At 41.0% G+C, this 72,089-nt stretch overlaps 3 protein-coding genes across 3 annotated transcripts; all 3 read left to right on the forward strand.

The window, feature by feature from the left end:
• Positions 1 to 23,052: 23,052 nt before the first annotated feature.
• LOC147861476 (putative protein phosphatase 2C 79) lies at positions 23,053 to 26,133 on the forward strand. The gene is made up of 4 exons (XM_087322266.1): positions 23,053 to 23,858; positions 24,010 to 24,377; positions 24,813 to 25,049; positions 25,141 to 26,133. The coding sequence occupies exons 1-4, from the start codon at positions 23,588 to 23,590 to the stop codon at positions 25,396 to 25,398; spliced, it is 1,134 nt and encodes a 377-aa protein (XP_087178392.1). The 5' UTR covers positions 23,053 to 23,587; the 3' UTR covers positions 25,399 to 26,133.
• Positions 26,134 to 27,535: 1,402 nt separating this feature from the next.
• Positions 27,536 to 29,408, forward strand: LOC147861477 (uncharacterized). The gene has a single exon (XM_087322265.1). The coding sequence runs from the start codon at positions 27,661 to 27,663 to the stop codon at positions 29,257 to 29,259; it is 1,599 nt and encodes a 532-aa protein (XP_087178391.1). The 5' UTR covers positions 27,536 to 27,660; the 3' UTR covers positions 29,260 to 29,408.
• Positions 29,409 to 65,924: 36,516 nt separating this feature from the next.
• Positions 65,925 to 71,354, forward strand: LOC147861478 (putative xyloglucan glycosyltransferase 9). Its single transcript, XM_087322127.1, has 5 exons — positions 65,925 to 66,780; positions 68,593 to 68,901; positions 69,121 to 69,411; positions 69,602 to 69,715; positions 70,276 to 71,354. Exons 1-5 carry the CDS (start codon positions 66,022 to 66,024, stop codon positions 70,921 to 70,923), a joined length of 2,121 nt encoding a protein of 706 aa, XP_087178253.1. The 5' UTR covers positions 65,925 to 66,021; the 3' UTR covers positions 70,924 to 71,354.
• Positions 71,355 to 72,089: the final 735 nt, after the last annotated feature.

A 72,089-nucleotide genomic window follows, 5' to 3' on the forward strand; every position in this document is an offset into this window, starting at 1 on the left:
TGAAAAGGTTATGTCATATTCAACAACAGAATGCATGAGAAGTGACAGGGAAATAGAAACATCGATATACATGTTACCTTACTCTAGACCCTATCTCTTGTAACACATGGCATTCTTTCTAATGTGCTCGCCAATATTCAGAAATCTAGGAATGTGGCTTGAGAATAAAGCGAACTATTGTAGACAAGCGTAAGCTGTGTACATACACTACGAAATTTGACACAAGAAAAATGAAACAAAACAATGAAGAGGTTAAAGAAAGCATGTGCCGACAATTGATTTTAGGTGCTATTGCCATTAAAAACAATAATGAAAGTATGTTGCATTACTATAGTTAATATAGGATTTACAATAACATCAACATGTCTAATATATATGTTTTGCATTGAATTTTTAAATTTTCTAACAATAAATAGGCTACTCATTGAGGTATGTTGGCAAAGCTGATGGCATATGGGAGATCAAGACATTTATATATCCAAAGGATCCTTATACTTGGGTGGATATTGTTTAGTCAAGGACATAGAGAGAGAGCCATTTGTGATGCCAAATAATCCTAGTCACTTGCAATAGTGGATAATGGCATCCTTAGAAGTTTGAGACTTGAGCAATTCACTAATGATGATGAACCTTTCAAGTATATGTTGTCAAGATCTAGTGCTTGGTGTTGGTATGTGGGAATGTCACAAATACTTGAGAGAGAGAGAGAGAGAGAGAGAGAGAGAGAGAGAGAGAGAGAGAGAGAGAGAGAGAGAGAGAGAGATGGTGCCCAGATGGATGTAGCTCAGTTGGTAAGGTTGCCCAATGGAGACCAGATGGTCATGGGTTTAACCCCTACATTCCACAATGGCATCTAGTGAAATAATGGATATCTATGGAGTAATAGAGAGGTGAGAAAATTGGGTTTCAAACCCATGATGTAGTGCTAGTAATGTAAATAGCTTATGATAAGAAAGAAAGAGAGAGAGAGTGTGTGTGTAGCTCAGTTGGTAAGGTTGCCCAATGGAAACCAGATGGTCATGGGTTCAACCCCTACATTCCACAGTGGCATCTAGTGAATTAAGAGATATATAATAGAGAGGTGAGGAAGTTGGGTTTCAAACCCACAACGTAATGCTTGTAGTTCTAACAACTTACCACTAGGGTAAGGTAATTACAATAAGAGAGAGAGAGAGAGAGAGAGAGAGAGAGTTGATAAGGTTGCCCAACGGAGACCAAGAGGTCATGGGTTAGGTTCAACCCCTACATTCCATAATGGTATCTAGTAAAATTGAGAGATATATATAGAGTAATAGAGAGGTGAGAAATTAGGTTTCGAACCTAACACAAAGTGTTAATAGTGTAACAACTTACCACTAGTGTAAGCTAATTAAAAAAAAAACAAGAGAGAGAAATTGCTTGTTTTTTTTGCCTCCATAAAGAGGTCAATATTGAACCATGGGACTTGAGTACATAAGTTTTCGTAATGTGTGTCTCTTTCCTAAGAAGTGATATTCATGCTTCAAAACATTAAGTCTCCATGAGTAAATAGGACATGCACATATTAGCTCAACCTTCTAGGTAGTATCTTTAAGTATGGCACCCAAATTTGTGGTGCTAGGACTCCAACTAGGGGATGACAACTAGAAAACACTACTGAGACTACGCTTCGCTTACTTTAAGCCACGGACAGGGGCCAATTGGGCCCCTTAGATAGGATGTATTCTAAACATGGATCTCAAACCAAGGTTATCACGCCAATTGGAGGATAGATTCAATGCATCCATGTGGAAGGTGTTTTATGACATAAGACGAGGGCTCAAGTGCAATCAACCTCACTCCAAACATGCCTAGCTTAGTTAACACATCATGTGGAACCCATGTATTAGAGATGAATCCAACCAATTAATTGGATCGACCATTGTAGAAGGTCCAAGAAAGAGTATAGAATGTTGGAGGCGGTTTATGTCACTGCCACTACAAAATCAAGCCAACATACTCTCCATGGAATCATGGGCGGATGGACTATGAGATTTGAAATTATGAACATTCTATTGCTCAGGGAAGTTGCTAACCAAAGGACGACAATGGAGAAGGGGATAGGCAATGAGGAGGTGGGCCCTTTGATTCAAAGGGGTAGGGAAGTTCCTGATAGGATACATGGCCATAAGCTGTGAGACAATGAGGCACCAACATCGAACATGGTAATTCAAGTACTCACGTATACATGTGTTTAGTGGATTGTAGATCCCGATCCGATCAAAGTACAACCAAAATGGAACATATGTAGTCATGAAAACATAGCCTATATTGGGGAAGAAGCTTTTATGACCTTTGATGTACAAGACAATGGAAGGAACCAACTACAAATATTTTCTAAAGACGGAATGGTCTTTCTTCACAACGTTTCAACCAATTTTGGAAATGGTTGTGGGGCATACAAATTTTGTTTCCGTTGATTGTTGGTTCATAGAGCTATACTAGTTAATGGTTGGGAAAAAGGGAATGCAAACAATATGTGCCCATTTTTTTACGAATCTAGTAGAAGAACTAAGCATTGTTTGTGGAGTTGTGACTCTATGATGGAAATATAGAAAAGAATCACAACACCATTAATACTGGTCAATATATCCTCAACTAGTATAAATATGAACAATAGTATTATGGGTGATGGTACAAGATAAACCAATGGTACTTATGTGATATGTTCAACTCTTCATTACAAAATGGCATGACTTCTATTGTAGTACAAACTAGATCAAACCTTTATGTAAAAGGGGAGACATAAATAATGTAAATAACTTTTGGACAATAATGGTTGGTTCTCTTATGGCAAAGCGATTTGGATGTATATTGGAAGCTAAGTGAAGTGTATGGGCAAAAAATAGCAAAAAGTTAGTTTACAAACAAGCATAGTTATGAAAACCCAATAACAACATTGACCATATTGTCACTCTTTCAGTGTAAATGGAAGAAATTGTTTTGAAAGTGCCCTATGAGAATCTTTAGATACCAATTGAACATATCCTTTCAATTTCTTGAATATATGAGAAAGTGATATGTCATGTGCATATGGGAGCATCATTCACCAACTCTCTTTGGTTTATGCATTGACAAATTGAAACAAATGGTCAATAATTTTGAAAAGTAAGAAGGCATTGAAGAATTTTTCATTGATAATGTAATTATCATGTTTTTGCAAGATGCAAATGATGTGGTTCTTTTTCCAAAAACTTTAGAACATGCCCAAAAATTTATGAATATATTTGATAACGTTTGTTCGTGCAGTAACCTAAGTGACAACACCTCTAAAATGAAAGTTATGTTTTTGAATCTTGACTTAAAATAAGGACAAATCATGCATTATTTACAAAGAACCATGTGAAACCTTATAAAGGTTCAAATAACATGGACTTGAGGTTCCGTCCAACCATAGATGGAATGAATGCGGTACACTTGCTTAGAAACGGGAAAGGGGGTTGACCATGCATTTAAGACCATATGCAATGCTGGGTTCTCAAGAAATACCTCTTTGACACATTACTAGAATTGGTGGGTCTTTGTGTCAATGTAAATGTCAAGATTCAAACTCTTGACCTATTGTATTCATAGTTCTAGCCATACGTCCCATTCATGTCATACTCAAACGCCAATATTCGTATCATACTCATACGTGAAAAGGCTCCAAGTATGATTGAAATCCATACGTGGTACATAGATATATATACATATGGTGTATATGGCGTACATTGTGTGTGTGTGTGTGTGGGGGGGGGGGGGGAGAGAGAGAGAGAGAGAGAGAGAGAGAGAGAGAGAGAGAGAGAGAGAGAGAGAGAGCGTGTGGTCTAGAGAGAGAAGCCCTGTTTTGCATGTGTGAGGAGACAGTGATTGAGTGTATATCTAGACTCTAGAGAGAGAGAGAGAGAGAGGAGCTATGGGTTTTGTCTGTTTGACAGAGTGTGTAATATGTATATTAGATATCTAGATTTTGTAGAGAGAGAAAATCTGTTAGTTCTCGTGTGAGAGAGAGAGTGTGTGTGTATGTGTGTCAGACGCCACTTCTATTCACAAAGAATTATGAATATTAAAAATTAAAAAAACCCAAAAAAAGTCAAAAAAAAAAAAGCCAAACGAATATTGCGTATCATACGCGTACGTTTGCAAACGTTCGCGTACGTCCAGTAAATTGGACGTACGCGAATATTAGGAACTATGATTGTATTTAAATCAATTGTTATGTTTTAACCAACACATCCAATACATGGTCATGTTATGTATATCTCAGTATATACATTATTAGTAGATTATCTATTTCCACATGCTAGGAGTTTTTAGAAGCTTTGAGAAAGCTCTAGAAGCTTGAACATTCTAGAAGCTTGTGTGTGAAAATGGGTATCTGTATGGAACTACATTTAGAGCCCACAAATATGTATAAATACAAGGGTTCACTTTGCTAGTTACAAAATCCAATATTTTGCTTTATTTATCTCTTGCTTCTTGCTTCTCTCTCTATCTCTTAGTATCTTACCTTTCACCTAGCTCTGGTTTGTTCTACTGTATTTGTAAAGAATCGGGTATGATTCTTGTGTAGCGGAAGTGATGTGTGTTATGTGTATGTGTGAGAAGAAAGAGAGAAGAGAAGAGAAACACAAGATAGATAAACTAGAGAAATGAAATACTCAAGAAGAAGAAGATGTATATTCACAAGTAGAATATGAAATACAAAATGTAGCATTACAAGGAGTCATAACCGACTTAATATGAAGTATGAGGAGGGTGCTTTATATATAGTCACCCTCTCTCTTCATTAACTAACTACAACAACCACTCTCTCTTGGGGAATGTGAAAACTCATAGTCATGGGGAATATGTAACTCATTAGTTATGTGTCATAGAATATGATTCTATGACACATAGTTAATGTGTAGAGAATAGTGGTGTGACTCTTGACCTTTGAGTAATCATAGATTCTCAAAAGGTGTGTTCACACGTTGCACTATGTTGAGCTTGATTCTCAACAGTATTTGTTCGTGACAATTTGTTCACCTTCCATCTCCAAGCTTTATGACATGTCAAAATCTACCAGGAGAATAAATAAACTATTGGAAGCCATGCATTAACTTGAACTTGAAAATGAGAATCTTCAAGAATCCTTGGAGAAACTCCAAGCTAGTACTCCAACGGAACTGGAGAACGAAGAAAGCAAGTCCCCTCCTACATCAAGGAATATCCTATATGTAGACCATGGTCCCTTGTCAATCCTCACTCCAATTCCTCTTCACCCCACTCCAACTATAGAACCCAATGTCAATTTACCTGACAAGTTCAATGGCATAAGGGCACGATTCTAAGGGTTCATAAATCAGGTCAAGCTTATTATCTGACAACAACCCCAAAGATTTATGGATGATTTTTGCCGAGTTGGGCTCGTTGGGACCTGTCACGAACACACTAACCACGAACTTGGACGGAACACGAATGATGGGGCTAAGTGCGTGGAACTTAAGAAGCTGGGAACGACACAAAAGCATGAAGATATAGATAAAGATCAAGGAGACAAGATGGGATGAAACAAGAACACTAGATTGATGTGTCAATGGCTAGTGTTGTATCCCCTAAAAGGGACCAAGGAGGTTACAAGTATTTATATTGTGAGTTGAAGTACATGCATTATTCTCCACACCTTCTAGTTCTAGAACTTTCTAGAGATATGTGACTAAAGAGTATTTCTAGATCAAGTACATTATATACAAATAAATGTTCATGTCAAAATGATTGAGCATGATATCTTGTTGAGTGAGGTTGCAAGCTCAATCCTTACCAACTATGTATTTTATGTCACTATGTCGTGACATTATCCTCCCCTTTACGACCGCCTTTTCGAAAGAGTGGCATAGGGGTGAGTGGGAATTGGACACATCAATTTAGTATTGTCGTTTTGTCCCATCTTGATTTTTATCTCTGTCTTCATGCTCTTGTGTCATTCCTAGCTTCTTAACTTCCACGCTCTTAGCCCCATCATCCGTGCTAAATCCGAGTTCAGGGTTAGTGTGTCTATGACAGTTTGAATCCCCTAAAAGGGACCAAGGAGGTTACAAGTATTTATATTGTGAGTTGAAGTACATGCATTAGAATATTCTAGAGAAAAGTGGTACTTGGACGATGAGAGAGGTGCCGAACATTGGAAACTACCCAAATAGAAGTAACGTTTTAGAACCCTCTAGAAACTTCTAGTTCTAGAACTTTCTAGAGATATATGACATTAAAAGTGTATTTCTAAATCAAATATCAAAATGGTTGAGCATGATATCTTGTTGAGTGAGGTTGTAGGTTCAATCCTCACCAACTATGTATTTTATGTCGTTGTGTCGTGACAAGACCCTTCTCTCAGGAGATCCATAAAGTTGGTTCACACCTTTGGTTGAAACATCATCACCACTTGTAGAAAAATTTCCTGCTTTCCTAAAAGACTTTTAGGCGGCATTTAGAGATACAGATCGTTGTTGAACAAACCTTACCAAACTCTATTTGTTACATCAAGATAAACATCCAATGTCCGTTTATGCCTATCAATTTAGACAATTAGCATGTGATGTTTAGTGGGATGACCACACCCTTTACGACCCTTTTTGTCAGGACCTTTGAAGTAATGTTAAGAATCTACTGCTGAACTTCTTGGAGCCGACTTCATTATTGCAAACCATCATGCAAGCAATTAGCTTTGACAACCACCTTTTTGAACTTCATTAAGAGGAACAGACGACTTCCAAGTTGTTGCCCTTTCTCCACCTTAAAACTATGGTACAACCCCAAGTGTTACGGGCATGACCATTTAATATCCCGTGGTGAGAATTTACCGTAGTATTCTATACACGTGGATAAGTGTGAGGGTTAAACGAGAGTGTAAAGAATAGGAGGATTACTTTTAATCCTCGGGATTGAGACGACCCATTAGGTCAAGTGTGAACTTGCCTGGGGGCCTTGGGTATCGCTATAAATAAGAGGCCTAGCTACCCTCATTTGAGGATCTTTGGACTACATCGAGACTCTGCTCTTGTGGTGGGTCAATTCTTGTAGCGAGCGCGCCAGCACCAGGTACGACTCGACGCCACGGCGGTGGTATGGGACGCCGATCGAGGCTCGAGTCCATCTCGATCCGACGAACGGACCCGGACGGGAACCGGGCGGAGCGGACTCCCGGATGACCATTCCGGGAGGGAGGAAGAGAGCTGGCCTACGAAGAGGCCGAGGACACGGTACGTCGGTACCACGGGAGAGGGTGCGGAGTAAACCGCCCTCTCGGCATGTGGAAAAGGACGACCCGGGATAGGGTCGGAAAATACAAATCGGCGGTCTACGGAGGATCCTTCACACTGATTCTAGAGACTTCGGAAGTCGGCAACGCGGTCGACGTAAGACCAAGATACTGACGGTGGCGGCGAGGTGACGAAGGCAAGGGCTACGGATGGGCGGCCTACGGAGGATCCTTCACACCGATTCTAGAGACTTCGGCAGTCGGCAACGCGGTCGACGTAAGACCAAGATACTGACGGTGGCGGCGAGGTGACGAAGGCAAAAGGGCGTAAGGAAGTCCGGTCCTACGGGATCCCCACTCTTAACCAGAGACTACGACAGTTCGGCCAACGTGGCAACATGAGACCGAGAGAGAAGGTTGGTGGCGGCGGGAAACGGGACCCGGCTACGCGGAAGACACGAGGAGAGTCCGGGAGGAACTCAAACAAAAGACACCCGAATTTCGGCTAGCATAGAAACGGAGTCCGTTCCTATGGGACCCTCACACCGATCCGGAGACCCCGGCAGTTCGGCCAACGTGGCAACGTGAGACCTAGGGAGAAGGACGGTGGCGGTAGGGAACGGGACCCGACAACACGAGGTAGCGGATAGGGAGCCGGTAAGACGGGCGGACGAAGTGCGAAACCCTCACCGGCCGGTCTCGGTTTCAGAAGGAGCCGGTAGGGGCGAACACAGGGAGGTGTGTCAGGCCGGAAAGGCACACCTTGGACAGAACAAGAGTCTCGCAAGTGGCCATCGCGGGGCGGATCGAAGCGTGACTACGGGAGGGTGTTCGGCGCGGGCAGTGCCAAACAACGGACGGGGGTATGTGGCACACGGAGGTGCCGGAGCGGAAAGGCGAGCGCGGAGATAGGTTGCGCGGTTCGGAGATAGGAGAAGGCCGGAAAGGGATCCTCCACACCGTTCTGGAGACCATGGCGATTCGAGCCGACGCGGCGATGTAAGACCATGGAGAAGGAAGGTGGCGGCGAGAGGACGAGGGCAGCGCGAAACGACATGGGACGGCAATCAGGACAACGCGAATGATCAACGGAGGCCAAACGGGCCACTACGGGCATGCCTCAAGCGGAGGACATCGGGCATACGGTGGGAAGCGGGGCGATCATACGGTCGAACAAGGGCCAGCGAAAGTACACGTACTACGGAGATCCCGGCAGAGGACCCATCGACGGGTCGAACGAGCCTATGGGGAGGTAAGCGCGAAGGAAGAATCGAAGCCGACGGATCAAACCGGCAACGAGCCGGGATACGGATCACAGAAGACCGGTTTCTCGCCGGCCGAAATCTCTCACCCTTCAACCAGATTTGGCACGTACCGGTGGACGTGCAGTTAGGTGGGGGCGGATGTCGTGAAGAATTTCGGCCAGAGGCGGAAACCGGGAAACATTGGCTATATCGGCGGGGTGCAGCGTGTGTACGCACCCATGTACATTTAGTGTGAATATCGAGGGCGCCTTTATGGCGTCGAAGAGTAGTCAAGTCGGGACAGACGATCCCATGTAAGTCGGGATTTATCCCACATTGTAACACATCCCTCTCCTTGTTCTATAAAAGGAAGGGAACGCTCTTTGTGAAAGGGTTGCCCATTTTGCATTAGAGGGTATACCGTTAGGTTTAGAGTTAGGTTCTTCTTCTTCTTCTCCCCCTTCGTGTTCGCTTAGTGTTTGCTGCAGCTCATCTCCTGCGCAAGACCCCGCTCGGCGCGACGAGCCCATGAGCTCCCTGACGGCGGCTTGGCAACAGACAACTACTGTAACCTACCTCAGTTCGGCTCGAAGCCGGGAATGTATTCTTCTTCTAAATATATATATATATATATATATATACGTTTGCGTCTGTCTGTGTATATTGGCGTCTTTGTTGGTGTCGGGTGCCTCCCCTTTCCGTGTTTCCTGTACATGAGGGCGTGAGTTGTGTGTGTGTGTGCGTGTGTGTGCTTGAGTCGGTGTTAAGCGCGCGCTCCCTCTCTTTCTCTCTCTCCCTTCGGTCGCTTCCAGTGTTCTTCTGGGATCCCCGGAAACGGTGAAGCACAACTTCCTACGCTCCGTCGCTCCCTGGTCCAAGACCCCCGTGGTCCCGCCTTTCTCCACGTACGCGCGTAACAACGCGACAACGTTATAGTAAATCTCCATGGGGTGCACCAGTTCTCTTGGTAAAAAAGAAAGAGGGCACATGGCGTATGTGTATTAATTACCGACGCTTGAATAAAGTGACGATCAAGAATTCGTACCCATTGCCTCGGGCTGACGATCTAATTGACCGTCTCCAGGGAGCTCGGTATTTTACGAAACTTGATCTCCATACTGGCTACCATCAATTACGAATAAGTGAGGACGATGTTCCTAAAACGGCATTTTGTATGCGCTATGGCCATTACGAGTTTTTGGTTATGCCTTTTGGTTTGACCAATGCTCCGGCTACTTTTCAACAAGAAATGAATGACATTTTCCGAGAACAACTTGGAAAATTTGTCGTTATTTTCTTGGATGATATTTTAGTTTATAGCCGTACATTAAAAGAACATGCTAGACATGTCCACTTTGTTTTACAAACATTGCGTGACAAACAGTTTTATGCGAAGATCTCAAAATGTGCGTTCTTCAAGAAATCAATTACTTAGCTAGGACATCTCATAACCGAACGAGGAGTTAAAATTGATCCTTCTCGCATTGAGAAAATCAAGCTTTGGCCCATTCTTTGGAATATTTGAGAAGTTCGATCATTCCTTGGTTTTGTCGGGTTTTTGCGAAAGTTTCTTCGTAATTACTCCCAATTGACGACGTTGTTTACTGATCTCTTAAAAGGTCAAATGCGTAAGTCTACAAAACCTATTGTGTAGAATGCTACACTAGACCTCGCCTTTAAGGAACTCAAGGACCTGGTTTGCAAGGCTCCTTCACTTCTTTTACCTGATCCTTCAAAACCTTTTGAGGTTGAAACCGATGCAAGCGATTATGCTATAGGTGATGTCTTGTATCAAGATGGTAAACCAATAGCATTCGAGAGTAAGAAACTTGATTCTGCTCAATGTCGGTATACCGTTCAAGAAAAGGAATTATTTGCAGTTATACATGCGCTCAAAACATGGCGCCATTATCTTTATGGAAATCGCTTTGTGGTAACTACGGACCACGAGTCCTTGAAATATTTTTGTGACCAACAAGACCTGAAAGGTCGTAAGGCACGATGGGCTGATCTCATCCAGGACTTTGATTTTTCCATACGATATCGTAAAGGTTCCATGAACACTGTCATTGATGCACTAAGTCGCATCCGTGAAGTTAACATGCTTAGCTTCACTGAAATAACATCAGATCTTTATGATCACCTTCGAGGAAAGTATCCTGATGACAGTTATTTTGCAAAATACTGGGCAAGAGTTGAGTCTGGAATAGACACCACATCCTCGAAGGAATACTTCCACATTGCTAACGGTTTGCTCTAACGTAATGGGAAGGTTTGTGTTCCAGATTTACCCGAGGTCAAAAAGAGGATTCTTTTTTAATGCCATGATGCACCCTCAGCAGGGCACCCTGAAATAAATCGTACGCTCGTTCTCATCTCCACTCAATTTTATTGGCCTAAGATGCGTCCTGACATACATAGTTATGTGACTAAATGTCACCAGTGTCAGGTTAACAAAGCCGAGCGACTTAAAGCCGCAGGACTTTTACATCCCTTGGACATTCCCAATAATAACTGGGAAAGTATATCCATGGATTTTATTGTTAGTCTTCCTCGCACCCAAAAAGGTCATGATGCCATATGGGTTGTCGTTGATCGACTAACTAAAATGGCCAGATTTATTGCTACTAAAACCACGGTAACAGCTCCTGAATTGGCTTACCAATTCGTTGACGAATTATTTTGTTTTTATGGGTTACCGATGGATATCGTGAGTGATCGAGATCCAAAGTTTACTAGTGACTTCTGGACGCAAGTCTTTAAGAAGTTAGAAACTACGTTGAGCATGAGCTCCACAGATCATCCTCAATCCGATGGATAGACAGAACGAGTAAATCAAATTATTGAGGACATGCTTCGAGCATACGTTGGTGCAAAACCAACAAAATGGGAACGTTATCTCCCAATTTTGGAGTTTGCTTATAACAGCTCCAAGCATACGTCGACGGGATATAGTCCTTTTATGTTGATGTATGGTTTTCAACCACGAGCCCCAATTGATGTTAATATACATCATGATGAGTTGCAAAGTACGCAAAACTTTCTTCGGGATATGCAAGATATGTTGCATATTGCACGAGATAATATAAAAACAGCTCAAGATAGAGTGCGTTTTTATGCCTACCATCATAGGCAACCTCGTGTATTCAACCCTGGACAGAAGGTATTTTTACGTGTACCTCACACTTCTAAGACATTTTCTACGGGTAAGTGCGCTAAGTTAGCCCCACGGTTTTGTGGACCTTTTACAGCCCTCAAACGCATTGGGTCATCAGCCTATCGTCTTGCTCTTCCCGATGGTGTTGGAATTCATCCAGTCTTCCATGTGAGTCGTCTAAAAGAACTTCTAGGTTCTGGCGACAACACAATTACAACTGAAACTCTGGTTACTTCTGAAGATTTATCTTCGAAACCACATGTACTTGAAAGAATTCTCGATGTTAAAACAAAAAAGTTACATACTAAAGAAATCTGAAAATTTAAAATTAAATGGATGGACAAATCTATCAAAGATGCCACATGGGAACACGAGAATACTCTAAGAACAAACTTCCCTAACTTTCCATTGCAAGACTGCAATGTTTTAAAGAAGGGGAGTATGTTACGGGCATGACCATTTAATATCCCGTGGTGAGAATTTACCGTAGTATTCTATACACGTGGATAAGTGTGAGGGTTAAACGAGAGTGTAAAGAAGGGGAGGATTACTTTTAATCCTCGGGATTGAGACAACCCATTAGGTCAAGTGTGAACTTTCCTGGGGGCCTTGGGTATCATTATAAATAAGAGGCCTAGCTACCCTCGTTTGAGGATCTTTGGACTACATCGAGACTCTGCTCTTGTGGTGGGTCAACTCTTGTAGCGAGTGCGCCAGCACCAGGTACGACTCGACGCCACGGCGGTGGTATGGGACGTCGATCGAGGCTCGAGTCCGTCTCGATCCCTTCTCTCGGGGGTGGTCGGGTGGATCGACACCCTTCTTTCTCTTTCTCCTTTCTATCTATCATTAGTTTATCCTTATCTTAAGCTTACTTTAGTACCTAGATCTCTAATACCAAGTGCCTGTGAGATCTCGTCCAACGTCGTCAGTCAATGATCTTATACTAATGGAAATTGATCAAGCTCAAGCCCTACTCATCGCGGTTGAAAGACACTATTGATGAGCCAATGAGTTATGTTTATATTGTGGCGTCTCTACCCATCTAATTCATTTTAGCCCACTCAAAAACAATTTGCGACGAGTCTATCCGAACAATCCAATTTGTGAATCCCAACAATCGGAAAACAATGGTGTCCAACTACAATAAGAGCCATGCAGTTGGACAACAAATATTCATGTTACTCTCACAGCAAACAATTTCTCCTTTGAGGCAACTCTCCATTTCCAGTCTATTTCAATTCAATTCTTAGTGTTACTCGATTCCAGGGCAACGACTTGTTTTATGAGTGAAACGTTCGTTTGAAAACACAACTTTGCGGTTGTCTTGTTTTCAAAGCCTATCCCAATAGAACCTATCGACGAATGAATGCTCTCCTTTGGCGCAGTCACGGAAACCACGGTCCCACTCATTTTGCACCTCGGGACCCATCGGGAAGCCTTATCATTTTACCTCATCACGTCACCGCGACATCCAATCATACTTGGGTTGTCTTGGCTGAAAGCCAATAACCCTATTATAGATTGACGCAACCAGTCCCGTACTTTTAAACCGCGAACTCATATGGAGGTTGGAGTGGCTTCCCATGTTGGTGCCACGTCAGAATGGCCCAAATCGTTTTCTGTCGATCACTCCTCTATTCATGTAGGAAATGGTTCCAACTCAGATGCTCACGTCCTAGTTGTAACACACTCCATCTCAATGGAAATGACTAAGAGTTAAGTATCTAGGCTTTGGTTCCCATGAAAACCACTCTCGACGAGTATCTGGGCTTTGGTTCCCATGAAAACCACTCTCGACGAGTATTTAGGCTTTGGTTCCCATGAAAACCACTCTCGACTTACTCCCGTGAATAAAAGCAACATTTCATACACGATATGAACACTTTCAGTATAGGGTAATCATGCATTTTGAACTCACCAATGCTCTAACTATTTTTCAACATATGATCAACGATATATTTTGAAAATATCTTGATCACTTTGTCTTTATATACCTTGATAACATTCTTGTCTTCTCGTCGAGCATTGAAGAGCATACTCACCAAATTCGATTCATTCTCTCCAAACTTAGGGAGCATGGCCTCTATGCCAAGAGCGAAAAATGTGAGTTTGATCACAATTATGTAGAATTTCTTGGTTATGTTATCTCACCCTAGGGCATCACCATGGATCCATGGAAAATCAAGACTATCCAAGAATGGGCCAATTTGAAATGAGTAAAGGATGTCCAATCATTCCTTGGTTTTGCGAATTTCTATTGACAATTTATCAAGGGGTTCTCCATCATAGTAAAACCCTTGATTGAGGTTACTCATAAAGGGATACCAATTCAATGGACTCCGACTGCTCAAAACTCTTTTGACCTACTCAAGGAAGTTTTTATTAGTGCTCTAGCCTTCCTTCACGTTGACCCCACTCCTTCTCAAGTTGAAACAAATGCCTCTGACTTTGCCATTGGTTGCATCTTATCCTTGTTGGAGTTTGAGACTGTCGGTGAGGAAACAAAACAACATCTATGTTAAGATGATCACCAAGTTAGCAAGTTAAAACAAGATCAAGGAGACATAGTGTGAGAAAGAGAGGCAAAGAGGCACACAATGAAACTGTGTTATTAAAACTCGAAGTTACAACAAAATGGAGGCAACAACAACAACATGAACTAGGTTACAACACAAGTTATATACCAATTGGGCTAGGGCAATTGCCCTTTGACATATTTACAGAATTATCCTAAACCTAGTCTGTCCTAAGGAACAATGTGAATGCAACCATTATACAACTGTTTTCGATAATCCCAACCCAATGATGATGGCATCCTACATCTGGTGGCATACTACTCCCGAAAATTCACAACTCCATAAATCAACTATCCCATCTATGACAAGGAGCTCGTTGCTATCATTGTAGCTTTCATAAAGTGGAGGTCTTACTAGGCTAGGGCACAACATTGGGTTCAACTAATAACAAATCATAAAAAATTATTGTATTTCTCAACAACCGTTCTTTGAATCAACAACAAGCTCGTAGGTCAACTTTCTTAGCCGACAGTGACTTTAAAATTTTCACGATGCTCGGATTTCAAGTTGATCCCAAAGGATGATGCCTATGCTCAACAATCTCAATGTTTGTTAAAACCAAACCAATTCCAGCTCTTCGCAACATGCATGCTACATAACGATTCTTTGCTTGAGGAGATAGCCAAAGCACTTCCCACCGGAAAATTCGCCAATGAAATTAACTTAAAGGAAGATCCTATTGATCTGTCTAAAACAAAGATCAAGGAAGACCTTAATCGTTTCATATTTGATGGGGGACTCATTTACCGTGACCATCTCTTACATGTTCCACATGGCCGGTGTCGAACTCAAGTTCTCCAAAAGTGTCATGACGACCCATTGGTTGGCCATTTTGGAGCCACAATGACCCTGGAATTAATCTTGGGAGGATATTGGTGGCCTCAATCATGGAACTTCGTTAAGGAATTCATCACTTGACATGTGATACTTGTGCTCGATCCAAAGTTTCCCACCACATGCCATACGGTTTGCTCCAACCACTTCCCATTCAAAATCGGCCTTGGGCATCTATTTCCATGGATTTCATCATTGACTTGCCTCTAGTCCATGGATATGATGCAATGCTCGTCATGGTAGATCAATTTATGAAGATGGCTCATTTTGCCCCCTATGCAAAGACTATTTTAGTAGAAGTAACAATTGATCTATTTTTAAAGAATGTGGTATAGCTTCATGGGGTACTAAATGATGTCACCTTAGATTAGTGGCCCCAATTTGTCTCTCATTTTTAGCGACAACTCCTTCAAACACTTGGCACAACAATGAATTTGACCTTGCTCTATTATCCTCAAACCGGTGGCCAAACTGAGCGGTTGAACCAAATTCTAGAGCAATACCTTTGGTGCTCACTTAGCTACCCACAAGCTGATTGGATTGACTTCCTACCACTAGTAGAGTTCACATATAATAATACGCTACATGGTTCAATCGGGGTCACCCTATTTTTTTACAACTATGGTTTCCATCCTCATTTCAATATCTCCATCCCTGGTAACTTTGTCAACCCTTCATCGGAAGCATGTGCCCATACTTTAGCGGAAATTCATCAAGACCTCGCCCTCAAGCTCATCCTGGTAGGGGACCGGTACAAAGCGCAAGCTGATTGAAATCATTCAGCCACACCCGCCTTTGCAGTTAGTTATCAAGTCTAGCTCTTACGTCACCATGTCAACACTACTTGACCTTGCGAAAAGTTGGACTACAAGAAGTTGGGGCCTTTCTGCATCATTGAGCGTTACATCAACCCTGTCACTTTTTGGCTAGAACTTCCCCGACATTTCTGGATTCATAATGTCTTCCATGCCTTTCTCATTTAACCTCATCATCCATCCACCATTCCCAGAAGACACTCTCCACCTCCACCTCCAATCGAGCTTTCCATAGGTGAGGAGTATGAGGTTGACAAGATTTTGGACTCTTGTTGGCATCAACGACAACTTCAATACCTGGTCCTATGGAAGAGGTACCCCATTTCAGAGGCAACTTGGGAACCAACCCAACACTTGGAGAATGCACTGGATGTTGTTCATGCATTTCATCACCAATATTCACAAAAACCAGGGCATCTTAGGGCAGCCTTAGTAGGAGGAAAATGTCATGGACATGACAACAATCACATGTCAAGATTCAAATTATTAACCTCATGTATTATAATCAATTGCTATGTTTTAACCAGCACATCCAATACATGGCAATGTTATATATCTTAGTAGATTATCTATTTCCACGTGCAAGGAGTTTTTAGAAACTTTGAGAAAGCTCCAGAAGCTTGTGCATGAGAATAGGTCTCTGTATGGAACTACATTTAGAGCCCACAAACATGTATAAATACCAGTTACAGAACAATGTGAACAATGACAGTTACAGAATCCAATATTCTACTTTGTCTATCTCTTACTTCTTGCTTCTCTTTCTATCTCTCAGTATCTTACCTTTCGCCTAGCTTTGTTTTGCTCTACTCTATCTGTCTGTGACATTTTGTGGGTTTCAAGTATGGGGTGGTACCATCCCTAAGGCAACTTGGAAAGAGTTTGAAAATGCTCAAAAGCACTTCCTTGGGAAGTTAGTTTGCCACAAAAGCCATGCATGCTTCTACTTCTTGAGACCATATTACTTCCCATTAAGAACATGGCTATAGAAAAGGTGATTGTTTACATGCTTAAGGTCTCTAAAAAAACATCACATCAACTTCCGAGGCTTGCATGGGGGAGCAAGTAAAAAAAATCAAGACACACAAAAGCAAACTTTTGAATTTTTTTATGAATGGAAGATATGAAGAAATGGTTTGGAAATTAGCATTCGTCACGTCTACTTTAATAATGATGAATCAATAGATTCCTTTGTGAATGAAGCTTTTTTGCAATGTTGATGTATCACAACTTAGGAATATGTGGAGGATCACGTTTCATGCACTATATTATATATGTTGCACCAAATAATAGACGAACTTTTTTTGTCAGAACTGGAAAGTTATGCTTCAATGCAAGTTAATTTGCATTCTCTCGATACGAGACAGGTCGTTGGGGTACAAGTGAGGAGACTCATCAACTAGACATATTTTGCCTTGGCACATAGAGAAACCCAAGTATCACACCATTGCTTCAATGGAGGTTAGCTTGTATTCTCTCTATATGAGACAGGTTGTTCGGACACAACTGAGGAGATTCATCATCTATGCATATTTTGCCCAAGCACATGCGGGAATCTGAGTATCACACTTAGATACAATGTATAGGATTAGATTATCATCGACTTTACTTTCCACACATTATCAATCCAACATACTCACCACACACATTTCTCTCATTATCATAATGTGTACTATCAATTGCAACACTATCAATAAAATTCTTGAACTCTCGAATGCAATGTTCATCGCTACTCATTCCCACACCTATCTAAAAATGATTGAACTTTTATCCCATAGGTCATAATATTTCACCGGCACTAATGATAACAACTCCCTCTCCCTCTCTCTCTAGGATGAGAGTGAGATCAATGTTATTCAATGTTATGGAGGTATAAGTATTGCTTTATGGAGTGGAAGTATGGGTAATGCTATCTCATTGAATGCATGGAATGAAATTGAGAAAATTAAATAATCATTCTTGCCTCGACAATTAAGAGTTAAATGCTTGCCATCCTACCCTATTATGTTATTATTAGAAATACTTGTTCAGCCCATAAAGGTGCTCAATAGGGATGTGAAGAGTATAAAATTATATTGATAGTCAAGAATATGCCTTAGAGAAAATTGCCAAAATAGGCTTGGAACATGGGATGCAATGTCAAAAAACTCATAAGAGCAAAATCCTTTCAAGGAGTAGAAGATCTAATGGAGCTCTTTGGTGATCCTATGAAGTATTGGGAATATATTACTACTACTAGAGTCACTAAGGATAAAGTGGCAAGATACTAAAAACTCAAATTTTGTATATTACATTGCAAATACCACCCCCCTCCCCTCCCCAACACAAAGAGAAATGCCAAAATGTATCCAATCGCATCCCACTACCCGCATGCACCTTGGTTCTTGGAGAGGCATAACACTTCTTCAAACTCCCTCACACAAGTGTTGAGGTCGTGCCATGGCATCATTACCCAAATATGAAGATATGCAAAGCATGCAATGAAAACCTAGTGGAAGACGAATATCACGTACTTACGCAGGCTCATCGTATAAGGTAATTTGTGAGAAATATGATGACTTGTAAGATAGCATGATAATGTGTGTGTCAAACTCAAAATTCCACCAAGTAGGGTGAGCACATATGTGTGCGCATTATTTTCACATCCAGAGTTTCCACTGTAGAGCAATAACCCCCTTTCTTAAGGAGTCATAGACAAGATGATATGTTGACTTGGTCCCACAGGTAAAATTTGGCCTCATCATGGACAATAAAATAGCTTTTCCATTCTATTCTGTAAATGTGTGTGTGTGTGTGTGTGTGTGTGTGTGTGTGTGTGTGTGTGTGAATACATGTTCGAGCCCATCTTGTTGTCTGTGTCATCCGAACCATTGTTTCCATGCGACATAGTTCATACTCACTACAATGGGAGATAGGGCTTAAAGTGCAAGATGAAATTAGCCAACTATGCACACTTACCCAAAATTAATATCTTTGACCAAACCTGATCCTTGCCCGAATTTCTCTCATGATCACAGTGTGCACTCTTGATTGTGACATTCATCAGTAAAGTTCTTGAGCATGGAGAGTTGCTACTCACTTTCACATTTATTATATGAAAATGTTATATTTTTTGTCTCATAGGTAATATTTGATCTCTAAAGACGTTAATAAAATATATCCATCTATCTACATATTTTGATTTTTTTTGAAATTCTTCATGAGGTTCCATGATGAAATACTTTATTGTTTTGTCATAATTTTATGTTCAGACCACATGTGGTTTTTTTTTTTTTTTCCAAAAAACATCTACTTCCATTAGTTAAGAATGTACAAAGGAATCATTTACAACTCATATCTTACAAGACATCTTGCATGTCAAAGGAAAACAATGTGTAGATGAAACAACATAAAAAAACAACTCCAAAACACCACATCATTCTATGTGTATAGCATTACTCGAACACATATTCTCCACGTGAGCCTCATACAAAACAGAATTCAGCATAGATGTCCTCCATTTGCTCCTCATGGCAGCACCCATCTAGATGTTAGGAACACTTGGAGGGAACAGCCACCGCGGTGGTTGATAATTCCACTTCACTTTACCATCCATTATCTGCAGCATCGGCGAACCGCTCCATTTCCGAAGGAATCGAGCTCTAGCTTCTTCACTTGCATCAGATGGCCCTTGAAGACTTTCAAACTCACCTCGCAACGTAGAAATAAGATTAAACCAAATCATCATTAAATTCTCAGCCGGTGGGGTTCGTTTACCTGCGAGGGTCTCCTTGCACCGAGATACCCACACTTGCCAGACCGTAAGGCCGACCACTAATACCCATATGTCCACGTAGCGTTCCTGTAAGAAGAATAAACCTCCTTGCGTTGCTGGTTGCACAGATCCTTGCTTCACCATTAAAGAAGGATTGTTTCCATTCCACCCTTGAAACCACGAGGCCGATTCAGTGGCCAGCCAAGTGATTGTTGTGCTCGATACATGAACCTCAACCCCAAAACGAGCCAAGATTCTTAAGCTCCTCAGCTAGATTTCTTGCGCTCGTGGGCAGCACCACAAACAATGAGCGATGTCCTCCAAGCTCGCACTACACGCCTTGCAACCACTCATGCCGCCTCTATTCCCAAGCCACTCTCCCGTTGGAACAGCCCGACGGGTGATTAACCAGAAAAACACTTTGATCCGCTCGGGAAGGGATGAGTTCCATATCCTGCTCCTGCAGACCACGTGTGGTTTTTACCAAGGATATTATTTGATAATCTTTTCTAGGTTTAGGTTAATACTGTGTATGGACTAGATTATGAAGAGCACATGGCAAATATTTATTCAAATAACTAAAATTTAAACAATATTTGGAACTAATAATCAACCCTATTGTTAAACATTTTTCCGATGAGTTTGTTCTAAGACAATGTGTTTTATGGGAGGGCACTATAAATTGACTTTGAACATATTGATACATCTACAAAGAACAAAATTGGCACTAAAATCCAAACGATCATGTGGGTGGTCCGAACTACTCGCATTCTCGTTCTATCAATGACAAGATCCTAAAAAATGGATCAAGTTAATGTGTATATGGATGCCAAATATGAGAAATTAATATATTTATCCACAACCCACCACTTACTTGCATAAATGTAAGCACAATATTTAAGTTCTATAATCATATATTAATCTATGCCATGTTTATAAAGCTTAGAATGTGACTATTTAGAAACAAAATTCAACACGCAATGTTCAATGTTGCATACATATGAACATTGTACCCATATATGAATATACTTCAAGTTTACCTAATAATATGTAGCCAAAATGAATAGTGTACATAGTCTAACTTTGATATTTGTTAATGCCTAATGAACAATGGATGTATGAGACATCTTGTCATTTTCTTAAATAGAGGGTGTTGTTGCTTAATGATTTTACATGAACACCTAGAGATCCATAAGAGGTTAGCATGAGTCCTAGCATAACACATATTCTAAAAAGGTTTATTCGAAAACGTAATGTTGAGGAGACGAGACAGAGATAGAGAGAGGTAACCTATAAAATCAAATGCGGTGACTTTGATTTATGATTCAAAGGTATGATTACCTACATTATGACTTGACAATTGGATTTTTGTAGCGAGAGGGGTTTGTGGCGTGCCATCAAGGTTGTCTATGATCCATGTGGAAATACAGTATCATATTGACATGTTGAAATTGAAATACGAGTGATGGGCATTTGTTGTGGGATAATATCCATTATACTATTGAATTTTGCTCGAGGCATATTAGACAATATTAGAGAGATGCCCACATTTAATGAATGTTGAAATCAAGTTAATGATTGTCATTGTTTTACAATCTAATGATGAACTTATGTAACGTACACTGTGGACAATGAAAATATACCTGATTGAGAATCCATGACATATCTAGGTACAAAAGATTGACAATGGACAAAAATACATGTCTTATAGTTTTCAATGGCACAAGAGAGTTTGGCTAACTTAGAGGGATATATTTGTTTGATTCCATCCCAAGGTAAAAATATATGAATGTGTGAATTTCTTATGCAAAATATTGAAGAACCGGTAGGCAAATGTCTTGTGTGTCAAATGGATAATGGTATACTATAAACATAAGGGTTGGACAGTTGTATGTTGTGTTTGAGTGAAATATAGAAAAACAAAAACAAAAAATCACATTTGTGGTAGTACCAACAAATGGTATCCTACACAAGTTCAAACCGAAAGCCCAAAGGATTGCAACATGGCAACTTGAATGGATGTAGTTCAAATGGTAACGTTGTCTAACAGAGGCCAAAAGACTATGCATTTAGCCCCTTGTATTTCATAGTGAAATCTAGTAATGTATTGTTATTAGTGAGAATGTGACAAAACCCCAATATAACAAAAACTAGGCTTGCCCCAAGCGTATCATTTTGATATGAGAAAGAAATAGTGAGAGAGAACCCAAACTTATTTAGTTCAATTGGTATGGTTGTCTTATGGAGACACATAATTCAAACATAGGTTCAACTAGCAGCCCTGATATATCTATATATCTATATATATATATATATATATATAGAGAGAGAGAGAGAGAGAGAGAGAGAGAGAGAGAGGATAATGTGCTCAACATCAACATTTCATAGTGGCCTCTAGTGCAATAGTGTACTAATGCAATCTAAAGTCAAGTGCATGGGTTAATAAAAATATGACATACAACTGGAGTATACCGTATAACCATGATAGAAAAGATAAAGAAAGAGAGAGACCCCTTATCAAGAGAAATTGAATGCCTACTGTTTCGAGGTTTTTGGATCATGTTACGCTTTTGCCCTTTCGGAGGAGAAAGAGATATTATTTAGCATGCAAAAATGTGATGTATGAGAAAGTGACGAGCCCATGGAGAGGATCGAACTTGGGGTATTGTCTATTTATCTAAGAAACCAATGTAAAAGACATTAAGGACATTTCTTGAATGCCGACATGGACTCAAGGGATGAATCATGAAGTGAGTACAAACAAGATACAGAACACATCTTGTGAATGTGTCGTCGGGAAAGCAAAACATGACACAGACGGTCAATGCGAACTGAGAGAACATTTCAGACGATGAAATGGACATAGACCGAAACAAGAGAGAGAGCGATGCACACTTTTTTTTTTCGCAGTGTGTTGAGTTGAGTGCACGTAATCTACACTTTAACATATACGAGATGCATCCGAGTTTGAAAACATCTAGTCCGATGATTGATTGAACGAACAAACGAACGAATGAATGAATAGGAAATGGAATCAAACGGAAGCAAATCAACAAAAGCAATGTGAAATAAGAAAAAGTTGCATGGCATGATTCTTCTTTCCTTGTTGAATATGGTGTTTGTTTGATGGTGATTGGTGTGTGTAATATGATGATGCCTCACTCACTTCTATTCTTCCAATTTTCTTCCAATTTTCTTTCAATTATCTATATCCATGGGAAAAAGAAAGTAGAGACACCCAAGAATTTATCTGATGATTTCTCATTCCCCCCAATCAATTTGGTCTTATGAACGTCATCCCTGACCTTTCTTTTTCCTTTCTTTATATATATATATATATATATATAGTCTTTAAAGCCCATAAGATTCAATGGCACACATTTGAATCAGATCTTCTTCTCCTCCTCCTCCTGTTGGTCAAGGCTTTTTTTTGAGGGGGGGGTTCTCTGAGGCTTAAGAGCTCTTCTGAGTTCTGCCATTAAGCTCTTTTTTTGTGTTTTGTGAGTTCTGGGCTTCTTCACTTAAGGTTCTTCTCTGATTTTCAAGATTAGGGTTCCACAGAAGGTTAAGGATTCTGTGAGAATTAGGGTTATTGGGGTATTTGGAGTTTTCGCAATTAATAGGGTTTGTTCAGATTAAGCTTCTAGGGAGATTTATTAGCGTTTCTGTGAGAATTTAAAGGCTTTCTTTGAGAGTTTAGGGTTTTTTGGGAGCGTTTTAAGGAACCTAAAACAAAGTTTTTCGTAACCTAAAACAACTTATTTCTGTGTGGGTTTTGGGATTCAGGAATTGGGTTCTTCTCCGAATTTGAAGTTAGGGTTTCAACAGCTGTATATTCTGGAAATAGGGTTTCTTTACAAGGGTTAGAGCTTGCTTGGCAAAGAATTAGGGTTTCTTCTTAAACTTTTTTATGTTTCCTTCTAATTTGTGCACAAGGAGAATGATGAGATTGGTATGCATGAGATGAGGGATGCTATCAAGTTTAGGCAATTGGGTTTCTTCTTGCTGGGGGTATGGAAGGAGTAATGGAGAGGGAGAGCTTTTGACTGCACAAGATATAGGGAAGCATAGCTATGGTGAATTCTCCATGGCTTCCATACAAGCAAACCAACAAAATGAAGATAGTTTCCACATTGAATCTTATCCACCCTTTGGAGGCCTTTTTGTGGGCATCTTTGATGGCCATGGTGGATATGAAGCCTCCCAATTCATTAAAACCCACCTATTCTCCCATCTCACAAGTAAAAACAACTAATCCTTCCACATACTCTTCTAATTTTAGACCTAACTTACAATCAATCTTTTGCAAGACCATGAATGAATCTTTTGATACCTTAAATGATTGTAAATGATGTTTTCCTCGGCTTTTTTCTTTTAAATTCATGGTACCAGAGTTTGTGTCTCTGATGGGCGGCGTGTCTGAAACCTCCATTGGGATGGCATTTGACAATACGGAGCGGGAGTTTGAGGCACGCGTCACTGCCGCTTGGTCAACAAATCCACATCTTGCAACTGTCGGCTCATGTGCTCTGGTTGGAGTCATTAGCGATGGACGACTTTACATCTCGAGCCTCGGTGATTCGAGAGCTGTTTTGGGGAGATTATGTAAAACCAATGGAGCTTGTACCTCTCTTCAACTAAGTACTGAACACAATGTCGGGATCGAGGCCATACGAGAAGAAATGAAATTTCTTCATCCCGATGATTCGAATATTGTTTCATTGCGACATGGAGTGTGGCGAGTGAGGGGCATTATTCAGGTTTTACCTCATTGTCCATTGTCTCAATGTCCCTATGCTTGTCCACATGTGTTCGCAAAGAATAAGCCACTATAGTAATTTGGACTCGATATAAAGAGAAAATTAGCGAAGATAGAAAGCTTTGGTATAAGTCTAAATCCTTAATCATTTATATCTCTATATCTAAACATAGAATTAACCTCTTGAATAACAAAAATCAAGGAGCACCCAATGCTTTAATGGATGGACAGATTTTAAAATTTTAACATGAAGCCTTTAAAATGTAGTGGAACAACATTCTTAAAGTCATGCATAGTATAACATTAGGAAAATGTAGGTTTGCTTGTGTCATATCATGTGTTATAGATCCTTTAAAACGGTCAACTAGGCGTTTGCATAGATTATGGTCCATATGTCCCCAAAACCTAATCAAATGTTTAACAATGAATACATTAGGTTTCAAGGTCTATTGGTGACATGTACTTGAAAAAACAAGAATTCAATCAAGAGCCTCTTTATGCAAAGTTTCGATTATCCGAGCCGCTTTCCCGCCCACTCCTCACGTCAAAGCCCACTATTTTAGTGCATGAGCTTCAACCTGATGACAACTTCGTAATTTTTGCATCTGACGGTTTGTGGGACCATTTAACTAATGATGAAGCAGTCGATATAGTGAGCCGACATCCACATAAGGTATGCCTCTAAATTACAAGAATTCTCCAAAATGAAAAAAGTAAAAAAAGTGTGAACATTTTAGTGAGATTCATCTTGATTGTAATCGTAGGGAGTGGCAAGAAAGTTGATCAATTTGGCTTTGCAAAAGGCAGCTAAGAAGCGAGAGGTGAGATATGAGGACCTCCAAAAGATCAAGAAAGGCATTAGGCGTCACTTTCACGATGATATCACTGTAGTCGTCGTCTTTTTGAATCAAGAATTCATCAGGAGAAGTTCAAAGATTGGTAGAGTATTACATATGAATATGATGGATAGCCACTCTACCGCCAGTGTCCATGCTCACCAAGATTACAACGTAAAATGGTAAATTTTTCTAACACTTCAAAATCAAGAACATTGATGACATGTCCCTATACATCCGAATGAGATGCCACATTATGTAGCCAATTGTGAAAGGTTCAGTCTAAGAGACTACATGTTGGTCATATAAATGCACCTTTAACCAGATGTATATTACCTCTACAAGTTTGCATTAAGAGATTGGCGCGACGATGACCCTAATTGGTCGTCCATTCTCTCACTACATATTAAGATATTGGACCTCCAAAGTGTTAATGTGTGTTCCAATCTATTACTATTTTTGGTCACTCGAACTAGGCCATCAACTACAACCACCCATCCAAATGTCCAAAGGATGTATAAATTGATCCTTGGTTTACGAGATATTTCAAATGCATCAAAGCTTTACATTGAAATAAGCCAAAATTATCACACCCAAGAAAGCTTGGGCATGGGCACCAAATATCTAAATGAAAGGTGAAACCTATCCTTGATATTGACTTGGACTTGATTATGCTTCCGATGGAGACTAAGACAATCCCATTCCTAACTCCAAATCAGCCAATGTTTATTTTTTAACCTTTTTAATTATTTTACAATTTTTATATGCTCCATGTCATCAACATGGGGATGCATTTATTTACAAATAAAGATGGCGATCACATTATCATATACATATGTATAAGAAAATAATCCAACATTTGGAGTTCACATTATTATAAATTTAAATGCATTTAATTCACCTTGTCATATATAATTTCATGTGTTGGGCAAGTATTTTATTTGATTGAGTTGTGTTAAGCATTTATGTTTGTTGATTCTAGCTTATATAGCACAATTGTATGAATTGTTATTCTAAGATGATGAAAATGATCAACCAAAGCATAGAATGAGAACATTGGAAATGAAACATTTAATATTGTAACCACCTTCATCCTACAACTAAAGTCATCAACTAATTCATAGTAAAGAGGCATCTCATGACTAACATAACAACTAACCGTTTTCAGTACACTTGAAAACTAAACCTACTCTACCGAAGCCTCCAACTTGGATTATAGGCAACATAACTCTCTTGAGAGAACATGATAAAACTTTCAAGAATACATGCATAATTCTGCCTTTAAAACTCACTTAGAACATGTATTAAGTGCAATCCTCTTACCATGTAACATAACCTTTTCTTGGGAACTTGTCTAAATAAGTGCAAGCCTACTATGCCATTGACTATAGATGCATAAGTTCTTTTGAGAACTCAATTACAACACCATAAACTAAAATATTTCTATGTCTCTCTTGAGAATGGACTAAGTGTATTGTCAAAATACCTTGCTATATATAATGCATAAACTCATTTAGAAGTTACATCATTGTTAAAAAATGCCTCTTATCAAGTGTGTATAATTCACAAGAAACCTAAGCCTTGGACCTCGTAATATTTATATATTGCTAATGCTCCCTTGGATCCATTTGAACCAAAAGCCCATATACTCATATTGCAATCATTGTCTATATAGAAGCTTTATGGTTTAGCAACTTCTCAAACAATTTGGGTATTTTGGTAAATATCCTATAATCAAAACTCAAGTAGAACAAAGTAAAATACAAGCTTAAGTCCTTGGACTATGCACATGGACACGGACATGCACACACATACTACATAGTGTAACTCCCTTAGAGTATAGTAAATTGTTAGCCTCAACCTAAACCCTACACATGAATCCTCATTCTACATTTATATCCAACATTGTCAGTTATGTTGTAAGTTATGGCGCCAAGTTGCATTCAGACGCTCATTTGTTGCGTTTTTTTTTGTCCCGAGTCTTTCACTCCTATAGTCTATAGATTGATATGTATTGTATACATATGCATAACTCATAAAAGAGCTCAATAAAGCCTACGCGTGAACTTTCTTTCTACAAATATATTCATGTTTTCAACATTGTTAATTGTAGGACTACTCGCTCATTGTTAGTCTTGCATACCAAAGCCTTTTGCTTGTGTGTGTCTCTGTTTGTGTGTGTGTCTGTATGTAGGCCCTAAACCCTCTTACAATTGTCTGCTTATGTGTATGTATGTATGTATGTATGTAGGCCCTAAACCCTCTTACAAGTGTCTTCTTATGTGTACATATGTATGTATGAATATATGTATGTGGTACTTACAAGAGAGTACCACATATATACACATACATATATGTAAGTACTTGCAACTTTGAACAGAGTAGCCTCTCCATATGTAACACAGTATCCATTGATTCTTCTGTTTCAAGGTCTCCTTTCTCGAAGAAATGGCGAGCGAGTTCATGAGAACATTTACAGGAAGACTGACAACAACCCAATTCTTGAAAACCCTCAAACTTGAAGGAGATAAGCAAAAAGCTCTGCATTTCTTCATATGGGCATCGAGGCAGAAGTTCTATCGACATGGGTTCGAATCCCACCAAAGGATATTAGAGCTGTGGGGTCATAAACCACAATTCAAAGACTTCCTTCGTCTTCTCGATCATTCTAGAAACCCTGATTTCCAACTAACAGATGCGAACTTCACCCTTCTCATGAAAGGGTATGGCTGGGCAGGTATGCTCGAGTATGCTCTTCAAACTTTCCATAATCTTAGGGTTTGTGGGTCTACCCCTAATGTTATACATTACACTTGTCTTATTGATACACTTGTTAGATGTAATCAATTGGATATGGCCATGAACTATTTCAATGAAATGGTTGAGAATGGTTGTTTACCTAATGTTTTCACTTACAATGCCATCATACATGGACTTTGTGAGGCTAATGATTTGAAGAATGCTTGTAAATTGCTCGATGAAATGAAGTCCAACGATGATGGGTCAATGCCTAATGTTCATACTTATAATACATTGATTCATGGGTTGTGTAAACATGGTAGAGAAAAGCAAGCGTTGGCCATGTTTCGAGCAATGCTTGAGAAAGGATGTGACCCGAATGTGGTCACATATAACACATTGATCCAAGATCTATGCAAACGAGGCCGTGTTCACGAGTCTTATTATCTTCTTGAAGAAATGGCATACAATGGTTGTTTCCCAAATACTGTGACTTACACTATAATTATTGATGGTTTGTGTAGAGAGGATAAGGCTGGAAAAGCTTATGAGCTTTTAAGGAAAGTTGAGAAAGTTTGTAGTCCTGATGAAATAACATATGGGTCTTTGCTTAATGGTCTTTGTAAGGCTGGGAAACATGTGGAAACTGCTCGCGTGTTGCAAGAAATGTCCGAGAAAGGATTTCATCCAAATTTTGTTACCTATAATGGTCTCATTAGCTCGTTCTGTAAAGCGGGAGAATTCGAAGAAGCTTTTAAAATTTGGGATATTGTGAAGGAAAAAGGGAATATACCATACATATCTACATATAATTCGATCATCAATGGTCTCTGCAAAGCGGGAAAAACCAAGGAAAGTCTCACACTCTTCGAAGAGATGAAGAAGTATGGCCGGGCACCTGATGTTGTTACATATACGTCATTAATTGATGGGTTTGCGAGGAAATGTATGTTTCAGGATGCTTTTGATATGTTGAAAGAAATGGAAAGGGCAGGAATCAAACCTGATGCATTTGCTTATAATGCATTGATCAATGGTTTGTGCAAAGCTGAGAAATTATTAGAAGCACATGCATTGATGGATCAAATGGTAGAGAAAGGTTGTAAACCTGGGCTTATTACATATAATACATTCATGGATTGTATTTGTCGGGCAGGTAAAGTTGAAAAGATAAATTCTTTGTTGGAAGAAATGAAAGCGAATGGTTGTCGGCCTGATATCATCACATATCGTTCTATTTATTTTGGGCTTCGGAAGGCAGGAAAAATGCAAGAGGCTTCAAAGTTCAAGAAATTAGCTGAAAAATGAGTTTGAAACAAGGATGTCCACAAAGCCGGATAAATTTTTGTTAGATGAGTGCCTTATTTCGTGGCAAATTGTGAGAGTTTTCTTCTGTCCTAGTCTACTTTCCTTTTTGCATGTAAATGCTTCATTGCAAAAAGTTGTATTTTGAGGCTTGGTGTCTTCTCCATTCTATGAATATTGGCATCCGTTCATAACTAAACTCAAGTACATCTCCATGCCCACGCTTACCTTGTGTATGCTACTTGTCCACATTCATTGAGCTAGAAGATTTTTTTCAGCATAACACCACATATCTCTCTCATTCAAGAGTCTGACTAGACATATTCTAATGTATAAAGAGAGAGTGAGCTTTGGCAAAGATATTCCTTATATTCTCTTTTGTTGAGATATATAAGGCATCGATGATGTCTTTTTGAATTTGCTCATGAAGTTGATCAGGATAACTTGAAAGCGTTCAATTTATTGACCGAATTGATGAGTCCTATTTGCTAAATGCAAGCATCTCACCATAACATTGATGGTTCTAATGTGTTTATTCAATAGAGCTTTATGTTTTGCTTCTTGTTTATCTAAGATAATGTTGAAGTTTGAAGGAGAAATCAGAACCCAGTCATGGGTGACTTATGATTATCATTGTCACTTGCCCATATCAGATCACAAAAACCTGGTTATATGTATTTGTTGAAGGAAGATCCTCCATGCTAATTTTGGGTACCTTTTGGAATGATCTGATAACACAAAACTCAAGGTTAAGAGATGTATCATTGGATGCATGTAATCAAGGACATTGTCCACAAAATCTTTATTGACAAAAGTAACATCATTGTTTTTTTATTGATACACAGACTTCGCTTTCAATTGTACAACACTTCAAACATAAAGTTCAATAGCTTATGTTCTTGTATTGCTCTTGAAACATAAGCATTGATTTATTAGACATATAGACCACAACATATGCCACTATTTTCCGTTTGCCACTTCAATAACTCGTGTGATCTTAAATGCCCGTAGAAATTGTGTGATCAATAGGGCTCAAACCAGCAATCCCTAAAATTTTCCCATTTTCCAATGTTGTTAAGAAATCTAACTGAAGTAGCTCCAACCAAACATAGTAGTTGATACAAACAAAAGTTTCAAAACCTATTTCAACCTTTGGGTACTAAATAGCTCTCACTTTAACTTTTGTGCATGTCAATCACCTTAATTAACTACATGCAATCAGCAAAACTTATTTGTCAATAGATGCACCTATTTGTGTCAATCACATAAATACTAGGTGGTTTATCATTAAGTTTCCAAGCATGGTTACAAATGGGGTCAACTGTTTAAAGTAAAAGCTCTTTTGTCATTTGTGATGCTTGAAAGTATCATCGTACGTGATGGGCTTATCGATATCATCACAATTTAACTCATTATTGGAATCAATTGGCTCATGTTGCAGATTTCTTGTTTCCAACCCCCTTCACAACATCAAATTTGAATGGTTTTTAAGTCTAGAGTTTTGATAACCCACGAAGAACTTGAGGTTAATTTCCCCTTATGTGCTTTATAAGTAGTAAATATCCAATTGACCAAGTGTATCCTATAATATCTAAGTAGTAAGTGATTTAGATGACCAAGTATCATCTAAATCACGAAACAATAATCTCTACCATTGAGCACTTTATTGGTATTATATGACATGAAACCATCATGCTATAGTTTTGTCATTATGTTTGATTCAATGGACACTAAAATAGTCCAAGACATTTACACGTCATAGAATGCCTAAAGATTTTACTTGATGGTTTTCATGTGTTTAATATTCCGTTATTCCGTTATTTTGTCCTCCTAGGACTTGTATTTGACATATTATTTATGACATTTGACATTTTATTGGACTTCAATTTTAAGATAATGAGTTATGGTGTCGTGATTTGGGAACCTCACATGAGGAAATGTATTAGATGTAAGTTATATGAAAGGTTCAAGGGTAGAAGAATTATGATGAGGACTTTCGTTGCCAAGGTAGTGAAAGGACATAGCTCGATTGGTAAGAGCTTACCTTTAAAACAATAAGGTCAAGGGTTTAAAACAATAAGGTCGAGGGAGAAAAGAGCTCAATTTCAAGGGGTGGAAATTTGTACATGGTGAAAGCACTGTCGAATTTTTACGGGAGCTTAAGAGAGCAATCAAAACCACCGATGACAAAAGGCAATGAAGCCATCTCTCACATGTCTCTTCAGGATCTCCTCAAAATTGTGCCTATTCGTATAATGTTTGTACATTGCTTTCTTATCTATGCGTCGTCAAGCTACTCCACGTAACAAAGCTTAGTCTTAACTTGTATATGAATCAATTTCTTGAGCCTTCGATGTAATTTTTTACTTTTTGATATTTATATAGAATTAATTCTAGTAAATCTACTCAAGGTATTGCTTCTTAGTATAGACACAGAACATGACGAGTGCATTCGATGCTGCAACAACACACAAAAGGGACTCCAGTGCACCGCCCTTTGCTTCCTCTCTAGTCGCAGATCTCACGGTGAACTTCTATCTCTCTACTGTTGCAGAACTTCTACTTAACAAAGTTTCCCATAATATATATTTCTTACGAAAGAACAAACCGACTCTCTCTTCATTACACTTATTCAACCTCGGTTGCAAGGTGAGTTAGCACAAATAATCGCCATCAAATTTCTCGGTAAGGGTTGCTATCACATTGAATTTAATAGTGGTAATATGGTGGATAAATTGCTTCTATTGGGTAGTGTTAAGATCAAAGGAATATGGATGCAATTTTTAAAATGGTATGTGGGATTCAATTTAGATGACTTAAGAGACACAATTTCTAGGCGATTTGTTTCTCTGTAATGTTCCCGGCCTTACCCAAAGAGTGGCGACCGGTAATAAATGATATTGCGGCCACAATTGGGCATTTGATAGATGACGATGTAGAAATTGATAGGTTTAATTCAAAAAACCATAATACACCAATAGTGTGATTGTTAGGTCCTAGTAATATGGTTCTTCCCGCATCGATTCGATTGCCGCCATTGAGTGGTGGCAAAGCGCGATTACAAAAGATTATATATGTTGGATTGCCGAATCAATGCTTCAAATGTTGGCAAATTGGGCATATGCCAGAATGCACCTCATGTGAATAGCATGGAAAAATATAAAGAAAAGGGGGCTACAGATGTGGTGGACGAGTGGACTACAGTGAGAAAAGGAAAAGGTCTTCTTGCAAAGAATGTGAACCTTTCTAACAAATGGGTTCCAAAAAGGAATAGATTTGGACCCATTGGTAATCTCACACAAACCTTGCCACTGGATGATGTTTTGGTTGAGGAGGTAGATGAATCTTCCATTACAAAACATAAAATTGATATGGATCGAATTATAGATCGTGACCTTTCTAATTCTTCAATGAATATAGGTGTTAATGATTTACTAGACTCCTTGGTAGGTGAGGCACATACCAAGGATAATCATAACTTGGTCCACAATTATAATGAGTATTTAGGGATGAAGGGAGATGAAAACTTGCCATTAGTTGTATATGCAGAAAACGAAGATTACACGGCGTCAAGAAGACTCTAATGTGGAAAAAAGTGGGGAAGAGGTTAACTTGTTGCAAATTATGACTACTGAAATTTGTCACTCATCAAGGGAGGATCCCCATAATTACAATGGCCATATAACTAGATCAAGGGAAAAGGAGTTAGAGAGTGGGTTTAATTCTAATCACCACCTTAATTGGGAAACCAACGTTGCAGTTGTGCATAGTATTCTTAATAAGGTCATGGATAGAAATAGTATGATTAATCGATTTATGCAGCATGCAAAGAATCATGGTATTATTTCTTATTCAAATAAGATGTCCTTTAAGGGATTGAAAATTAGCAATAAAGCTTATAAGTTTAAAAAGTCTACATTTGATGGGAGAACTAAGGTTAATAAGCGATTGTTGTTGAGTTTTTTATCTTGGAACGTTCAAGGGTTTGGAGGGGCTCTTAGTAAGAAGTTTAAAGGTAGATTCCGTCAAGAGTTACATAAGTTTAATGTGGGTGTCTGTGATATGATATATGTCATGAGATGACAAGACTCGAACCCATGACCTTATGGTATATGGGTCGAGCTCTTAACCATCTCACCATCTATTGTAATTCATAGAATATTATTTTCATTTATGTTTTATTATAAGAAAGTAATGTATATTCCAGATTTCTCTGGAACATTCTAGAAGCTTCAGGATTATTCCTGAGAACACTATAAAAGAAGGCACTAAGCATTATGTTGAACCAAATTGGTTCAACACCAGTCTTAAGCCTCTTAGTCGATTTGTACTTATCTTTCATATAATATAAGAGCTGTTGTCATCATCCTATTTCTCTCTCTCTCTCCTCTTCTCACTTCCTCTCTCTCGGGAATCTTACGCAGTCCCGTCCTCTTAGTACTAATAGTACTAATAGTACTACTCTTCTTAGTACTAATTCCATCTCTGTTTTAGTACTATTCCCGACAGTTTGAACCAATTTGTTCCTCTAGCCTACTTGTCACTCTCCCTCATCTTCCTACCCTTTCCCCTATACTATGGCTACTGTTAGCGCCCAAGAATACCAATCCGTTTTCTCCGAGCTACAGTGCCTAAAAGAAAAGTTTGTTGCCTTGGAACAAGAAAACCAACGGCTGATAGGGGATCTGCAACAAATCGCTCTAGAAAAACAACAAACGCAACAACAACATGGGGAGTTAGCGTTACGGGTACAACAACTCGAAGCAGCGTTGCAACAACAAGGATCCAGTCCCCAAGGATTTCATAAAGAGCCCAAGATTGGACTTCCTGTGAAATTTGATGGAACGCGTTCGCAATTTCGGGGATTCCTTAATCAGGTACGCTTAGTCATCCAGATGCATCCTTTCCGATATCCCACTGATGCATCTCGAGTCGGCCTAATAGGCACGCTACTTAGCGGCTCAGCCTTGGCATGGTTCGCTCCGCTTCTAGAAAAACAATCGCCCTTGCTTAATAACTTTGAAGATTTTATTGGTGAGTTTAAAGCCTGCTTTGGAGACACCGACAGCATCAGGACGGCGATCAACAAGATCCGGCGATTGCGTCAAGGCGATCGTCCAGCCTCTGCCTACGCGGCGGATTTCCGCCTACTTGCTTCAGATATACCCTGGGATGATCAAGCACTAATGGAGCAGTTTCGCTATGGCTTGCGAAACGATGTCAAAGATCTACTTCTAACTTTCCCCGAAGAACCAAAGTCTCTTACGGAGGCAATCAGTCGAGCAGTTCGATGTGACAACCGCCTTTTTGAACGGCGTTCAGAACGTCAATTACAGATACCACGCTCTAGGCCAGAGCCCACTTACGCCGCAGTCGCGGCTAAACCGTTTGCACGAGACATACCTCAAGCAAATACTTCGACACCGATGGAGATCGATACCATGCGTCGACGCGGCCCGTTATCGGAAGAAGAAAAGCAACGACGACGTGCCAATCGATTATGCCTTTATTGCGGTGGACCAGGACATATCGCCATCAATTGTCCCCATAGGCCAAGAAGACAGGTAAATCAAATTGTCGCCTGTACTAAACCTGAGTCAATTCTTCCCTTCGGAGTGTCTGATAGTAGTAATAGTACTAATAGAGTGTCAGATAGTATTCATAGTACTAATAGCCCAAGTATCTCAAATAAATTTGAAATCCTTAGTCAATTAGATGAAGAGTTAAACGATTGAGTCCAGCCAAAATAGGAGCCATTTGGTTGGACAGCAGCCCTAGATCTGTACAGCCCATTAGTGGTTCCATTCCTTCCAAGCAAGTTAGCAATGTGTTCCTAGCCCAAGTCATTGTTAGTACTAAAAGTACTCCCCCAGTACCCGTCCTAGCACTTTTAGATTCCGGAGCTAATTCCTGTTTCATGGATCGAAATTTTGCCCAAGCTTCTCAGATATCCTTAAGAAAACTTCCTTGTCCCGCATCTGTAGTGGTCATTGATGGTCGTCCCATTGCTTCCGGGAATATTGTAGAAGAATCAGAACCCATTCAAGTTGTCCTAGGTAGTTTTGTGTGTATAATATCATTTAATATAATTAGTAGTCCAGAGCATCCCATTGTCCTAGGATTACCTTGGCTTGAGTTACATAATCCAGCCATAGATTGGAGAACAAGAGAAGTCCGATATCGACCACCCCAAGAATCAACTCGCCGAGTTTCGACCATTTCACTCCATCAACTACGCGAAGAAGGACCCAAGGAGGCAATGTTCCTATTTTCCATATCAGTACATCCTTCCAACACTATTAAGAAGGACTCCTCAGTACAACTTCCGGCAAAATATCATCCTTATGCCGATGTATTTGACAAGGTAAAAGCCGGTACCCTTCCTCATCACCGTCCCTATGACTGTCCCATCGATTTACAACCAGGAACCGAGCCACCATGGGGACCAATTTACAACCTGTCACCCACCGAGTTAGAAGTCCTTCGAGCCTACATAGAGGAGAACTTGGCAAGCGGGTTCATCCGTCATTCGAAATCTCCGGCCGGTGCACCCATCTTCTTTGTCAAGAAGAAAGATGGCTCACTTCGTCTTGTCGTTGATTACCGCGGATTAAATAAAGTCACCATCCGGAATAGGTATGCACTTCCTCTTATATCAAGTCTTTTAGAGCGAGTTAATGGTGCCAAGTTTTTTACTAAAATCGACCTACGCGGAGCGTATAATCTCGTGCGGATCCGACCGGGAGATGAGTGGAAGACCGCTTTTCGCACGCGGTATGGGCATTTTGAGTATACTGTTATGCCGTTTGGCCTAACCAATGCACCCGCAGTCTTCCAACACATGGCAAATGATATATTCAGAGACCTCTTGGATATCTGTTTGATCATTTATCTGGATGATCTGTTGATTTATTCGAAGACCCAGGAAGAGCACGACTCTCATGTACTATTAGTACTAAAGCGACTCCGCGAGAATGGTCTTTATGCCAAGCTAGAAAAATGTAGCTTTGACTGCAAGCAAGTGGAATTTCTAGGCTACGTCATCTCCTCAAAGGGCATCGCCATGGATCCAGCTAAGATCCAAACTGTACTAGAGTGGCAAATTCCACGGTCGGTACGAGATGTACAATGTTTTCTAGGTTTTGCTAACTTCTACCGTAAGTTTATACAGGATTACTCGAAGATTATTTTACCTCTCACACAACTTACGAAGAAGGGCCAAGCATTTCTTTGGTCCATTGAAGCAGATATGGCTTTTCGGCATCTTAAGAAAGCCTTTACATCAGCACCGATTCTAGCTCATGTGGATACAAGCAAACCATTCATCATGGAGGCCGACGCATCAGATTTCGCCCTCGGTAGCATCCTTTCTCAACAAGGTGATAAAGAAGAGTTGCATCCGGTGGCTTTTCATTCGCGCAAATTCGATGTCGCAGAAATCAACTACGAAATACATGACAAGGAGTTATTAGCCATCGTGGATTCATTTGTACAATGGCGGCATTTCTTAGAGGGCTCTCCACATCAGGTCATTGTCTTCAGCGATCATAAAAATCTTGCTTATTTTCAGAACGCTCGCGTACTAAATCGACGGCAAGCTCGGTGGGCGCAATTCCTCACGCGTTTCGACTTCAAAATCACATATCGACCGGGGAAGCAGCAAGGAAAAGCAGATGCACTATCACGACGTTCATATCTTGCACCTCGTCCTGGTGAAGCAACATTTGATAATCAAAAGCAAGTAATCTTGGGACCAACACGATTGCACACGACGCGGATTTTTCACACCCCGATGGATTCACGGATTACCGATGACATACGTGCAACCTTGAAGACAGATAGTTTTGCTCAAGACATCCTGGCGCACATTGATACTTCTCGGGCATCCTGTTCTCAGTCTCAACAACCAGGTATTGACTACCGACAATTCGAATATCATGATGGTTTGTTATTCTTTAAAAAGCGCGTATATGTCCCCGATTGCTCCTGTCGCCTTCAAATTGTCCAACATTGTCACGACACCCATACGGCGGGACATTTCGGTAGTACTAAGACGTTGGAGCTAGTGCAGCGATCTTTTTGGTGGCCCCACATGCGCCGTTTTGTCGACGACTACGTTCGGACCTGTGATGCTTGCTGCCGAGCAAAGATGCCACGACACCATCCATATGGCTTGTTGGAACCTTTACCAATTCCAAGTAAGCCATGGCAGTCTATTTGTCTTGATTTTATCACAGATCTGCCGGTCTCGAAAGGGTTCGATGCTATCCTAACCGTCGTCGATCGATATACGAAGATGGCACATTTTGTGCCATGTACTAAAGCCATCACTAGCGAGGAAACCGCCGCTCTTGTTATGCGTGAGGTTTTTCGGCATCATGGCCTCCCAGACAGTATTATCAGTGACCGAGGCCCGCAATTTGTCTCCAAATTTTGGCAGCATCTCTTCAAGATGCTCAAGGTCTCCTGCAACCTCTCCTCCGGCTACCATCCTCAAACCGACGGACAGGCGGAACGAACAAACCAAACGCTGGAGCAATATCTCCGGTGTTTCCTGAGTTATCAACAGGACGATTGGGTCGAGATTCTCCACTTTGCGGAGTTTGCGTATAATAATGCTATTCACTCCTCGACTCGGGTCTCCCCATTTTTCGCTTATACCGGTTTCCATCCTCGCTGGTCGGTGATCGACACTCCGGAGCTACCTACCAACCCTCGTGCCGAGGATCATTTGGAGAGGCTACGCAAGATCCAGATGGATCTCTCTACTCACCTTCGTCATGCTCAACACACACAGAAGACTTATGCGGATCGTCATCGGATTCCCTCCTCTTTTGCCATCGGAGATCGAGTATGGCTCTTACGTCGTCACATCAAGACTACTCGACCGTGCGACAAGTTGGATTATCGACGACTCGGTCCTTTCCGTATTACGGGGAAGATTAATGATGTCACCTTCCGCCTTGATCTCCCTCCGCAGCTTCAGATACATCCGGTTTTCCATTGTTCTCTTCTTGAACCTTATAAAGCAAACACCATTCCCGATCGTGTGACACCACCGCCGCCCCCACTGGAGTTGGACGCCGGCCCGGAGTATGAAGTTGCTGCCATCCTCGATTCCAAACTTGTTCGCAACAAACTCTATTACTTGGTCGATTGGCTCGGTTATAGTCCGAGTGAACGTACTTGGGAACCCGTCGAGAATGTTGCCAATGCACAAGATCTTCTTGCTGATTTCCACCGAAAGTATCCGGACAAACCCGGTCCGCAAGTAGCGCTGACTCGTTCCACTCGTCGTCTTTAAGGGGGAGATAGTGTCATGAGATGACAAGACTCGAACCCATGACCTTATGGTATATGGGTCGAGCTCTTAACCATCTCACCATCTATTGTAATTCATAGAATATTATTTTCATTTATGTTTTATTATAAGAAAGTAATGTATATTCCAGATTTCTCTGGAACATTCTAGAAGCTTCAGGATTATTCCTGAGAACACTATAAAAGAAGGCACTAAGCATTATGTTGAACCAAATTGGTTCAACACCAGTCTTAAGCCTCTTAGTCGATTTGTACTTATCTTTCATATAATATAAGAGCTGTTGTCATCATCCTATTTCTCTCTCTCTCTCCTCTTCTCACTTCCTCTCTCTCGGGAATCTTACGCAGTCCCGTCCTCTTAGTACTAATAGTACTAATAGTACTACTCTTCTTAGTACTAATTCCATCTCTGTTTTAGTACTATTCCCGACAATATGTTTACAAGAAACTCATCTATCGGATAAGCGAATAGCTACATATGGGAACATATTGAAAGGAAATTGGAAATACTATTGGAATCCTGCGATTGGCAATCAAAACAAGCATGGCGGTTTATGTATAGCCTTAGCAGAGAAATGGAGTCAGCAAGTGCTAGATTGTCATGTATTGGTCGATGGAAGAGCTCAATACATCATCCTATTGATCTCAGACCTAAAGTTGGGCTTTCTTAATATTTATGCTCCGAATTCGAGAGGGCTAGAAAGGAATTTTGGTTTAAGATAGGAACTGATTTACTGTCAGTGGATCATTGGTGTATGGTGGGTGATTTTAATATGATTGAGGACTTTGGTGATACGATTGGAGGATCTCATGTTTTGATAAGTGCATCTGAGTTGATAACTTGGGAAAGATTATGTCTATCATTCAGATTGCAATATGCATGGCATGTTACATCTTTTGCTCGATTAAAAGATTCATTAAGTTTCTCTCAATCAAATAGAAGAGAACAAGGGGGTAAATCTATCACGTTTGGATAGAATATACATTGATGATTTTTTTGTTGGGAAGGGTGGGGAGATTGGTATTGTATCAGGCTCTTTATTCTCAGATCATGCACATGTGATTATGGTTGTTGGAAAACAACCATATCATAACAATAGTTGTGGTCGTATTCCAAAATGTATTTATTTGGATACATCTCTTAGACATGATCTTTTACAGATGTGGAAAGTGCAAAATATATCTTCTGAAAATGTCTTGCAAATGGTTAACTCTGCTATTCAGAGTACATCGAAATTTCTTAGATTGCAAGTATTGAAGACTATGGAGAAATATAAGTTACAAATGGCTGCTAATAGAAGGGCTTTGAAGTCTCTTCAACATTTTCAGGAAAAATGTCCACATGCATCTTGGGTTGAAATGGAGTTGGGTCACTTAAGAAATGAACTAGCAAATTTAGAAGATAAGATATCTCAAACAAAGTTTCATGCTGCTGCTACAAAATGGGCTAGATTAGGTGATAATGTGAATTCCGAATTTTTCGCATATTATAAAGGTGGTCATTCAAGTAGTTATATGAGGCAACTTCAAAGGGAAGATGGGTCTATTACAAAAGATATTAATGAAATGAGAGACATTGCTACGTCTTTTTATAAAAATTTACTGAATACCCAACAATTTTCAGTTCAACAACTCCAAAAAAGGAAAATAGTTTTGGATTGTCTAGAACATAAGGTCTCAAGTGAGATGGCCGAATCATTGGTAAAGGCAATCTCTTCTGTAGAGGTAAGAACTGCATTGGTGGTTGTTGGGAAGAATGTATGCCCAGGAAATGATGGATTGTCACCAGAATTCTTTTTAGAATATTGGGAGGATATAGCCGATGTTTTCACATCCTCTTTACAAGAAGTTTTTAAATTGGGAAGGATGCCTATTGAATGGAATGAAGGAATGGTTTATTTGATTCCAAAGTTAGAAGGTGTGGTGGATGATATTAAGAAATGGAGGCCTATAACTCTTTTAAATATTGTATATAAAGTTTATGCTAAATTATTAGCAACATGTTTGCAACCTTTTCTTCCACATATTGTGCATAAAACTCAAACAGGCTTTATACAAGAAAGGAGTATATTTGATAATATTTTCATGTTTTGGGACGTGATAGCAATAGCTCAAGAAACAAAACAAGAATTGATAATATTGCTTTTGAATTTTGAGAAAGCATATGACATAGTCGATTGGAATTTCTTATATGAAGTTATGGGTCGTCTAGGTCTTCCAAGTGACTATGTTAAAGCTATTTTTGCATTATATAATTCAGCATCTAGTCGAGTTCTTGTTGGAGGAGCACTAGGTAATATTTTTCCGATTACTAGATCGGTGAGACAAGGATGTCCTTTGGCTCCATATTTATTTCTATTAGTGGGAGAAACCTTTAGTGCGTTCTTGCATAAAAATAGGTTATCTATTAAAGGAATACAGTGGCCAGGTGTGGAGGAGGTTGTGTTAGATTGTGAATTTGCAGATGACACAACACTATACATTGTAGGAGATGACAGAAATATCTGTAATGTGCAAAATGTGATCCATGATTTTTGTGATGCTTCAGGTGCAATTATCAATTGGCATAAATCAGTGGGATTTTGGGTTGGGGAAGGTCGTACTCCTACTTGGTGTCCAAACAGTGGATTCTGTTGGATACGAAAGGGCTCTCCTGTGAGATATTTAGGGTGCCAAGTGGGAATTAATCTTCCTCCAGAAGCTCATACACAACCATTACTACTTTCTTTGAGGAAGAAATTGATCTTTTGGAAATCTACGAATTTGTCACTTGCGGGGAGGCTAGTTATTTCTATTCGAGTATTACTCTCCTCAATGTGGTATATTCTATCCTCTTTGTTATTCTCCAGATCTTTGTTGTTAAAGTTACAGAGATTGAATAGAAATTTTTTGGGGATCTACCGATTTGAAGAATGTTAGACCAAAGGTAGCTTGGAAAACTATGATAACACCGACTTCTCAAGGGGGTTATGGTTTGGTAGATCCCCTGATGCAATGTAAGGCATTATTGGCAAAATTTATAGTACGAGGATTACTGCCATGAAATGAGCTGTGGAAGATGCTTCTTCAGTTGAGAATGAAAGAGGTCTTCCCGAAAACTAGAGGTGAATGGACAAGGTCTCTCTGATGTTGGTTTATTCCTAACTTTCATTCACATAAGATAGTGTTTCAAAATGATATTCTTTGCTACGATAAAGCGAGCTTGGTGGTCCATAAAGGATAATTTGCAACAAGTTCGACCCACTTCGATGGATGAATGGTTACATCAGTCATTGGTTTGGAATCCTTTATTTCTAGATGTTGAGGGTCTATGTTGGGGAGGAGAGTCAGATTAAATTGGGTTCAAGTGGATTCATCTTTTGCCTCATAATTTAGTAATTGGCAACAATTTTTTCACAACCCTACTCATATTATTCAACAAGAATATAAAGGAATAAGAGGAGGAAAGGTGATAGGTAATGAGTTAAGGAAGTTGTAAAAAGTAGTGTGCGGAAGGAAGTATGAAGGCCGAACAGGAGGAAGAAAATTCAGGTTCAATGGAGAGCTTGAGCTTACGCAGTATACTCGGGAGAGAGAGAGAGAGAGAGAGAGAGAGAGAGAGAGAGAGAGAGAGAGAGAGAGAAAACACACGAACTATATTCAACGACCCAATCTCTATTCACCACACTCTATACATATGTGTGTTCAATGAACACTTTTATACAAGTCCTAGAAGGATTGACCGAAGTACTGACAGTACTTCAATACTCATTAAGAGCTCCTATACTAACTCCCAAATATATTCCTCACGGAATATCTTTCCTAATGGCCTCCCGGTTTACGCACTCAGCCTAACCGATCGGTCCCAACCGATCCGGTCCTCAGCTTCTTCAGCCGATCCGGCCGATGTTGAGCTTGTCTCTCAACACTCCCCCTGAAGCTCAACTTGAGGCTCTTCGGGATCTTCGGGCTCACAGCTCCGGTTTCTCCTGGCTTCACGCCTCGCTCGCGCTCCACGGCCTGTTTGACTCCACGCGCTTCGACCCTTCCAGTTGGCTTGTCTGCTCATGTGGCCCTTATCAGCTCTTCTGTTGTTGCGGTGTTGACGTTTCTCCTGCTGCCTTTTCTTCCGCTTGGGCCTCGGTTGATTCAGCGTATCTGAATCAAACATCCGAACTGACTCGACTACCTCCGATCAGTTTTCGCTCTCGTCCAAGTTGGTTGTCTCCAACTCGTCTTCGGTCTTCTTGCCCTCGGTGGCGTCATCTTCCCCATGCGTGGTTAGCTTCGGCTCTCTCCTTCGGTTGCTCCCCTTCTGTCCGCTTCCGGACTTTTCCGCGGGTCCGCCCTCGACTTCTTCAGCCGATCCGAAGTCCAACTTGACAACCGAGTCAACCGACTCGGTGTCGCGGTCTCTGCTCCTTTCCTGCTGCCTTGCTTGGTCGTTCGGGACTATTCTCCCCCTCAAGTTTGGCACGTCGAGGTGATGCAATCCGAGCGCACCTGAGAATTGCCGCAACTTGTCCAGACCAAGAGGCTTGGTGAAGATGTCGGCAGTCTGCCGATCCGTCGGAACGTACTGAAGTTCGACTTCACCGGAAAGGACATGCTCACGGAAGAAATGGTAGTGCACCTCAATGTGCTTGGTCCGTGCGTGGAAAACGGGGTTTTTCGCAAGCTGGATGTTGTTGAGGTTGTCGCAGTCGATCGTCGTTGGATCTGACACCTCCTCTTGCAGGTCCCTAAGCAGCCGCTTCAACCATATGGCTTCGCATGTCGCGACAACCGCTCCTCGGTACTCAGATTCGGTGCTCGACAATGCAACTGTCGGCTACTTCTTACTGCTCCACGTGATCACGACACTCCCGAGGGAGAACGCGTATCCGGACGTGGATCGGCGATCGGCGGTGTTGCCAGCCCAATCAGCATCGGTGTAGCCGACTAATTGCGCGGTTGCACCGGTTCGATATAGCAGTCCCCGGTCCTTAGTGTCGTTGACATACCGAAGTATGCGTTGCACACACTGGAGGTGCTCCTCGGTAGGTCACGCTATGAACTGATTGATCACTCCGACCGGATAACTGAGGTCGGGTCGGGTGATGGTCAAGTATATGAGGGTTCCAACAATTTGTCGGAACCTCGTCAGGTCGCATACCTTTCCCGTATCGGGACGAAGCTTGACGGTTCTGTCCAGAGGAGTCGAAACGGACTTACAGTTGGCCATCCCAAATTTGAAGAGCATACTCAGCACGTAATGACGTTGGCTGATCAATATGCCTTCGGGGGTACGGATCACTTCGATCCCGAGGAAGTAATGAAGGTCCCCCAGATCCTTCATGTCGAACGATGCCACAAGCTGGAGCTTCACGCGGTCGATTTCACCTAGGTCGGCGCCGGTGATGACCAAGTCATCAACATATAGTAAAATACTAACCAGTCCGAGTCGACCTTTCCGGATGAACAGGGAAGAGTCTGATTTTGACGTGACGACGCCCATCCGACGTAGTTGTTGCGTGATCTTCGCGTTCCAGGCACGCGGAGCTTGCTTCAGTCCGTAAAGGGACTTCTTCAGTCTGCATATTGCCAAGGAGTTCGTTCCAGAGTGAAATCCGGGGGGTTGTACCATGTACACCTGTTCCTCAAGGTCACCTTGCAGGAACGCATTCTTTACATCCATCTGATGTAAGTGCCACCCCTTCACTGCAGCTACTGCGAGCAAAACACGGACGGTCGTCATTTTCGCGACCGGCGCAAACGTCTCATTGTAGTCGATGCCGTGTTTCTGCGCGTAGCCCTTTGCCACTAGCCGAGCCTTGTACCGGTTGACCGAGCCATCGGTGTTGTACTTGACCTTGTACACCCACCTACACCCGATCGGTTTTACCCCTGTTGGTGCATCAACCAGGTCCCAGGTCTCGTTCTCCGCCAATGCGTGCATCTCTTCCTCCATCGCGGCACGCCAATTCGCGTCTTTAGCCGCTTCTTCGTAGCTCTCCGGCTCACGCACTTCTGCTACACGGGTCATGTACGCATAATGATGCGCCATGTACTCGTTGTATCCGAACCGCAAAACAGGATTCTTCTGGCGGGTAGATCGGCGTAGTCTCACATTAGCCGATGTCGAGGCCTTCTCGGTCGACGCGGTCTTCATCTTTAAAGACCCGTCACCGGTTCCCTTGGAGTCGAACTCGCGTCGGTCTGACTTGTTCTTATCCGTGCCGGAATCCGACACCTTCTTCTTCCCTTTCTCTTTGCGCGTAAGCCATCTCCTCGGCTTCCTGCGCGGGGAATGCACGGCCGAGTCTCCACTACTCGCCGGCTCTTCATTGGACTGGTCGTATCGACTCAGTCGTCCAATCGGTCTACTTAAGCGGAGTGAAATCAGACTCTCTTCGCGGGTCTCGATTTCGGGCTCATCCGGAGGCATCTCGGCTTCGCTGACCTCATCGTCAGAACACGGATTGGAATCGGGGTTCGGAGTCGGGGGCTGGTACCAGGACACGGACTCGTCAACCACAACGTCGCGGCTAACACGCGCTTGTTTGGTGCGAGGGTTATAGCACTTATAACCCTTCTGCTCGTTCGAGTAACCGACCAAGATGCATTTCTCGGCCTTTGCGTCCAGCTTCCTCCTTTTCTCCTTCGGTACATGCACATACGCAATGCTACCGAACACCCTCAAGTGTCGCAAGTTCGGCTTCGTTCCGAAATATAGCTCGTGCGCCGACACTTTGTCTCCGATCTGGTTCTGGATGTATACCGCAGTCCTTACCGCCTCGGCCCAGTAGAACTTGGGCAAGCTCTTCTCCTCCAGCATTGTCCATGCCACTTTCACAACTGATCGATTCTTCCTCTCGGCCACGCCGTTATGCTCCGGCGTGTATCTACAACTGAATTCGCGACGAATTCCCATTTGTTGTAGGTAACCATTGAATTGACCGGAAAAGTACTCTTTCCCGCCATCCGACCGCAAGCACTTGATCTTTCATCCCGTTTCCGTTTCCACGAACCCTTTGAGGTCCCGGAAACAGTCGAAGACTTCGCTCTTCCTCTCAATGAGGTAGATCCACGTGTGCCGCGTGTGGTCGTCAATGAAGGAGACGAAATATCGGCTCCCTCCAAGACTAACGTTTTGTGTCGGCCCCCATACATCGGAGTGTATAAGGTCGAGCTTGTTCCGGCTCTGGTTTCGCTCGTTGGGGAAGGGAAGTCGGTGTTGCTTCCCAAGCTGGCAGGCTTCACAAATTTGTGCCTTTCGGCCACTAAATTTGGGCAATCCGAACACTACATGTTTCGTTTGCAGATCTTGAAGCCGCTAGTAGTTGACGTGGCCTATCCGCTTGTGCCACAAGTCGATGTCCGACTCGGATTTTTTATCCCTTCGCGAACATTGCGGTGCCGCCGTCAGTGGAGGAACATCCTCCCGTCTCTACGCCCTTGCGCAATCACACGGCCTTCTTCCTCAATGAAGCACCGGAGGTGTGTAAACCGAACCTCCATCCCTTGGTCGACGATCTGTCCGACCGAGACCAAGTTCTTCGTGATTGTCGGAACGTGCAGCACGTTCATGAGTTTCCCTTTCTGCCCGACATGGCTAAGGGGAAATCTCCGACATTCGTGATCAGATGCGGAGTGTCGTCTCCTGTTGCGACTACTCCAGGTTGTATCGGTTTTTCAAGGTACGAGAACCACTCCTTATGGCTCGTCATGTGGTTTGACGCGTCGGAGTCTACATACCACACCTCGTCTGATCTCGGGGTGGTCTGTTTCATTGAGTTTGCTTCGTGTCTCGTCACGAAGGCAGACCCTTCTCCGGCTCTCCCGGAGTCTTCGGCGTAGTGCGATCGCTGCCGATTTCCCTTTTCGGTATGTCCGGAGTCGTTTCCGGAACTGGTTCTCTCCGAATCGGTGCGCTTCTTCTAGCACTCACTTTCCCTGTGGCCTTTCTTGCCACAGTACCAGCACTCCGCAATGGCCTTCCCTTGCCGGTTCTCATCGCTTCGACTCCCCCTGTTTCCGGAGGGTCCGGAGTTGCTGTCGGCATCACTTCGGTGCCTTCTTCCTTGATCTCGTCGGTCGCCTCCATTGCGCGCCGACTTGCCTCGTCCTCCATGTCCACGGGGCCTAACTCCCTCCGTGTACAGCATTCTGTTGTTGGTATGCGTGCTTGTAGACGCACCCGCGTGGTTCTCCTCTACCAGGAGCATTGATTGTAAGTCGAAAAAGGACGGTGTATTCTCCCGGGTACACACAGCCGTTCGGAACGCTCCGAACTTCGACGCCAAACCTCCGAGACAGATCTAGACCATCTCGCTCTCCTCGATGTTCACCTCTATGGAGGCGAGGGAGTCACAGATATCCTTGATCTTCGAGGTATAGTCCGCCACTGACAAGTCGCGTTGTCGTAGGTTGCTCAACTCCTGTTGGAGCCGAAGCTTCCTGGCTTTGGTGCTCGCGGCGAAAATCTTCTTCAGATTTTCCCACGCACCCTTCGGCGTCTTTGCATCCCGAACATAGCTCAATAGTTGTTCGCCCACACACGACGCGAAGCAGTATAATACCCTGCTCGCCGATTGCTCCCACGACGGGAAGCCTCTGTGTGTCGATTCGGGTGCCGCGTCATTAGCTCCTTCGACATAACTCCAGTGGCCGTGCCCGAGCAGGTACTGGTGCATCTTGTAGGACCAAGACGCGTAGTTGGTTCTGTCGAGCTTCTCTGTTGGAAGCGAGCTCGCCATGCCTCTATCCATCATTCTTCTTGTTCTTCTTCGTCAAGCTATGTCGGCTGCAGAGAGGTTCTCAACCCTCGCGCTTTGATACCATGTAAAAGGTAGCGTGCGGAAGGAAGTATGAAGGCCGATTAGGAGGAAGAAAACTCAGGTTCAATGGAGAGCTTGAGCTTACGCAGTATACTCGGGAGAGACAGAGAGAGTGAGAGAGAGAGAGAGAGAAAACACACGAACTATATTCAACAACGACCCAATCTCTATTCACCACACTCTATACATATGTGTGTTCAATGAACACTTTTATACAAGTCCTAGAAGGACTGACCGAAGTACTGACACTACTTCAATACTCATTAAGAGCTCCTACACTAACTCCCAAATATATTCCTCACGGAATATCTTTCCTAATGGCCTCCCGGTTTATGCACTCGGCCTAACCGATCGGTCCCAACCGATCCGGTCCTCAGCTTCTTCAGCCGATCCGGCCGATGTTGAGCTTGTCTCTCAACACTCCCCCTCAAGCTCAACTTGAGGCTCTTCGAGATCTTCGGGCTCATAGAAGTTGTAGTTACCCTTGCAGGATAATATACTTTCTAATTGTCATAAGTGGATGGGATTATTTTCAAATTTTCAGGTTTTACTTGGAGTTCGTGGCCTTAGAGATGATGGTACTTAAGGTCACAAATCAAAGCATAGGTCTAGATTGTGTGATATTCCTTAAGGTTGTAGCGGATATGCCTTTTTTTTAAACTAATGGAAGGAAATGTTTTCAAAAATAATAATAATCTAGTCAATCTATTATCTAATATTATTCGTAACGGAACGAGGATTTTTGGCTCAAAATTCTAAGTATGGTGTGTGCAGTTCCACGGATTTGGGGCCAAATTGATAGAAAATGAATCTTTGGGTTAACGCACCAAAAGATTCATTACACCACCACAAATTCGCCTCGGGGGCAAAAGTGGAATTTTCAGATCATGATTTTGTTCATTGAGCAGAAAGTTACAAACACACAAGAAATCTTCGGACAATGGGAGTCAAAATTGCTATGTCGATTGAAGCCTTTGTCCCTCCATTGGATTGACATCCAACAACAAGGGGACAAATTCATAATTTTGACAAATAATTTCCTCTCAGTTTGAGGAAAAGTTCCTCAACTACCAAGTCAACCCTCAAGGTTCCAGGAAATTTTCCTTGAACCAAGTTTCCTTGTTTCAAGGAAATGTTCCTTTAATTGAGCCTTCGATCGAAGGCAACCTCAAGTCTAGCCATTGTTGTTGTTGTTGTCGCCACCTTTGTCATTTTCGTCCATTGTTGCTTGTTATCAGTGCCTCCGTTTGTCGTTGTCTTTAGTTGCCATATTGTTGTTACTAGCTCTGCTATTGTTGATACATCCTTACTTGCAGTCGTTGCTGCCTACTACATGTCCACTCCATCTACATACATACAAAAATAAACATAAATAAACTCACATCAAACATAATCAAACATCTTAGAACACATACAGATACACATAAACTCACATTTATCTTGTTAGTTGTATTCGCATACATACAAGTATATCTATTTACACACATTGAATTAGACTTATATATATACATACACACACACACACACACATTATCAAACATCAAACAAATACAAAAAAAATACATACATACTTTCTCACGTACACATACCAAAGTTTGTGCTCATATGTAACAATCGGCAACAGTTCGGTTTAGTTTGAGTGTCCAAACCGAACCGTTTAAAAATTTTGAAACTTCAACCAAACCAAACCACGAATCTGTTTAAACAGAACCATTAGTTTAAAATCCAAACCGTTAAACCATTAAACTGCTAAAACTGCAATTTTGTGGTTCCGTTTTGGTTTTCAATTTAGTTCAAAATTCAAATTTTAATTTTAAAAATTTTCATTATTTCAATTTTAAATTTTTCAAAATTTTAAAGAGTTTTCCTAAAATGTGAGAATTAAGCTTTAAAATGAAAGGTTTTTTAGAAAAAAAGTTTTACAATTTTTTTCAAAAAAATTTAAAATTAAAAAAACCATCAAACCGTTTAACTGTGGTTTCAAACTGTTAAAACTCAACCGAACCATTTAAACCATTAAGCTACAATTCGGTTCAGTTCAAACCGAACCATTGCCGATTGTTACTCATATTATGCACTTCAACATTTGTTATCCATTTCAAACTTACACAAGAAATCTCACAAAGAATTACACAAATGCACACACTTACACTAAAAACATCTCCGATTTTTAAGATCCCTCAAAATTATTGAAACCGACGTTAATTACCAACAATCTGGCAAACCTAACAAGGTCCTAAAGTCGTTGACTTGAGACATCCCATCTTCCCTAGTTCAACCCTAGTGGTCCTCTTCACGTTTCACACACACGTTATTTTTGTGACAACGGTTCATAGGTTTTGTGTCCGATCATATGACGACCCATTCCAATCAATAATAGTTGTAAGTAAATTTCTTATCATTAGCATATGTGAACAATGGCCTTGCAACTTCCTTGAAACCATAAGTAAATTTCTTATTACCAACATAACATTTTCATAGAGCGTCTTGGACTCAAACTCGTCACCACATAAAACTTAGTTTACATATAGAGTATGATTACATATAGGGATCGGCAACGGCTCGGCTCAAGCCTAAACCGTTTGTCTTAGTTGCCTTGAAAATGGCTTAGCGGCTTAGCGGCTCGGCTTGTTTTAGGCTTGAACTTTCCTTAACGGTTGGAGCTCGGCTCAAGCCGGCTAAACCGTTTAAGCCGTTTATAAACTTTAGAGAGAGGAGGAGAGAGACAACAGACAAGGGGAAAGAGAGAGAGCGCGAGAGTGACGGAGACTAAACAGACCATGGGAGAGAGAGAGAGAGAGTGAGGGAGGGAGAACTACACAGAGGGGAGAGAGAGGGAGAGGGAGAGAGTCGAGACCACAGACGTGAGAGGGAGTGGGAGGGAGAGCTTGTACAATGTATACTATATAGTATATAGTATATAGTGGATCATATAAGAGAGAGAGAGGGAGGTAGGGAGAGAGAGAGGGAGGTTTCTAAACCGGTTTACAAGTCGTTTACCAAACCGGTTTAGGCTAAACCGGCTCGGCTCAGGTTTGAGATCTCGTAAACGGTTTAGGCTTAGCCGGTTTGGCTTGGATCAGGCCAAACCGGCTAAGCCTAAACCGAACCATTGTCGATCCCTAATTACATATTGGTTAGTGATAGGAATGTTTTTGGTGATATTCATCAAGTGTGTTTTCTTGTGTTTGTTTATTTTAGTGAACCTTTTTTTTAACGACAAAAAGATGAGTTTAAAACAAGGAATAGATTCTTTCAAGGATAATAAAAGAAATGTTAGGGATTGACGCTTTCAAAAACCTTCACCTCTCGGCCACAACCGAGGAAACACGAATCAATGCAGCAGAAAATCAAAAACACAGAGAGAGACTCGAATGCACAGGGTTTAGCGTGGAAAACCCTAGACGGGAAAAACCACGGGAGTGCAAGACTCCAACTATCACTATACGCAGGGAATGTACAATGGCGAGCTGCAAGGCGACGACCTTGAGCTCGCTGTCCTCGCCACAGGCGGCGGTATTACACAGAGGCGTCGACCTCTTCCTTTCTCTCTCTCTCACTCTCTCTCTCGGCTGCTCTCACTTCACTCCCTCTAAGTGGAAAACAGAAAAATGAGCAACAACTACAAAATTGTTTGCCCTAAGTCATATTTATACACAAATGACTTTCGGGCTATTTACAAATATAGCCTCGAGGGCCCTTGGCAAACATATTCACAAATATGTCCCCGCAACAACTACAAAACTGTTTGCCCTAAGTCATATTTATACACAAATGACTTTCGGTCTATTTACAAATATAGCCTCGAGGGCCCTTGGCAAACATATTCACAAATATGTCCCCGCATCCGGATCTCTCTCCGGGTACATTCGTCATCCGGCTCCGTAGCCGGGGTCTTCATCATCCGGATCCGAAACCGGGTCTTCATCATCCGGTTCCGATACCGGGTACTTCATCATCCGGATCCGAAACCGGGTCTTCATCATCCGGCTCCGTAGCCGGGGTCTTCATCATCCGGATCCGAAACCGGGTCTTCATCATCCGGTTCCGATACCGGGTACTCCTCATTCGGGTCTTCATTCCCGATTCCCGGACATCTGACCATCCCATCCGGAGGGACCGTAATCCCAACAAACTCCCCCTTCACTTCGGCATGGGATGTCTTTCCAGTCCGACCCTCTTCCGGCACGCTTCCAGCTTGTCGGGTGTGAGCACTTTGGTCAGCATATCTGACCCGTTCTCGTCCGTGTGGATCTTCGTCAGCACGAACTCCTGGTCTTCTATCCTTTCCCGGATCCAGTGATATCTTCGCTGGATGTGCTTCGTCCGGGAGTGATAGGCCGCGTTCTTCGCAAGGTGGATGGCACTCTGACTGTCGCAGTAGAGTCGGTACTCCTCCTGCCGGATACCGAGCTCTCTAATGAAGTCCTTCATCCATATTATTTCCTTGCCGGCTTCAACAGCCGCCATGTACTCCGCCTCCGTGGTTGACAACGCAACCGTCTTCTGCAGCCTCGACTGCCACGAAACAACTCCCCCTGCATACGTCATCACATACCCTGATGTGGACCGGCTGGTATCTGCATCAGCCGACATATCCGAATCGGTAAAGCCGTCGAGTTCGGGCTTACCGGAGCCGAATCGGAGGCACACGTTTGCCGTGCCCTTCAGGTATCGGAGTATCCACTTGGCCGCGTTCCAGTGCTCTTTGCCGGGATTGCTCATGTACCGGCTCACCACTCCGACTGCATATCCTATGTCCGGTCTTGTACACACCATTGCGTACATCAAGCTTCCGACGGCAGAGGCATATGGTACTTTCATCATGTCCTCCTTCTCAGCCTTTGTCTTGGGGCTTTGCTTGCTGGACAACTTGCAGTTTGTCGGGAGGGTTGACCCGACCGGTCTTGCTTCCGACATGTTGAACCGGTGAAGCACCTTTGTCACGTACTTCTCCTGTGACAGCCACAACTGCTTCTTCTTCCGGTCCCGGATGATGTGCATCCCTAGTATTTGCCTCGCCGGACCCAGGTCCTTCATTGAGAAGGTTCGGTGAAGCGCTTTCTTCAGCATCCGTATCTTGACCTGGTCCCGTCCGACGATCAACATGTCGTCCACGTACAGGAGGAGTATTAGAAAGTCTCCTCCTTCGAACTTCTTCACAAACACGCAGTGATCGGACTGCGTTTTGTGGTACCCTTCGTCGGTCATGAAAGAGTCGAACTTCCGGTACCATTGCCGGGGAGCCTGCTTCAGTCCGTAAAGGCTCTTCTTCAACCGGCATACCAGGTGCTCCTTCCCTTTCTTCTCGAATCCTTCCGGTTGCTGCATGTAGATCTCTTCTTCGAGGTCACTGTGAAGGAATGCCGTCTTCACGTCCATCTGTTCTACCTCGAGGTCCATGCTTGCCGCTATGCTCAGCACCGTCCGGATGGAGGTCATCTTCACTACCGGGGCAAATATCTCGTCGAAGTTGACGCCCTTCTTCTGCTGGAACCCCTTCACCACGATCCTGGCTTTGTATCTCGGGGGTTTTCCGGCATCTCCCGGTTTCAGCTTGAACACCCACTTGTTTCGAAGTGCCCGCTTTCCTTTCGGCAACTCCACAAGTTCATATGTGTGGTTCTCATGCAGGGAATCCATCTCCTCCTGCATGGCACTTAACCACCTGCGGCTATGGGTGTCAAGCTTTGCTTCTTCAAAACTCTCCGGCTCCCCCTCGTCGGTTAGCAACACGTGCTCTGGTTCCGGAAATCTCCGGGGGGCCCTTCTCTCTCTTAGAGGATATCTCCGTTCCGGAGCTTCGGTAACCGGCTCCTCCGTTTCCTCTTCATCCGAATCCATTTCGGGATCGGGGCCGGTTCCGGTATCAGTTTCATCTTCCTCAGCCGGTTCTGTTTCTTCACCGTCTTCGGCCGGATCCTCGAGTGCTAACCGGTCCCTTGCCGGTCGGGACTGCTCCTCGTAGAGTTGATCCTCACCGGTCGACTTGGAGCTCTTCATCTTCTTCTCCGACTCCCAGTCGGCGAGTGTCTTGTCCTCCATGAAGATGATATCACGACTCCGGAATATCTTTTTGTCGACCGGGTCCCATACTCGGTAGCCGAACTCGTCATCGCCGTAACCGAGGAATATGCATGGCCGGGTCTTTGGATCTAGCTTTCCTCTCCGGTCCTTTGCCACATGCACATATGCGAGACACCCGAACACCTTCAGATGCCGGTAGGATACTTCCCTACCGGTCCACACTCTCTGCGGCGTGTCTCCGTCCAAAGGTACTGAGGGTGATTTGTTTATCACGTATGTCGCCGTCGACATTGCCTCAGCCCAAAACCCCTTGGGTAATTTCGCATGCGCCAGCATACTCCGGACCCTCTCCATTATGGTCCGGTTCATCCTCTCGGCCAGCCCGTTCAGTTCCGACGTCTTCGGCACAGTAAACTCGAGCCGGATTCCCTTCGAGCGACAGTACTCCTCGAACTGCCCCCGGTATTCCCCTCCGTTATCCGCTCGTATCGCTTTCAGCTTCTTGCCGGATTCCCTTTCCACTCTCGCGTGGAGTTCTTTGAAGACGCACAACACTTGGTCCTTTGTCTTCAACGGTGCCGTCCACAGCTTCCGGCTGTGGTCATCAATGAATGTCACGAAGTACTGGGCTCCGCCATGTGACTTCGTTTCTACTTGACACACGTCAGTGTGCACCAACTCCAATGGTGCGCTACGTCTCGTCGGTGGCCTTGAGTGGAAGGAGGTTCGGTTCTGCTTACCGGCCAGGCAATCGGTGCACTTCTCCAGGTGCACATGCTTCACTGGAATAAGGTTGTCTTCTGCAAGCCTCTTCATCCCCTTCTCACTCATGTGGCACAGTCTCTTGTGCCACAGCTCACCGGCAGTGTCGGCTGCCACGTTCAACTCCTCCGGACACAACCAGGCATTCATAAGGTACAGTGTGTTGACTTTCCGGGCCCGAGCCACTATCAGGCTCCCCTTGCTGAACTTCATTACGCAGTTCCGGATGCTACCTGTGTAGCCTTCATCGTCTAGCCTCCCGGCCGAAATCAGGTTCAATCGAACCTCCGGAACGTGTCGGACATCCTTCAGCAACATTTTGCATCCGGTCGAGGTTGTCAACCACACGTCTCCTATGCCGGCAATCCGGCACGTACCTTCATTTCCCATCCGAACACAGCCATGCTCACCGGCTGCGTAGGATGAGAAGTATCTTCTTTCCGGGGTCAGGTGGAACGACGCTCCGGAATCGACCACCCAGGTAGTCTCATCGCCGGCAATGTTTAGTTCACCTTCTTCGGTGATGAGCATGATCTCCTCTTCACTTGCCGCGAGTGCCGTCGTTCCTTTCCGGTCCTGCCTTCTCCGATCCGAACCGTTCCGGTCCGTGGCTCCCCGGTAAGCACCGTTCCGTTCCGAAGACTTCTTCGAATCGGTGTCGTCGGCTCCGTTGTCTTTTCGGTAATGCCGACAATTCTTTCGGATGTGCCCCGGCTTCCCACAGTGGAAGCATGTGGGCCTTCCTCTTGACTGCGACCGGGTCCCCGACTTCGCCCGTCTTTGCGGACTCCAGTTCCGTTGTCTTCCCCGATCCGATTCGGTAAGCAGCATCTTCGGATCGGAGGCCGGTTCTTTATCTCTCCGACGCGCTTCTTCGTTCAAAATGCTTGTCTTTACCGTTTGTAGGGACAAGTTATCTTCGGTGCAGGAGGTGCTGAGAGTCACCACCAAGTTCTCCCAGCTTTCCGGCAATGTACACATCAGCATGATGGCTTGCATTGCATCCTCCAACGGGAACTTGATCGCAGCAAGCTGGTTCACGAATCCCATGAACGTGCTTACGTGTTCCACCATACTCTCGCCGTCCTGGTACTTGAGGTTCACTATCTTCCTCATCAGGGAGGTCCGGTTCAACGCATTCTTCCTCTCGTAGAGGCCCGACAGCTTCTGCCACATCTCATATGCGTTGGTGTCGTTCGCCACATGTTGTAGAACGCTCACGTCGACGTATTGCCGAATGGTTGCAACGGCTTTCCGGTTCAGAAGCCTCCATTCCGTCTCAAGTACCCCCTTGGGTATTTCCGACCTGTCGATCGGTTCATACAGGTCCCGAACAATGAGCAGATCCTCCATCTTTATCTTCCAGTCGGCGTAGTTCTGCGCATTCAGCACCATCATCCCCGGCTGCCCGCTGCTGCCGCCTTCCATTTTTTGCACTGCAGTCGCTCTGATACCAGATTGTTAGGGATTGACGCTTTCAAAAACCTTCACCTCTCGGCCACAACCGAGGAAACACGAATCAATGCAGCAGAAAATCGAAAACACAGAGAGAGACTCGAATGCACAGGGTTTAGCGTGGAAAACCCTAGACGGGAAAAACCACGGGAGTGCAAGACTCCAACTATCACTATACGCAGGGAATGTACAATGGCGAGCTGCAAGGCGACGACCTTGAGCTCGCTGTCCTCGCCACAGGCGGCGGTATTACACAGAGGCGTCGACCTCTTCCTTTCTCTCTCTCTCACTCTCTCTCTCGGCTGCTCTCACTTCGCTCCCTCTAAGTGGAAAACAGAAAAATGAGCAACAACTACAAAACTGTTTGCCCTAAGTCATATTTATACACAAATGACTTTCGGGCTATTTACAAATATAGCCTCGAGGGCCCTTGGCAAACATATTCACAAATATGTCCCCGCATCCGGATCTCTCTCCGGGTAAATTCGTCATCCGGCTCCGTAGCCGGGGTCTTCATCATCCGGATCCGAAACCGGGTCTTCATCATCCGGTTCCGATACCGGGTACTTCATCATCCGGATCCGAAACCGGGTCTTCATCATCCGGCTCCGTAGCCGGGGTCTTCATCATCCGGATCCGAAACCGGGTCTTCATCATCCGGTTCCGATACCGGGTACTTCATCATCCGGATCCGAAACCGGGTCTTCATCATCCGGTTCCGATACCGGGTACTCCTCATTCGGGTCTTCATTCCCGATTCCCGGACATCTGACCATCCCATCCGGAGGGACCGTAATCCCAACAAGAAACACCTTAAGAAGCTTTCCAAACAAAACTATATTGTTTGTGATGATCACTGACATGGTCAAGGGCAATAGCACACCCCCTCGTCCCCCCCCCCCCTCCCCCCCCCCAACGCTTGTTTATAAATTATAATCTCGTTTGTATGCATAATATTGGCTTATTTATAAGCAAACTAAAATACTAATGTAGAAAACATATTTTATCTTACAAGTTAATTTCTTGTGGATTGCAACAAAATAAGTGCTACACCAATAATAAAAACGCAAAGAATTGCCATATGTCAAGATTCGAACTCTTGACATAACCATGTTATAATTGAGTGTTATGTGTTAACCACACATCTACCATATAATCATGTATATACTTCCTCATTGTAGGTTTTAGCTAGCATCATGTGCATAATTTCTCCCTTGTATTATTAACACTTGGCACATGCATGCGTACCTACTGCCTACATGCTCTATTGTATCACATGCGTGCAACAGGTATGCATGCCACTTAGTATAAATAGTTGAGTTCACCTTGAAGGAATTCAAGGTGAACAACGCCAATCATGGACATATCAATCTAGTATTCTCATTTCGCCCATCTTCTCTCCTTAATCTTCATCTCTATCTTTATGCTCTTGTGTCATTCCGTCATCACTCCGTCGTAGCCTCATCATCCGTGCTCTGTCTTAGTCCACACTTGGTGTGTCCGTGACACCATACATTCTATAATCAACTCCAACTCGGAGCAACACCGCAAATTTCCACAATGAACTCTACGTCAGGGCATTGTCTTAAATTTTTGTAAAAAACCCAACATATCTTCCATTTCTATCGTATCATTTTCTCTTTGTTTTTCTAATTATTCATACCTCTCCCTTGCAATGTTCAAACAAACCAATTTATCCATTAGAGTTATTGAGCTTAAGGTGAAATGTAATATACCTACCTTTTATCATGCATGGCTATATCCAATAAGTAGATTAGAGAGAAAATGTTGGTGACTCATTTAATTTAAGGAAAATGCATTGAGAAATAAGAATGTGACTCTTGGACATATAGGTAAAAATCATTATAAGAAAGGAAGGATTTCATTGGTTGTGAGGTTCATCAATGATGTTGATTTCTGGATTTAGATCAAAGTTGGGATAAATTTGTTATAGATTCTACGAGAACAAAATAGTCAGTTCATCATTTGCTTGTTCTCGCATGTCCTCATCATAGAATTGATATTTTAATATGGCAAACAATCAATGTGTCGACCTTTATTAAGCATAGGCATATTAAACATGTGATGATCTATTTATTTTGACTTTTGTTGATCCCACATATTGTCCCTCCTTTACACCGAAGAACTCATGGCAATCTTCGACACCGAGGTTTCAAGTGAGATTCACTAGACATCGGATGCTCATAGGAAAAGACAAGGACCCGAGGAAATCGTACATTTATATATTTGCTCACTTTTGATTTAGTTAATAATCAAGCTAAGGAAATGATTGTCACGGTCTTCAATGCATGTTACATATTAGCATATGGCCTCTTAATGTGCCCATGATGACGCTACCTTTTTTATATCAGAACATGTTGAGTGAGTTTTTTAGTGATTATCTAGCCCTAGAGGTCCATCTGGTTTCACAAATCAGCTATGTTCATCATGAAGCTTCATTCTTTTGGGGGGCATTGGCATTAACTAATAATATTGAGTGGCAACTCTTATGCTCAATAATAAAATGTTATCTGTTTTTCTTTATCTTGATTTCATCATTTACTACACCAATTTTAAAATATCAAATAATTGAAACCCCTTTCAATAAATATGATATGCCAACATTTGTGGGACATACTTACAACCCGTGCACTCTTCGTGCTATGTTAACATTTTTAGGATTTTCTTTGGTTTTAATGTGTGCATGTGCGTTGTTAAAGTAAAGCTTGGTTTAGAGATTTCTCATTTTAGTGCTTTGCGTGGTTCAAAGTGTGTTGAAACTCATAGTACAATTGTAATGCCAACATGTTTGGAGTTTTGCAATGTTCGGTAACATGTTTTCAATGCTTACGTGATTCAAAGTGTGTTGCAACTATTGAAGTACAATTCTAATGTTCGAAGGCATTGTAATTCAAAATAAAGTCACAAAATGCACAAAAAACCAAGGTGATTAAAGTTCTTTCAATCAAGAGCTTTGAAGACAAGTTCTAAGCATATTCATTATACTTTTGGGACCTTGAAAACTGGAGCGGAAAACCACATGTTTCGATTGATTTACATTGAATATATTGCGTACACCATAACTACCGAAAGGAATTTGTATACACGCATTGTCGAGGTAGTTGTGGCTTGTGCGGCGAGGTCACAGGGACCACGGTTAAGGGGAGTTTGAGCAAAGGCTCATGTGGTGATATCACAAAGATTAAGGATAGGAGGAATCACAATTCAGCATAATGTCTTATTGTTCGTGCATGATGTGTCGAACCGTTGGACAAGCGAGAGAAAGGAACGCGAACAAGAGACGGAGACAATGTATGATTTAAGAAGCAAGAGTATATGAAAAGAACATGCTTTATATTGAGAATTCAAGATTTTACCAAAGTTACAATGCTTGATCACAAAGATGAAACTTGTCTCTGCCAAACTCCAGCTTTGAACCCGGACTTCAATTTTGAAAGACAAGACACTTTGTAGATGAACTAACTTGTTTGATTCATTAATTATTTGATTCTCTCCCTCCTTGATGGTTGCTTTCCCCCTCTTTATAAAGGTGTTCACATGCATACGATGTATGTCACATTGCATGAGATGCATGTGATGTGTGGTTGCCATTTGGCACGCATGCACTATATGGGATGCATGATAGCCATACTGGTCATCATGTGTGGGAGATATATAGGAGATAAGTTAAACAATACCTTACCTTGATGGCTTATACGCATGCAATATATGGGATGCATGATAGCCATATTGGTCATCATGTATGGGAGATATATGGGAGATAAGTAAAACAATACCTTACCATGATGGCTTATACCTTGTACATCAAGTACAAGGTTGTAGGTTCAAAGTTCACAAATGTTACTTGATGATATTAGCGCATGTTTTTACATAGTGAAGCAATTTGCTTCACAACAACGCAATGTGCGCCAGTGTGTTACTTTGTAATGGTTGCCTTTACTTCAAAGCATCTTTCTCAAAGGGCAAGTAATTTCCTTTGTGATTTTATTGTCATGGGTGGGTTTATTTATCTTAAACTTTTCTTCTTGAAATTTCAAAGTACATTGCATGACAGAAGCCAACAATCACGAATAGGATGGTGACATGAACAAGTGCAAAATTCAAAGTCCACTTGATCCATGCATGTGTAAAAAGGCGAGTGTTGGCTCTAAATGTGAAACCTTTTTGTTTTCTGAGATTGTATTGATGAGAGTTAATTTTCTCTTGTCGACTATATAGGTTTTGAGGGGAAATCTTATTAATTGAAACAAACATATAAGCAACCAACAATGAGTGTATCTTTCTAAGCATCTAACTTAACATTGAGAACTAGAAAACTTCTAAAAGCCTATGCCTATGCGATCACGAAACACTTATTAAGTGTGAACTCCAATTATGGTAGAGAACATTTGCAGAATGTACGTCAACTTATTCAAGGAGGTGAAGATGAAAATGTCAACCATCCCCACAAGCAATTGGTGGGCTTTCCAACTCCATTTGCCTTTTCTTGTTGAGCAAATTGATCTTCATGATTCACATATTCCTAAGATGCCTCATTCATCTCATCACTCTCCTCTTTCTTTGGTTATGAGTTGAATTTGGCACAAGTCCCATTATGATTCCCTTGAGAAAATGTGGTTATGAAGTAAACAAATAAAAAAATATGCAATGTAATGTATTTGTAGGACAATCCAGTTCATCTCTTGTAGAAGAATTCCCTTACGTTTTGGAGCCATGTAATGTGATCAATAAGCTACAAGACTCCAAGTGCATAGAGATCATACAATTATGTCTTTTAAAATGTACATCCCAATATATGAAGAAAGGTCAAAGCTGCACAAAACTTAACCAATAAATTCAATAAAGGTCACTTGTTGAATGCTTTGAAATAATGCACATTTAAATGTTTGACATAGTAATTGGACAAGAAGGGTGTGGCCTATTTTGATTATATCAATGATGAATCATAATTGAAAACATGGTTCACTTAGCACTACTCTCTTTCACGTATAAAAATGATTACTATCCGTATACCATCTCGTTATTCGATGGAATAGAAGCCTCATCAATATTATCAAGTATTCATGTTTTAATAAAAACATAACTTGTAGATAATCCAACAAGGCAACTCATGTCCTAGAAGTATGGCTTCAAAGTGTTTGTGAAAGATTTCTCTACATGCTTGCATAAATTTTGTGCTTCAAAAGTTCATCTAAAAGCTTACATGTAATGTTTAAGTAAAACCCAATGTTAAATTGGGATTTGAAAGACAATAGGTGAAATTTTATGGCAATATGTTTGGTTCACATGTGTAGCAATGTAAGCATACACATTGTTCCTTTCTGATATTGTTTGATGCGTGACATGTAAAATTTAGCATCATCTAGACTTTCATGTGCCATAAATCCCCTGTTCACATGGATGATATACGAGCATAAAAATAAGTTAAGAGATCAGCAACTCAATTTCCTAATATATAGGGTCCTAAAAACTATAAATCTTTATTGTCCTATGCATCAACATAACTTTATGTTGAATAATAGCAATTTGCGAACCTTTTCCATCCCCAAACCCCACATTTTCTCATTGTTTGATAGTTGTCAACATCCAAATTTCTAGCATAACCATGACCAAATTCAACGCAATTTGGCGTATAGAGCCTCCTAATATGAATCAATGTCATTTGGATGGCATTGCTACTTTTGACCTCCATTGAATGTATATACGATCGTGTATTGTTTACTTGTCCAAAACATGTTTCTTTTTATCATGCACATCACTCTAGCTCGTACATGTGATGCTCTCACTAACAAGGGGGACATTATGTTCATGTGAAGCTACTTATATTAAACCCAAGTACATGCAAATGGAAACATGATATATTTTCAAATCCCAATCATTCAATCTATGGATTAACCATATGCATGTAGGAACACATGGATGGGGATGTCCTAGTCACATGTAGGGAACGATGCAACATACGTTGACTCTTGTATTCTACATGTGTGTGCTTGAATGTTGTCCTAGACCCACTCAATGTACATGATTTCCTCATACCTTACACTATGACTATTTTTTTTTTCCAAAAAAAAACACTACTTCCCATTAGTTAGCAAAAGAATTACATCGAAGAACAGCCATAATCAAAACAGCATAATCCTCACCTAACTATTTACAACAAGAGTAACCCACTGCCTCTTTTTACATAGTGACCACCATGGTGACCAAATATTCACAACAAAGCCAGTGGCGGAAACAGCCATCTTGGTGCTTGGTAATTCCATTTAGGACCAGACGCTGAATTAACCATCATAGGAGAGCGACCCCATTTCAGCAAAAACTTTGAGCGAGCCCTGTCTGCTGCATCCGAGTTCCCTTCAATTGAGTTGTACTGTCCGCGCAGCCAAGATACCAGCTATTATGACTATTATGTTATCATACTATGCTCATAAGTCTCTCTCTCTCTCTCTCTCTCTCTCTCTCTCTCTCTCTCTCTCTCTCTCTCTCTCTCTATATATATATATATATATATATATATATACATTCATATTTCTTCCATATTCAATTTGGATCACTTCATTACACATGTGGCATATACTTCGTGGATGCCTTCCAACAATTCTATACAAATGGGTGTATTCTTCATTGCAATATGCCAACACGGATATGTGATTAATATTCATAAACATTTTCAAATTTATTTTGTTTTACAATATTGACAAATTTAGAGAACATATTTTGTGCACCGTCATGAATGGGACACCTATATTATGATATGTTGTGCTTCTTTATAAGATTTAATGAAGTTTGGTATTTAAAATTACAGCCAAGGTAACAACTCAAAAGTAGAAAAAGCCTTTGATTATCATGTGATGAGAATTAAATAAATCACAAACATTGACAACAATCAATGAGTTAACGTGTTATTAGATAATGACCTAATGTCACATTATTTAGTTATCTTTACACTTGGAAAGGTGTTGCATCCCACATGATACAATGGACTATACATTAGACAAGTAAACTTGACAGCCTTAATGTATGCTAGCTAAGATGTTTTACGTACAAGTCAAACTACCATGAATTATAATAATAGCAATATAATAGTTAAGTGATCAATCATTTTCACTCATTTTCTTGTTGATATTTCCCTCCTCCTTTTTCTTTCTTAGCTTTGCCACGAGCAAGAGCTATAGCTTAGAAATCTATGATATTATATGTGCTATTAAACAAAACGGCGTGTTTTGTAAAACTTCGTGTATAATATTTGGAAGTGTCCATGTATCCTTCAAATCACTTTAGACATAATATAAACAATTCAAAACCAAGTTAATTGGAAACCCCATTTTATTTGTTGACACATCCTTGCAAAACATGTATCAACACTAATCTTCACCACAATTTTATACTAGTACTTCTAAATCTTCATGACTAATCTACATCAAGTATTTCTTAATGGGAGGCATCAATGTACACGATAAAGGGAACCAACGAAACGGGACACTTCTAAATGGATCAATGACACAACACATTCCTCATGTGATGGGGAAATCTCATTTTTGTAGGATTTACAAACTTTGCCACAACAATGAGTCCCTTTTTTTAACATTGATGATTCATACATGCTTTGACATAACTTCACGCGCATCGAGACCAAAACACCTAACAAATCGTAAGTTGGTGCGTATTGCTTGCAATCCATCATCCCAGTTCGACTTGTGTGTGTGTGTGTGTGTGTGTGTGTGTGTGTGTTAGAACAATTCATTAATGGCAAACTTACCTATGATGCGACATACCTCCTCAAAAGAAGATAAAGGTTGGTTTAAGCTTCTAAATATCTACAATTAAAATCTATAAATTGATCTTTTATTTGAAAAGGTGTGAAAGATATTACCTTTTATATATGGGAGGGGTTAAGACAAAGGACAAAACTGACTTTTACGATGCAACAACATATAAATATGAGCAAATCCTCGCGTGATTGAAACTTTAGCTCCAAAAAAGTAAGAGTGAAGGTGGCATTTGCTTAGAGAGGAATAACTAATAGAGGAATATACTCTTTTCATGAGGTTTGTATTTTTCTAAAGAAGAATGAATGGGCCATGATAACAATAGTTGGACAATACAAACACATCTTTCAACTTCCACTCGATGTTCTGTTTCTTATTAGTGTTGTTCATGAAAGTAAACAATACCTCTTTAAACCATCTATAAATTCAAGTACGTGGATGGGATGAACAACTAGATATATTGGGACTAATATAAGAAACATGGCTTCACTTCAAAATGGCATAAACAAACAACAATAGGATTATTTATGTCATTGTTTGATGTGGGGAGAACAAGCTTCTTCACATGAAGCCATTCAAGAAAATGAGACAAATGTTGTTAACTTCAACAAGACACATGTTTCGTAGATTGCAAATATGTAATGACCTCTAATATGTCTTAGGACGCCTTAGAAATATTTTACACATTGTATAGAAATGTCATATTCCATTATGATTTCCTCTAATATTATAGAAACTAAGAAAAAGACAACATCTTGAAATTATTCAAGTTCATATTAACCTTATTTGTTCGTTGTAAAATCTAGTGCAACATGACTTGATGGGACGACTTCATATGACGGTGTCAATGTGTGAGTGTTTGAAAGGACCTATCAGGTCATACTTTTAATAATATGGTCTCTAGATCTTTTCTTATGTAAAGTAAAAAGCAAGAGATACTCACATGGGGCCCTTTGCTATTTCAGGCATTAGTATAATACAATGAAAGCAATTCTATGTCTAGGAGACCTTGCACTTAAAGAGGGGGATTGTCCTAAACTCTTAAATGCTCTTGTAATCTTCATACTTTCAATTAAGGTGTAATGGCTTACTATAACTAATTGATCACGACATCAACCGATCAATAAAAGAACTCTAGAAAGGATTTGTGGTTAACCTTTCAGTCATTCTAACAATATTAAGAATACAACAATACATTATGATAAACTTGACAAATCACAAAGTGTGGTGATGAATTTTGGCAAATCGTTTAATCAATCATGTGATGAGGGGCAATTGAGATATGACACGAATCCAACAAAAAGATAGATATAAACATTGAGACAATGAACGAACGATTGTGAACGAGTAAAGGTTCCCTAGCTCATGCAAACATTGACCACATTTTTGGACTTGCCAATCCATAAAATAGCCTTAAGGAAATCCCTACAACATCGTGATATTTCCTCTTAGTTTTCTACTCTTTTATGCATGAATAGGGAAGCCGAGCAAGCAAACGGATCTTTGAACAACAACATCGACTGGTGATCGCCATAAGAAGGGCATAAAAATAAAAATTTACTGAAAGGTAATGATAAGTCTTTCACGTAGCTATGTTGAAATGCTTTTTTTTCACATAACTTCCAAGTGTTCCACAGGTTTACCTAGGGGAAAAAAGAAGAAACCATTGGAGAAGGTAGGCTTTAGAAGAACCATGACTACCAGCCAACCCCTTCATGTAATGGGGAATGTAAACTGGGATTTCTCGGATAATGCCTAGGTAGGACCCTGGGATTTTGGGAAATAGAAGAGGGAATGAATTGTTCCATCATTTTCCGGCCGGACAATTTGGCCGGGAAATGGTGACAACAAAAGAGTGGGAACATGGGGAGCCCAAAAAACCACTCTTTGTTACCACTCAAAGAGACCTAGGTATAACATACATACATACATATTGATATATATATATATATGCATAAATAAATAAATATATTATAATTTATATATACATATATGTATATGTAAACAAATAAAATAAATAAATAAAAATCGCATAAATAAATTTCATAAATAAATATGTAAATATAGTAGGCACATAAAAAGGAAATAAATAAATAAATAAATTTAAATACATAAACAAATTTAATAAAAAACTAAATAAATAAATAGATAAATAAGTAAAAATAAAATAGAAATAGAAATAATATATATATATATATATATATAAATGAAGGTGCAGAGAGCCATTTCCTTTGTTTCTTTCTTTGTTCGACTCCCCCTTCCCTTTCTCTTCTTCGTTTTGGGCCCTTGTCTGATTTTCCATGCCTCCTCTGTTCTCTTCTTTTAAACCCTAATTTGGGTCCATTTAAAAAAAAATAAAAAAAATCATCCGTCATTGCTTAAATCTTTTTCTTTTCTTTCAATCCGTCGCAACTGTTATTACAGTTTGAAGGAGGAGGCGGAGGATAATGCGAAGAAGGGACCGCGCTCTGTTCTGATTAGTTATTTGCTTCACTTGATTCACAACTCATTTTAATACAGGTAAAAAAAGAAGAAGTTCCCATTGCAACTGTTATACTTATATCATGCTTCCAAGCTTGATGAAATAGTGGAAAGCTCAGACCCACACTGTGATGAAAATGGAGAAACCTAACAATTGGGATATGCTAGAGCTCGGAAACCCTATTTGTGATCAACACGTTGTAAGCTCTAAAACTCATGAATTTACCATGGGTCTCGGAAACCCTAAAAGTGATGAATTTATGGTGGGTCTTGGAAAGCCTAATTTGGATGAATATCATCTTGCTGGTGAGAAAAGTAAAGGAAAGAATGCCAAACAACTCACATGGCTAATACTTCTTAAAGCTCATCGAGTAGCTACTTTGTTAGCTTGGATGTTTCAAGGATTATGTAGCTTAATATCTACTATCAAGAAACGCCTTATATTCAAACAAGGTATTGAAGAAAGACCTCAGAAAGGAAAGCTTTTGAATATGATAAAAGGTCTCTTAGCCTTTGCTATTGCAATGCTTGGATTTGAACTCATTGCCTACATGAAAGGATGGCATTATTTCACATCATCCACTCATTTACTACACATTCCGGGGTCGGACGATGTGATTGGGCTTCTTCAATCGATTTATTTGGGGTGGATTTACATACGAGAAATGTACATCGCTCCACCATTGCAATCATTGGCCAACATTTGCATTGTTTTGTTCCTGATCCAATCATTGGATCGAGTCACACAATGCCTCGGATGTGTGTGGATTAAGTTTAAGAATATAAAGCCAATTGCAAAGGTTCAATCTTTGGACATTGAAGATGCAGAGCACCCTGATGCCGGGTACCCGATGGTTTTGATTCAGATACCCATGTGCAATGAGAAAGAGGTATTTATATTATGGTTATTAATTTTCACTCTAAGGACTTTTAGATCTATCCCGTTATTTAATTTTAAATGGTCTTACTTTGGTTATGATGCTCTATATGGAAGTATCTGTATATAGCACCTTGGTTCCCTCGATGTAAGAAATATCTCGTGTTGTGGATTCAACACAATTAGGGACTCTCTCTTTCTATCTGCATTTGGGCTGTACCCGAGTGGTTTAAGAGAATTTTTGACTGACCCATGCACGTAAGTTCAAATCTCATTCAATGCAAACTTAACTAGATATCACTGCAGAATGTAGGGGTTAAACTCATGAACTTATGGTCTTTGCCAGACATCATTACCAACTGATCTTCAACCATGTGGGCTCTATCCCTCTTTCTTCATTTATCAATGCTGAGCACACTACATGAAAATGTCTGACTTTGACCCCATAGGTCATATTTGTATAGTCCGATAATAAATTCTCTCTCTCTCTCTCTCTCTCTCTCTCACACACACACACACACACACACACATGTTTCTTCAACATATCATACATGTAGCCTGGTCTTTAAACGTTTCTAGTCTTCAGAGAGGTACCCTGACATGCAGATAATTTCATATATTAAATTATTGTGGGATTTCGGCCAAGTTATTGGATCCAGCTATCTTCCCTCTTAAAAAAGGACTTTTGGTTCTTTATTAGTTTTTCTTTATGTAGAAAGAATGAAGGATATGTTAATGTCTCGTAAGAATCTAAAATGACCAATGAAACTGAACAAGCGATTACATCTGAAAATGTTGTCTCATCTTGTAGGTAGGCATAGAGATTAGATTCTTTCTCTCACAAGGAGGCCCGTTTTGACTTATGGGACCAAATAAACACATCATCTTGTATGTGACTCCTTCTAAGAAAGGGGGTTACTACTCTTAGTAAAAATTCTCTATGTGAAAATAATGCATGCGCATATGTGCTCAACTGTCTTGGTGGAGATTTGAACATGACACTTAAATTATCATGACCATCTAACAAGTCATCACTATATGCTGAGCATGTGAGAATAAATGATTCATTCTCCACTAGTTTTGCATTTCACATCTTCATATTTCAGTGATTATGCCATGATGCTTCCTCAACACCTAACTTGTGTGAGCAAGCTCGAAGAAGTGTAAGGGATCTTCAAAAGCCAATGCTCATTGTGGTTGTAAGATGCAGTTGGCATTCATATCTTGTGTAGGTAGGTGCCAACATTGAGGTTAACGTTTGCAATGTAATATTCCAATTGACAGTTTAGCACCTTGTCATGTTATCCTTAGTGCGTCTTGTAATCTATCCTTGATGATCACATTCTTCATAGCATCACCTGAGAGCTCTAATAGGTCTTCTATTACCCGATCTTTAAACCATATTAGAGTGTCAAGAACCTAATGCAATGAAAGGATTCTGTTTTTTGTATGTTGCATCCTATGTTTAGTATGTCTTGGCAATCTGTGATCAGGCATATTATTGGCCTTTGCTATATAATTTTATGCTCTTTGCATGGCTAGCACAGAAGACCAGCACAACCCATTGAACCACACAATGTCATCTAGTAAACTATACGAGAGTAAACCAAATCTTGACCTACGAAACTCAAAAGACAATACAATTAGAGCGATTTCCCCCCATAAAGAAATGGGGATTTGAGTTTTTGTTCGATTGTCTTTCTATGTGGAAACCATTTCATACATTCAACCTCTAAATTCTGAACATTTTTTGTGAAGTTAATATAAATGCCCTGTTTTCTTAATCATAAAAAGGTCCTACCTTATGATGGTTACATATGTGTAGGTTTATCAGCAATCAATTGGCGCTGTTGTCCAACTAGATTGGCCAAGAGATAAAATGCTTGTGCAAATATTGGATGATTCGGATGACAAGGAGACGCAGATGCTTATTAGAGAGGAGGTACAAAAATGGCAGGCAAAGGGCATTAAGATTATATATAGACACCGTTTGCTTCGGACGGGTTACAAAGCAGGAAACCTAAAATCAGCTATGAGTTGTGACTATGTCAAAGACTATGAATTTGTCACTATCTTTGATGCGGATTTCCAACCTCAGTCAGATTTCCTTAAGAAGACCATCATACATTTTAAGGTACTACTCTTTTGTGAAGTTGTTTTTTGCCTCTTAATTATAATCACTGGTGATATATCTTAACAATAGTAATAAAATTCTGTTGCTTATCTTGTCAATGCTAACTTTTTAAATGTAAACCAATCAAGGTTTTAAACACCATTTATGTAAAAACTTTATACCTGTGCAAATATTTGTAAAATAGGGTGTATTCCAATGATATCTCGTAAATGTTTGTAGGACAATGAAGATCTAGCTTTGGTCCAAGCTCGGTGGACATTTGTGAATAAGGATGAAAATCTTCTTACAAGGCTACAAGACATCAACTTATCCTATCATTTTGAAGTTGAGCAGCAGGTGAATGGAGTCTTCCTCAACTTCTTTGGCTTTAATGGTACAGCGGGTGTTTGGAGGATAAAGGCGCTTGAGGAAAGTGGAGGGTGGTTAGAGCGCACAACCGTTGAGGATATGGACATTGCTGTTCGGGCACACTTACATGGATGGAAATTTATCTTTCTTAATGATGTGAAGGTATTCTTTGCATATGTGATTTTATGGGAACATGCTTTGTTGAATCGACTTGTCAATGTATTTTTTGTATATAAAATGTCATTTGAATTTGTGTTTGTTTCCAATATGAAGTCTCTTATGAATTCTATCTATTACTTTGCAAGTGGGTAATTTCGTGGTTTGTTTCCTGAGAAATATCCTTTTACTGCAGTGTAATTGTGAGGTGCCAGAGAGCTATGAGGCATTCAGAAAGCAGCAACATCGATGGCATTCTGGTCCGATGCAGCTATTTAGGCTGTGTTTTATGGACATTATAACCGCAAAGGTAATATCTTATTCCTCATTTTCTGTGTAAAGAGATGCTGTTGCCTTTAGGTTATGATTCTCTTGGCCTTATATATCAGGCCCCTTTCCTTACAGCCATTGGTCAGGAGCTCAAGTCCCGCACCAATCAAACTTTAGTTGACATAGTTGCTAACCTTAGGGCTGTAGAAAACGAATTTGTTGTAAAAACCACTCTTTAGGAGAAAAGCACATGATCTCAAATAATTTTTTATTTATTTTTATAACATGATGCGATATCATACCTACTGTTTGAGAATTCAGCCCAACAACCATAAGGTTTTGAGCATTAGTATTACCACTATACCATCATGTTTATCTATACAATTTCTTAGATTAATTGGTGGGGTTATCTGTAACCATCTTTTATGATCATGTAAGGGGCAATGAAGTCTCTTATATGATGTATAAAGGACAATGAAATCTCTTGTATGATGTTCAAAGGGAACTAAAGTCTCGTATATGATATATAAAGGGCAATGCATAAACATTGTACTTTTGCACTTATGTCTTCTTAACATTTAGATGTCCATTTGTGTGCAGATCTCGATTTGGAAGAAGTCAAACTTGATCTTTCTTTTTTTCCTTCTACGCAAGCTTATCCTTCCATTCTACTCTTTCACACTCTTCTGCATTATTCTCCCCTTAACAATGTTTGTCCCAGAAGCTCATCTTCCTGCATGGGTAATATGCTATGTTCCGGCTGCCATGTCTTTGATGAACATTGCTCCCGCTCCAAAGTCATTTCCCTTCATTGTGCCATACCTTCTATTTGAAAACACAATGTCAGTCACAAAGTTTCATGCCATGATATCTGGACTCTTTCAGCTTGGAAGTGCATATGAATGGGTGGTAACAAAGAAAGTTGGCCGAGCTTCTGAAACCGATTTAGTTGCTCTTGTTGAAAAAGAAGAGAAATCTGAGCACAACAAACTTTCTCGTGGATTGTCCGAGTCTGGACTCAACACCTTGTCCAAAGCCAAAGATGACAACGAGGAAATGGCGCTAAAACCTCGGAGAAAGAGAGTAAACCAAGTGTATAAAAAAGAGCTCGCATTGGCTTTCCTTCTCTTGGTCGCCGCGCTAAGAAGCTTGCTCTCTGTCCAAGGTGTACATTTCTACTTTTTGCTTTTCCAAGGGGTTTCGTTCCTCTTAGTTGGCCTTGATTTGATTGGTGAGCAAGTGAGTTGATTTTGTTTTCTCATAAAAATGTACACAGTAGTTTTCAAAATACATTCTGGCAGCCTTCCATTAGTGGAATCAAATTGCTTTGGGCTGATAAAATCCATATATTAGTCTACAATAACCAAATTGGGCCCTCAGTGACAAGCTTCATTATGTATACTTCACATGGCTGAGATATTATTCATTATTTTTCAAACTTTATGACATAACTTCAATGGATGAGGAAGGACAAACAAACTGTGTTTCTTCTTTTCTTCCGTGCGACTTTATTTCCTTATATTCATTCTCCCCTCTTGGCTAGTGTCATATTGACTCTTGCGGCAATTGTATTATGGGCATTACATTTATTGCAAAAGAAAATCTCTTTTGGTCCAATTGGGCCACTCCTGATATGTGAAGACCTTTTTCTAATGAAGGCTGCTACTCTGCTTTCCCAATATATGTGCATTCTTTTGGAAGCTCATTCAAAGAGCAAGGATGGAAGAAAAATATGTGCTTAGGCTTTGCTGTTTGTGTTTCTAATATTAATATATGTTCAGGAAGCAGATCCCGATTCTCTAGTCTGTAGTGAAAATAAATATTTACCAATTGAAGGATAATTTCACCAATTATGGCTTTGTTTCCCAATTGAAGAAATATTTACCAATTGGAGTTTATTTTCACCAAATATTTACCCTAGTCTGGCATTTTGATTATATGATTTATTGTAGTTGATTTACGTATAATATTATTTGTAGCTTCATTGCAATCTTCCCCATCTTTCTTAAAATATTTATGCTGTTTGGAATGTACTTGTGTATATCTTTCTCTCTCCTCTCTTCTTTTGTATACACATAACACACACATTTCTTATTTAATTCCATTGTATGGATAGATTTCATCTTCCAAAGAACTATCTAATCTAGTTCTTCACAACTAACACTTATTCCTACATGTCACAGTTCATTATGGGTTTGTCCCAAGTTTTAAAATAACCAGTTTCCCACATCCTAGTTGTATACCTTTAGAATTGGCTCCTAAGGTTATGACCACAACAACTATAGTAACAATTGAATTTAGTATGAAAGGACGCATTGAAGCTTTTGGAAAATTGCAAAGAGATTAAACCTTACATTTATAACACTCACCTCATTTCGTCATTTGTTTGGGCAAATTCTAGTATAACAAGTTTC

Source organism: Azolla caroliniana, unplaced genomic scaffold (assembly GCF_043228905.1).
Source record: "Azolla caroliniana isolate FFs.n. ecotype wild unplaced genomic scaffold, voAzoCaro1.0.p SCAF_7, whole genome shotgun sequence".
In the NCBI taxonomy this organism is placed as follows: domain Eukaryota; kingdom Viridiplantae; phylum Streptophyta; class Polypodiopsida; order Salviniales; family Salviniaceae; genus Azolla; species Azolla caroliniana.

Excerpts from the sequence above, each read along its gene's own strand:
- LOC147861477 (XM_087322265.1), top strand. The coding sequence starts at position 27,661 with ATGGCGAGCGAGTTCATGAGAACATTTACAGGAAGACTGACAACAACC.
- LOC147861476 (XM_087322266.1), top strand. The coding sequence starts at position 23,588 with ATGCTATCAAGTTTAGGCAATTGGGTTTCTTCTTGCTGGGGGTATGGA. Across the intron at positions 23,859-24,009 it reads CCTATTCTCCCATCTCACAA|AGTTTGTGTCTCTGATGGGC; the intron begins GTAAAAACAACT and ends TCATGGTACCAG. Across the intron at positions 24,378-24,812 it reads GAGTGAGGGGCATTATTCAG|GTTTCAAGGTCTATTGGTGA; the intron begins GTTTTACCTCAT and ends TGAATACATTAG.
- LOC147861478 (XM_087322127.1), top strand. The coding sequence starts at position 66,022 with ATGAAAATGGAGAAACCTAACAATTGGGATATGCTAGAGCTCGGAAAC. Across the intron at positions 68,902-69,120 it reads AGACCATCATACATTTTAAG|GACAATGAAGATCTAGCTTT; the intron begins GTACTACTCTTT and ends AAATGTTTGTAG. Across the intron at positions 69,716-70,275 it reads TGGACATTATAACCGCAAAG|ATCTCGATTTGGAAGAAGTC; the intron begins GTAATATCTTAT and ends ATTTGTGTGCAG.